This window comes from Dioscorea cayenensis, chromosome 19 (genome assembly GCF_009730915.1).
Source record: "Dioscorea cayenensis subsp. rotundata cultivar TDr96_F1 chromosome 19, TDr96_F1_v2_PseudoChromosome.rev07_lg8_w22 25.fasta, whole genome shotgun sequence".
NCBI lineage: Eukaryota > Viridiplantae > Streptophyta > Magnoliopsida > Dioscoreales > Dioscoreaceae > Dioscorea > Dioscorea cayenensis.
In genome coordinates, this window is record NC_052489.1 from 27250915 (window position 1) to 27318803 (window position 67889).

At 36.5% G+C, this 67889-nt stretch overlaps 13 protein-coding genes across 19 annotated transcripts in view; 11 read left to right on the forward strand and 2 right to left on the reverse strand.

Annotated features, from left to right (window-relative positions):
* LOC120249305 (probable alpha-glucosidase Os06g0675700) overlaps positions 1 to 4292 on the forward strand; it is a 6682-nt gene extending 2390 nt beyond the window's left edge. The window contains 4 exon segments of the mRNA XM_039257807.1: positions 1 to 149; positions 1394 to 1751; positions 1753 to 2928; positions 3292 to 4292. The exon segment at positions 1 to 149 is cut by the window's left edge and continues 76 nt beyond it. Coding sequence (XP_039113741.1) covers positions 1 to 149; positions 1394 to 1751; positions 1753 to 2928; positions 3292 to 4161 — 2553 coding nt within the window. The 3' untranslated portion in view covers positions 4162 to 4292.
* Positions 4293 to 6604: 2312 nt separating this feature from the next.
* On the forward strand, positions 6605 to 10305 carry LOC120249740 (probable alpha-glucosidase Os06g0675700). The gene is made up of 3 exons (XM_039258363.1): positions 6605 to 6841; positions 7456 to 8992; positions 9302 to 10305. Exons 1-3 carry the CDS (start codon positions 6630 to 6632, stop codon positions 10169 to 10171), a joined length of 2619 nt encoding a protein of 872 aa, XP_039114297.1. The 5' UTR covers positions 6605 to 6629; the 3' UTR covers positions 10172 to 10305.
* Positions 10306 to 13773: 3468 nt separating this feature from the next.
* LOC120250486 (probable alpha-glucosidase Os06g0675700) lies at positions 13774 to 17599 on the forward strand. The gene is given in 4 exon segments (XM_039259308.1): positions 13774 to 13789; positions 13922 to 14063; positions 14532 to 16065; positions 16401 to 17599. Coding segments are annotated over 3 exon segments (2520 nt in total). The 5' UTR covers positions 13774 to 13789; positions 13922 to 13947; the 3' UTR covers positions 17271 to 17599.
* A 1213-nt stretch (positions 17600 to 18812) lies between these two features.
* On the forward strand, positions 18813 to 23099 carry LOC120249765 (vacuolar protein sorting-associated protein 2 homolog 2-like). Its single transcript, XM_039258399.1, has 11 exons — positions 18813 to 19004; positions 19247 to 19291; positions 19501 to 19535; positions 19619 to 19669; positions 19889 to 19993; positions 20086 to 20157; positions 20271 to 20342; positions 21927 to 22007; positions 22142 to 22177; positions 22286 to 22344; positions 22770 to 23099. Exons 1-11 carry the CDS (start codon positions 18956 to 18958, stop codon positions 22837 to 22839), a joined length of 675 nt encoding a protein of 224 aa, XP_039114333.1. The 5' UTR covers positions 18813 to 18955; the 3' UTR covers positions 22840 to 23099.
* A 2066-nt stretch (positions 23100 to 25165) lies between these two features.
* On the forward strand, positions 25166 to 29629 carry LOC120249766 (protein LSD1). Of its 3 annotated transcripts, none has more exons than XM_039258402.1 (7): positions 25166 to 25482; positions 26646 to 26759; positions 27479 to 27595; positions 28573 to 28685; positions 28781 to 28855; positions 28954 to 29025; positions 29132 to 29629. In XM_039258402.1, the coding sequence occupies exons 2-7, from the start codon at positions 26648 to 26650 to the stop codon at positions 29171 to 29173; spliced, it is 531 nt and encodes a 176-aa protein (XP_039114336.1). In that variant the 5' UTR covers positions 25166 to 25482; positions 26646 to 26647; the 3' UTR covers positions 29174 to 29629. The 3 variants fall into 3 exon arrangements, with proteins under 3 accessions (XP_039114336.1, XP_039114335.1, XP_039114334.1); XM_039258401.1 differs by having other exon boundaries at positions 25166 to 25427; XM_039258400.1 differs by having other exon boundaries at positions 25167 to 25413.
* Positions 29630 to 31076: 1447 nt separating this feature from the next.
* Positions 31077 to 38688, forward strand: LOC120249491 (lysine-specific demethylase JMJ18-like). Its single transcript, XM_039258019.1, is given in 13 exon segments — positions 31077 to 31293; positions 32699 to 32979; positions 33136 to 33204; positions 33284 to 33361; positions 33495 to 34025; positions 34111 to 34332; positions 34745 to 34906; positions 35195 to 35563; positions 35876 to 36061; positions 36063 to 37107; positions 37224 to 37327; positions 37734 to 37919; positions 38037 to 38688. Coding segments are annotated over 12 exon segments (3627 nt in total). The 5' UTR covers positions 31077 to 31293; positions 32699 to 32703; the 3' UTR covers positions 38436 to 38688.
* A 3598-nt stretch (positions 38689 to 42286) lies between these two features.
* Positions 42287 to 43855, forward strand: LOC120250396. Its single transcript, XM_039259212.1, has one exon. The coding sequence runs from the start codon at positions 42524 to 42526 to the stop codon at positions 43670 to 43672; it is 1149 nt and encodes a 382-aa protein (XP_039115146.1). The 5' UTR covers positions 42287 to 42523; the 3' UTR covers positions 43673 to 43855.
* Positions 43856 to 49030: 5175 nt separating this feature from the next.
* On the forward strand, positions 49031 to 52832 carry LOC120250537 (LRR receptor-like serine/threonine-protein kinase FLS2). Its single transcript, XM_039259363.1, has 2 exons — positions 49031 to 52219; positions 52308 to 52832. Exons 1-2 carry the CDS (start codon positions 49126 to 49128, stop codon positions 52640 to 52642), a joined length of 3429 nt encoding a protein of 1142 aa, XP_039115297.1. The 5' UTR covers positions 49031 to 49125; the 3' UTR covers positions 52643 to 52832.
* A 1963-nt stretch (positions 52833 to 54795) lies between these two features.
* On the forward strand, positions 54796 to 59316 carry LOC120250284 (gamma-soluble NSF attachment protein). Of its 2 annotated transcripts, none has more exons than XM_039259081.1 (9): positions 54796 to 54927; positions 55654 to 55721; positions 55819 to 55903; positions 56019 to 56177; positions 56256 to 56393; positions 56743 to 56821; positions 57116 to 57195; positions 57379 to 57508; positions 58913 to 59316. In XM_039259081.1, the coding sequence occupies exons 1-9, from the start codon at positions 54881 to 54883 to the stop codon at positions 59012 to 59014; spliced, it is 888 nt and encodes a 295-aa protein (XP_039115015.1). In that variant the 5' UTR covers positions 54796 to 54880; the 3' UTR covers positions 59015 to 59316. The 2 variants fall into 2 exon arrangements, with proteins under 2 accessions (XP_039115015.1, XP_039115016.1); XM_039259082.1 differs by having other exon boundaries at positions 57379 to 57469.
* Positions 59317 to 59569: 253 nt separating this feature from the next.
* On the forward strand, positions 59570 to 60634 carry LOC120249306 (PE-PGRS family protein PE_PGRS16-like). The gene is made up of 4 exons (XM_039257808.1): positions 59570 to 59600; positions 59690 to 59782; positions 59855 to 60133; positions 60237 to 60634. Exons 1-4 carry the CDS (start codon positions 59570 to 59572, stop codon positions 60632 to 60634), a joined length of 801 nt encoding a protein of 266 aa, XP_039113742.1.
* Positions 60635 to 62643: 2009 nt separating this feature from the next.
* Positions 62644 to 63234, reverse strand: LOC120249307 (vegetative cell wall protein gp1-like). The gene has a single exon (XM_039257809.1). The coding sequence runs from the start codon at positions 63232 to 63234 to the stop codon at positions 62644 to 62646; it is 591 nt and encodes a 196-aa protein (XP_039113743.1).
* Positions 63235 to 64132: 898 nt separating this feature from the next.
* Positions 64133 to 67045, forward strand: LOC120249865. 4 transcript variants are annotated; one of them, XR_005532896.1, is made up of 5 exons: positions 64134 to 64405; positions 64504 to 64668; positions 65053 to 65110; positions 66136 to 66214; positions 66370 to 67045. XR_005532896.1 is itself a non-coding variant. In XM_039258552.1 (4 exons), exons 1-3 carry the CDS (start codon positions 64171 to 64173, stop codon positions 65103 to 65105), a joined length of 447 nt encoding a protein of 148 aa, XP_039114486.1. In that variant the 5' UTR covers positions 64133 to 64170; the 3' UTR covers positions 65106 to 65110; positions 66370 to 67045. The 4 variants fall into 4 exon arrangements, 3 of the variants coding, with proteins under 3 accessions (XP_039114486.1, XP_039114484.1, XP_039114485.1); XM_039258552.1 differs by lacking the exon at positions 66136 to 66214 and having other exon boundaries at positions 64133 to 64405; positions 64510 to 64668; XM_039258550.1 differs by lacking the exon at positions 66136 to 66214.
* LOC120249864 (oxygen-evolving enhancer protein 2, chloroplastic-like) overlaps positions 66923 to 67889 on the reverse strand; it is a 1384-nt gene continuing 417 nt past the window's right edge. Inside the window, exons 2-4 of the mRNA XM_039258549.1 lie at positions 67623 to 67855; positions 67460 to 67510; positions 66923 to 67356 (exon numbers count right to left, since the gene is read on the reverse strand). Of these exons, the coding sequence (XP_039114483.1) occupies positions 67096 to 67356; positions 67460 to 67510; positions 67623 to 67855 (545 nt within the window). The 3' untranslated portion in view covers positions 66923 to 67095. The remainder of the gene's footprint in view (positions 67357 to 67459; positions 67511 to 67622; positions 67856 to 67889) is intronic.

The window sequence follows — 67889 nt, forward strand, 5'->3', positions numbered from 1 at the left end:
TTCACGGATAGTTCACATGTTGGCTACGGTTACAGACTCCAATCAGTGGTACATGATTCTGCCAGTAAATCTTTGATTGCTAAACTTCAACTTATTCGTCCTTCGCCGATCTATGGTCCTGATGTGAAGAATCTCCATTTTTTTGCAAGGTAAATTGATTTATTTAGTATTATTTGGATTTTTTTTTTCTTAAATATATTTGTTTTACAAAATAAATTATTTTATTTTATTTTTATAATAAATTTTAATGTGTTTAGATTTGTAGTATGGACGTGATTGAAATGCGTACCACTCTACTAAAGGGTTGTGATCATTTACTCAATTATATCTCTCTTTTCGGTTTTAATGGATAAACAATTTTTTTATTTTAAAAAATAAAAATAAACTATTTAAATTTAATTAAAAGATTCTTTTCAATAAAAAGTAGTTTATTCACATTTATACAAAATATAACAAATAAACATGAAATCATGATGTCAAATATAAGAAATTGATGACTTGATGGTAGACTGGAATAGGGGTGGACATGGTAAGGGACGCCATGAAATTTGCTGAACCCAAATTTCAAAAAATCTGAGCACTGGGTTTTAGAAAGTTGGCTAAAAGCGGGTTGAGCTCAAATATTTTTACTGATTGAATTTTTGAAATGGGTTTGGGTTAGATGAATTTTGACCCGACCCCGACCCACTTAGACTCGAATAAATAAATAATATATATATATATATATAATAGTAATATGCTTGAAAAAGAGTAAACATTTATAATACTTATGTAGTATTTTTTTTAAAATGTTTGAAAAAAATTTTTAGGGAGTTGTAGTAGTAGTTTTATTTAGTTATTTCGATTATTTCATAAAAAAATTATTTATTTTTTAGGGTCGGGTTAAATTTGGGCACAGGCTAATGATAATCAAATGGGTCGGGGTTTGGATCAAAACACTTTGAGTCGACATCTGCCGACCAAAATTGAATATATTGGTTGTATATTTGAGTCTAGCCCAGCCCAAACCCGACCCAGCCCGGCCCATGTCCACCCTTAGACTGGAACAATGGTTCTAAATTTGTTTTAATTAAAATTCAAGTAAAAATGAGAAAATTAATGTCAAATAAAATAAATAAGTAAATGCAGAAAAAAAATTTAAGAAGAACATAAATCAATCATCAATTATAAATAATATTGTGTAAATTTATTCACTCCTATAATTAAAAATTATAATAATAAAATAATAACAAATATAAATATATTTGAAAAAAATCCTAAAATTTTTTTTTAAAAAAATAGATAAACCACGTTCATTAGAACAAAAATCCTAAAATTGTTATATCAAACAAATAAATTAAATAAATAAATTTTGAGGGGAAAAACTCATGAAGCTCTTGCACTGTGAGTGAAGCTTCGAAACGAATGATCGCCTGCGAGTTCGCATCACCGACTCCGATCGCCGGCGATGGGAGATCCCGCCGGAGATCATCCGCCGCAAAGCGCCCAATGTTGTCCTTCGATCACCAACAGAGACCCTACTCCTCTCCTCCGGCGACTCCGATCTCATTCTCACCCTTCGCCGCAGCTCCCCCTTCACCTTCTTCATCTCCCGCCGATCCAGCGGCGATGTACTCTTCGACACTGCCGTCCCCTCCATCACCCCCGGCATCGTCTTCAAGGACCAGTACCTGGAGCTCTCCTCCTCCCTTCCCGGCGACCGCTCCTCCATCTACGGCCTCGGGGAGCACACTAAAGAGACCTTCCAGCTAATCCCACAATGATACCTTCACGTTGTGGAACGCCGACATCGGATCGGCAAACCTCAATCTCAATCTCTACGGCAGCCATCCCTTCTACATGGATCTCAGATCCTCGCCGCCGGGAACCACCCATGGCGTCCTTCTCCTCAACAGCAACGGCATGGACATCAACTATGCCGGATCTTACATCACGTACAAGGTCATCGGTGGAGTTCTCGACTTCTACTTCTTCGCCGGCCCAACGCCATTATCGGTGATCGAGCAGTACACTGATCTCATCGGCCGGCCAGCGCCGATGCCATACTGGTCATTTGGCTTTCACCAATGCCGATGGGGATACAAGAACGTCAGTGATCTTGAATCCGTTGTTGCCGGGTACGCCAAAGCTGGGATCCCTCTGGAGGTCATGTGGACGGACATTGACTATATGGATGCATCCAAAGACTTCACTCTCGATCCAGTGAACTTCCCGCTGGAGAAGATGATCAAATTTGTGAATCAACTGCATGAAAATGGGCAAAGGTATGTAGCAATCATTGATCCAGGTATCAGCACCAACAAAAGCTATCCAACCTTCCTGAGAGGATTGAAAGCTGATGTTTTTTTGAAAAGAAATGGAGTGAATTATCTTGGAAGTGTTTGGCCTGGTGATGTTTATTTCCCTGACTTTTGGAATCCAAAAGCTGCAACTTTTTGGTCTAAAGAGATTGAAATTTTCAGGAAGATGATTCCTATTGATGGATTATGGATTGATATGAATGAAATTTCTAATTTCATTGATCCTTTGCCGGAGAATGAATTGGATGATCCTCCTTATAAGATTAACAACTCAGGAGTTCAGAGACCATTGAGTAATAAAACTGTGCCAGCTTCTTCTATTCACTATGGGAATTTGACAGAGTATGATGTGCATAATCTTTATGGATTCTTGGAGTCGAAGACGACGCATGATGCATTGGTGAAGGATACTGGCAAGAGAGCGTTTGTGTTGAGTAGGTCTACTTTTGTTGGGTCAGGGAAGTATACCGCGCATTGGACCGGAGACAATGCAGCTACTTGGAATGATCTTGCTTATTCAATTCCAACCATGCTTAGCTTTGGCTTGTTCGGGATTCCTATGGTTGGAGCTGATATTTGTGGCTTTAGCGGAAGTACCAGTGAAGAGCTTTGCAGGCGTTGGATTCAGGTACTGATGCTTTTATATATCAATATTTGTTTATTTTCAAGGTAAACTAATTTTTATGAGTAGTTGTTGGTTTTAAAATTTTGTTTATTTTGATCAATTCAACCTTGTGCTAGTGCTTCCATGTTCATAGCAATGCTGAGCATTACCACAAATATGGAAGAGCTTGATTGAGTCGTGAAAATTGAAAATTTGACAACTTGGTGCATACTGTTATTTAATCCTAGTTCTACAAAGCGCAAAAGAGAAAAATTTCCACCTCTGCTCACAAATCACAATGATTTAATTTTAAAGATAAGTCAAATAGAAAACAAATGCATAAAGCGACATCTTGATATATAACTGACCAATTTGATGACATTGTAGCTGGGAGCATTCTATCCTTTTGCGAGGAATCATTACGATATGAACTCAGCCAGGCAAGAGCTCTATCTGTGGGACTCTGTCTCCCTGTCGGCGCGGAAGGCGCTCGGGCTCCGGTACCGCTTGCTTCCCTACTTTTACACTCTAATGCACGAAGCACATTCAAAGGGGAGCCCCATAGCAAGGCCTCTCTTCTTCTCATTCCCAGAGGACAAAGAGACTTATGGGATTAATGCTCAGTTTCTTATTGGAGAAGGAGTCATGGTATCGCCGGTGATGGCACCGGGGGAGGTGTCCGTGAATGCTTACTTCCCCAAAGGAAAATGGTTCAATCTATTTAACTATTCTCACGTTGTGGTGGCCAGTTCCGGGAGGTATGTAACTCTTGATGCTCCAGAGGACACTATCAACGTACATGTCAAGGGAGGGCACATACTTGTGATGCAAGAAGCAGGGATGTTGACAAAGGCTGGATCACATAATAGGTTCCAGCTTCTAGTGGTTCTTGATGATAATGGAAAGGCGGAAGGCAAAGTTTTTGTGGATGATGGAGAGGTGGTGGAGATGGGAGGGGAGGATCTGAGCCAATGGAGTTTAGTGAGGTTCAGTGCTGGTCTTGAAGGTGGTGAACTGAAGCTCAAGTCAGAGGTGATTAATGGGACATATGCATCAGATAAGAAGATTAGGGTGAAGAATGTGGTTGTGCTTGGGTTGAAACATGAGGGTGCTGTTAATGGAGTCTTGAAGAGGAATATTGGTGGAGTTAATATTATTGATAAAGATGTAGTGTTTGGAGTTGCAGAGATTGATGGCTTGTCATTGATGCTTGGAGAGCCTTTTGAATTGAAGGTCACAATTGCAGCTTTAATTTGAATGTCTGAGGACTATATTAAGTCATGAAATCTCTCCAGCTTGCTGCAATTCTATTTCACATCATGAATAATGTTTGGTGATTACTGTTCTCTAAATTATATGACTTTAATATATTGAGAATACATTGGTTATAGGCTTGCAGAATACTGTCACATTTTCTCATGTTAACCAAACATGATCAATGAGTTAGTCTATGAGGCATGTGGGATGCAAGGTGCTGAGTTCTAATGCAAACATTGTTTAATGTTAAATCTGGTTTTTATTATTATATATATAAAACAAAAAACAAAATGCACATTTCTTCATTCCCTCTGCACATCCTATTGTGATCACCCATTATATAAAAATAAGTTTCTTGACGTACGGAGCGGTGAAAATTCATGCAATAAATAAAGTCAGACAATTATCAAAAAAATTTTTAAAAAATAATATTAATAAAATAAATGTGTTTCTATTGTCTTGAGTGAGGGTGAGAGATGAACACTTTATTATTTTATATATTTTTTATGTTGTGCACCCTTTGTTTTGCACAAGTATGAGACAAATATTAGATCAAAAATTGTGATATTTTTTTTTTCCTATCCTATCCTTGTTTTACAATAAAGAAATTCTAAAAACAATGTTTTATGAAATTTTCTTTTGATTCCTATGCTCACCACATAATTTTTTTATAATTAATAAAAATTATTAATTTATAATTACATTCTTTGAATTTATAAAATATATTAAGTAATAATTGATTACTAGAAATATTTAAGGTAAAAATTTATATTTTTATAAATATTTCATCAAAATTATTTATTCGTAATTATATATATGTACATTTATTGAGATATATGTTTAGAGTAATTTGAGCATTTTTTATAAATTTCTCTTTTGGTTATAGCTTGATCTAGTAAAGTTTTTGTGCTCTTATTTTTAAGTACAAAAAATTTATGAAGTTATATTATACCTAATTACTTTTTCATTGTTATACTTCAAATTTTCTCATATAAAACTAAATTTTAGAGTTTGATCTGTTTTTTAATGTGTTTTGACACATTTGTTGAGTTATGAGACCGCATTAGCTCACCACCACCAGGAAGATCTTCTAGGCGAAATCGTAAAATTTGTCTTAATATTTTTTTATTTATTTTACAAGATAAATGAATGGAAGAGTATATAAACATGTTTTTTAGTATATATATTTTTTAAATTTAACTTTGATAGTAAGATATATTTGCAAATAAAAATAATTTAGGAAGTATATGAGTAATTACACATTTTTATAGAGGCTCTAAAAAAAAAATCTTTCTAATATAATGATATTTAAAAAAACATTTTATAACAATAAATTGGAGATTGATGAAAATATGTAGAACTTATTTGTGATTCATCTCACAATGAAATTTAAGTTGTGATATAAATGTTATTACATATAAGTAGCATAAGCACCATACTTACATGTCTACATCTTTTATTCTATGTGAATTGAAGTTTGAACATACCTCCTTATTAGAGATATGAACATTTTATATTGGGAATTTTGGTGCCAGTAAACCAAAAAACTTGATCTCTCTCGTTATATAAATGCTCAATTTATTCTTATATTTGTTGTTTCTTATAATAGAGAAATAATTTCAAAAAAATATATAAATAAATAAATACGGAAAAAACAAATCCAATGAAAGTTATGTTAATCATCAATCTAATATAAAATTGCGTAACCTTATCCACTCTTATAATTAAAATGCAATAAAACAACAATGCCTACAAAAATAAATCCTGATATTTGATTTTATTTATTATTATATATTCTAAAAAAGAAAACCAACTATTAGGTTAAAATTAAAAAATACAAATAATTATAGTTCTTTTTTTCAATTTTTAATAAACAAATGTTTAGCCAATTCTATTCAGAGCTCTCGTTGTTTGCAAACCTCCTTTCAATATTTGGTTATTTAAAAGCAAACTTCATTTAGGCTAATTATTTAGTACAAAACCAAACAAATCAAATAATAACAATGCACACTTAAATGCAATACTTACATTAATTAGTAGTTGTCACTGCTTTGCTGGAAAGTTGATAATTAAATGCATGATAATGCTTGCTTAAGTTTTTTATATTCTGCTTAAAAAATCAACTACATAGAAAAGACCAAAACTGATTCCATACGCATTGTACTAACTGTAAATATATTAATCACCCATATCCTTTTATTTATTAATTTAGTTATTTATTTAATACTCTAACAAGGCTCCACCAAGTGAAGTTGAACCAAATAGCATGAGCTTGAATATAGAAAAGCTCAAACCAGTCAACATGGTGGTTGTTGAGATGGTGATTAAGCATTATAATTAAGAAATGGACCATCATATCCATGACTGAATGAGTGGCATGGAAACAAAATGCAACTCAAGTCTTCATCCATTTCCTTATAAATTGCTGGCCATTCATTTCATTAGAGCCACACTTTAGAAGTTGCAACATGAAATATCTATATCTTCTCTTCTTTTTCTTTTTCTGTTATTTTTTGTTCTCTTATGCATTGGCAGATGATTCATATATTGGCTATGGCTATGAGCTCCGGTCAATTGCCAGTGATCTTTCCCACAAGTCCTTGATCGCCAAACTACAACTTATTCGTTGTTCATCGGAGATTTATGGTTTTGATGTAAAGAATCTTGATTTTTTTGCAAGGTAAATTATATTATCTAGTGTTATTTAAATTGATTTTTTTAGATATATTTATTATAAAAAAATAAATAATTTTTAGGTTGAATCTAAATGTGCTTAAATTAGTGCATAGTATTTTATTTTCTGAGTAGATTGATTTAAGAGAAGGAGAAGATGTGATGATGATGAATATTGGGTTGTTTTCTAAGCTTGCATTGGATTTGTTTGTTAATATTAGTTGATCACTTAATCCATCATGTCTTTCTTTAAATGTGTAGATAAATATATTTAATTTAAAAATGCTAATTTTGTCCTTATATTTGTCCTTTCTTATGATTAAAAATTCAATACAAATTTGAAAAAATAATTATTTCAAATAAATAAATAAATAAGTAAATGCAGGAAAAAAAAAAAAATCTCAACATGATCATCAATCAATCAGCAACTTTTTTTTAAAAAAAGAATTCAGTAACCTCATCGTGTCTTATCATAAAAAAAAATGTAATTAAAAAAATAATTTATAAATATAAATATATATTTGGTAGACAATCGTAATCTTTTTTTTTTATTTCAAATAAATAAATTTTGAGAAAATTAAAAAAAAAAAATCTCATGAAGCTCTCGCATTGTGACTGAAGCTTTGAAACAAATGATCGACTGCGAGTTCGCATCACCGACTCCGATCGCCGGCGATGGGAGATCCCGCCGGAGATTATCCCCCGCGAAGCACCAAATCTTCTCCTCCGATCACCAACAGAGACCTTAATACTCTCCTCCGGCGACTCCGATCTCATTCTCACCCTCCGCCGCAGCTCCCCCTTCACCTTCTTCATCTCCCGCCGATCCACCGGCGATGTACTCTTCGACACTGCCGTCCCCTCCTCCATCACCCCCGGCATCGTCTTCAAGGACCAGTACCTGGAGCTCTCCTCCTCCCTTCCTGGCGACCGCTCCTCCATCTACGGCCTCGGCGAGCACACTAAAAGGACCTTCCGGTTAATCCCCAATGATACCTTCACGTTGTGGAACGCCGACATCGGATCGGCAAACCTAGATCTCAATCTCTATGGCAGCCATCCCTTCTACATGGATCTCAGATCCTCGCCTCCGGGAACCGCCCATGGCGTCCTTCTCCTCAATAGCAACGGCATGGACATCAACTACGCGGGATCTCACATCACGTACAAGGCCATCGGCGGAGTTCTCGACTTCTACTTCTTCGCCGGCCCATCGCCCTTATCGGTGATCGAGCAGTACACCGATCTCATTGGCCGGCCAGCACCGATGCCGTACTGGTCCTTTGGCTTTCACCAATGCCGATACGGGTACAAGAACGTCAGCGATCTTGAATCCGTCGTCGCCGGCTATGCCAAAGCTGGGATCCCTCTGGAGGTCATGTGGACAGACATTGACTACATGGATGGATACAAAGACTTCACTCTGGATCCAGTGAACTTTCCGCTGGAGAAGATGACCAAATTCGTGAATCAACTGCATGAAAATGGGCAAAGGTATGTGATGATCATTGATCCAGGTATCAGTACCAACAAGAGCTATCCAACTTTCTTGCGAGGAATGAAAGCTGGTATTTTCCTGAAAAGGAATGGAGTGAATTATCTCGGAAGTGTTTGGCCTGGTGATGTTTATTTCCCTGACTTTTGGAATCCAAAAGCTGCAACTTTTTGGTCTAAAGAGATTGAGATTTTCAGGAAGAAGATTCCTGTCGATGGATTATGGATTGATATGAATGAGATTTCTAATTTCATTGATCCTTCGTCAGAGAATAAATTGGATGATCCTCCTTATAAGACTAACAACTCAGGAGTTGGGAGGCCATTGAATAATAAAACTGTGCCTGCTTCTTCTATTCACTATGGGAATTTGACAGAGTATGATGTCCATAATCTTTATGGGTTCTTGGAGTCGAAGGCGACGCATGATGCATTGGTGAAGGATACCGGGAAGAGAGCGTTTGTGTTGAGTAGGTCTACTTTTGTTGGGTCGGGGAAGTATACCGCGCATTGGACGGGAGACAATGCAGCTACTTGGAATGATCTTGCTTATTCAATTCCGACCATGCTTAGCTTTGGTTTGTTCGGGATTCCCATGGTTGGAGCTGATATTTGTGGTTTTGCTAGAGATACTAATGAAGAGCTTTGCAGACGTTGGATTCAGGTACTCCTACTTTTATATGTCAATATTTGTTTATTTTCAAGGTACACTAATTTTTTTAATTAGTCATTGGTGTTAAAATGTTTTGAATTGGTCAATTCAACCTTGTGCTTGCGCTTGTGCTTCCATGTTCATAGCAATGCTGAACAACACTACAAATATGGAAGTGCTTGATTGAATTGTGAAAATTTAAAATTCAACAACTTGCAGCAGATTGTAATTTACTCCTAGTTCTACAGAGATCATTAGAAAAATGTTCACTTCTCCTCTTTATGCATCTTGATATAACTGATCAATTTGATGGCATTGTAGCTAGGAGCATTCTATCCTTTTGCGAGGGATCATTCCGACAAGTACTCAGCCCGGCAAGAGCTCTATCTGTGGGACTCTGTAGCGCGATCGGCAAGGAAGGCGCTTGGGCTCCGGTACCGCTTGCTTCCCTACTTTTACACTCTAATGTATGAAGCGCATTCAAAGGGGAGACCTATAGCGAGGCCTCTCTTCTTCTCATTCCCAGAGGACAAGGAGACTTACAGTATTAGTACTCAGTTTCTCATTGGGGAAGGAGTGATGGTATCACCGGTGTTGTCACCAGGCAAAGTGTCCGTGAATGCTTACTTCCCCAAAGGAAATTGGTTCAATCTATTCAACTATTCTCAGGTGGTGGTGGCCAGTTCAGGGAGGTATGTGACTCTTGATGCTCCGGAGGACACGATCAATGTACATGTCAAGGGAGGGCATGTAGTTGTGATGCAAGAAGCAGGGATGTCAACAATGGCTGGATCACAGAGTGGGTTCCATCTTCTAGTGGTTCTTGATGACAATGGAAAGGCAGAAGGCAAAGTTTTTGTGGATGATGGAGAGGTGGTGGAGATGGGTGGAGAGGATCTGAGCCAATGGAGTTTAGTGAGGTTCAGTGCTGGTGTTGAAGGTGGTGAACTGAAGCTCAAGTCAGAAGTGATTAATGGGACATATGCTTTGGATAAGAAGATTAGTGTGAAGAATGTGGTTTTGCTTGGGTTGAAACATGAGGGTGCTGTTAATGGAGGATTAAAAAGAATTGGTGGAGTTAATGTTATTGATAATGGTATAGGGTTTGGAGTTGCAGAGATTGATGGCTTGTCATTGATGCTTGGTGAGCCCTTTGAGTTGAAGGTTACAATGGCAGCTTTGAATGTCTGAGTACTGGTTTTTAAGTCTTTAATTTTCTCCAGCTTTTCTTCTATTTAAGAACCTTCACATTGATGGTATGCTCTAAATTAGACAACTTTGCCACATTGGGATTGTATTAGCAAATGGAACTACTACATTATTTATGGTTAAGCTTGCAGAATATTGCCCATCTGTTTTCATGTTAACCAAACATGATCAATGAGCTTGTGAGCCTTTTGGTTGCTGCAATCTATTATTATTTATTAGGACATGAAACAGCTGGTTAAGCAAGAGACTGAATGACAAGAGCAGCACAAGAAGCTGCAAGAATAATCAAGAAATGCTAGCAAGAAGTACAAAACTAATCACTATGTATTTTATTTCTGCATAATAATCCATCCACAAAATTCACAAACATGAATACAAAAAGGAACATTTTTTCAATCTTCAGAACTATGAATTGGAAGATCACCAGAAAAACAAAGACTGCAAATAAATTTTATTTTATTTTATTTTTTAAAAAAACATTGTTTTCTCATTTATACTTATTTGTAGATTTCTCAGTCTTCAGAGGTGCAATAACTGAAACAACCAAAAGGAAAATCAAGCCAAAGAGTATTTAGTAATCAATACCATTCTGAGATCAGAGAAGGAAGGGTGTTTTATAATATTAAGTATACCATGAAAGGATAAAGGTTGTTGATGGCTAATGAGGAAGCGCTGTAGGTCCGTTTGATTCTCAGAACACTAGGGGTGAGCAAAACCGGGTACCCGACCTGGTTTTTAAAACCGGATCGGGTACCCGGTTTTTCAGATCGGCAAAAGCTTGACCCGTATCCGACCCGGTTTAAACCGGATACTAAAAATCGGGTACCCGGTTTAAACCGATCGAATATCGGATATCCGGATCCAAATTAAGTTTCATCTACTCCATGGATTTTTTTTTTTATATATAACAACATCAACATTCATTAAAAAAAACAAATATGAGAAACTTGTAACTTATAAAGAGGATTAAAACCTTACATTATTCTCCCCAGAAAAAAATTCAAAAAAATAATAAAGAGTTTCACCGATCTTAGACATAAAGATTTGAAATTTTTTTCTTTTTACTTTTAACCCTATAAGAGGTTAAATTTATTAATATATATATATATATATATATATATATATATATATATATATATATATATATAGTAATGTAACTATATAAGTAACTCTTTAAGTATTTAAACAAGGGATTTTTAATTTTTTTCTACTTACGTCCTTGTAAAATTTTTAAATTTATTAATATATATATATATATATAAATTTAAATTTCATATGGTCTAAAAAGTAAAAAAGAAAAAAAAATATCTTAGAGGGTTTAAATGAGGGATTTGGAAAAATTTAAACTAAAAGGGTTTAAATGAGGGATTTGGATTTTTCTTTTTTTACTTTTTTTAAAACCATATAAAAATTTAAATTTATTATATCTAATTATATATCTATATCTAATTATATATATATATATATGAATATATTAAAAAACTGATCGATATGGATACGTTTTTATATATATATAAATCCCGACCCGATCCGATATTTTGAAAAACCTGGGACCGGATCTCGACCCTCTTTTTTTCGGATCAGTACCCAAAAAAATTCGAGTAAAAAAACCGGATATCGGATCGGATCATCGGATCCGGATTTTTTTGCTCACCCCTACAGAACACTACGTGACAAAACCTTTTTTTAACAATAAATTTGAGAAAGATGACTATATATGGACCCAATTTGCTATAATTCAATTCACTGTTATATTTGCCTCTCTTGTAATTAAAATTTAATTAAAAATGAGAAAAATTCATTAAAATAAATAAATGCAAGGACAAAAAAAAATCTGATGTAGATCATACTTTTTTAAGTAATTCAAAATATTATTAATAAAGGTTTTGTGATAATAAAAACTGTGGCAAAAAAAGTAAATGAAATATTTACGAGATCATTATAATTCAACATGTGCTCATGGTCTCCACAAAACTAAAAAAAAACTATTTTCTTCTGCTAAAACAACAAGATGACTATTGGAAAACAACGAACAAAAGTTTTACGGGTGATTCAAATATAAAATATTTCCATGTTATGGCTTCCGCCGGAAGAAAAAAGAACAAAACCAATTATTAAATTAAAAAAATGCAAATAAAATCAGTTCTTTATCAATTTTTTAACAAACAATGAAAGTTTAGCTGATTCTTGATTTTCCAAACCTCATTTCAATATGTGGTCATTTAAAGCCAAACTTCATTTAGTTTAATTATTTAGTAATTCAATTATAACCAAGTTAATCAAATAAATAATACGCACTTAAATGCAATACTTAAATTAGTAGGTGGCCCTCCTTTACTAGAAATAAAATAAATGATAATCAAATAAATGTTAAAGCTTACTCAACCTTTTTTCTTTTTTTTTTTTGAAAAAATGGATAAACCACATTCATTAAAATAAAAAGGAACCAGTATAAAAGGGAGCAAAGATGGAGCCGAGGCTCTACAAAAGAACCACAAGGAGTGGTGAACAGGGACTAAAACAACAGAGAACAACAAGGAAGAAAGACACGAGAACAACCCCTACAGGAAAAGGATCCCAGAGGGGTATAACATCCGGAAGACTAGATCTCGCCTGAACTGGGGGGGCGCTCCAAAGGTGCCTCCTGCTCCACATTACTAGCAGATAGAAACTCAAGGCTACGCTTGACCTTTGCTAGTGATTCCTCAATCTTTACCTTTTTAGTTTCTGGAGCTGCAGAAAACCACAAAAGAACCATACACTCAATTTTAAGAATCAGAGTAACAGTCGAAAGACAATTAGCAATAAAAATGCGTGCATTTCTTTCTAGCCAAATGTTCTAATTGATAGCCCTCACAAGCAAATCCCAGAAAGGGAGCAAGGATTTAGGAAAGGAGCGTCGCCAATCACCCCATAAATCAAAAAGAGACCTAGGAGTGTGGCGGGCACCTAATAAATGAGCGAAGAAGGTCCAAATATGAGTAGCCAAAGGGCAGTGGAGTAAGAGGTGCTCAGCAGTCTCAACATCCGCATGGCACATAACACAAGTAGTCGTAGGCAAAACATTGCAACCACGCAAGGCAAGGTTGTCCAGAGTCAGGATTTTATTGTCCAACGCAAGCCAGTTGAAGAGATTAACTTTTTTGGGGCAATCTCCTTTAAGGATGACTTTGGTCTTATCGCAACGGAGACCTCCATCGTTCAAGAAGTTATAAAAAGTTTTGACTGAGAACTTTCCATTTGAAGATAGTTTCTAGCGCCTTTCATCAATCCCAGAAGAGGGTTGAGAATGGAGAGTGTTGAGAACGGTACTCACTTTTTTACATCCTTCTTAAAAATCAACTACAAAGAAAAAACCAAAACTAAGCCCATACATATTGTACTCATCATTGTTCATAGATTAATCATGCATCTCCCTTTTTTTAATTAATTAATTAAATTAACTCAAATGGCATGACCCTGAAAAAAAGGCACAAACACAAATGGCATGAGCCCGAATAAAAGCACAAAGTAATCAACGTGTTGGTCGTTAAGTAAGTTGTGAAAAGTTAAACAGTACATATATGAGAGTCTATAAGTGAAACAGTGGAGAAAATGCACGTAAGTCTTCATCCATTTTCTTATAAATTGTTACACATCATTTCATTAGATCCATACTTTGCAACATGAAGTATCTTAATCTTCTTTTCTTGTTTGTTTTCTTTTGCATTTTGTTGTCTTACTCATTTGCAGATGATTCACATATTGGTTATGGTTACATGCTTCAGTCAGTGATCGGTGATAGTTCTAACAAGTTTTTGATTGCCAAGCTTCAACTTATTAATTCCACGCCCATCTATGGTCCTGACATCAACAATCTTGAATTTTTTGCATGGTAAATTGCATTATTTGATGTTGTTTAAATTAATTTTTTAAAATAATAATTTAATTTGTAAATTAGTGCTATTTATGTTTTCTCACTAGATTGATTTAAGAGAAAAAGTTGATGAAACAAAACAATGATGAACAACATTGGGTTATAAATTCATTAAACAAGCATTTAACGTGAACATTTGTTTGTTAAGATTAGTTGTAGTTAGTTAAATCTCTATTTAAATGCTCACCTTTGTCCTTATATTTGCCCTTTTTTATTCAATTAAAAATGAGAATAATTGATTTCATATAAATAAACTCCCATAATTTAAAATGTAAATAAAATAATAATCATAAGTATAAATATATTTGTTAAAAAAAAAAAGGAAAATATTTTTTAATTTCAACTAAATAAATAAATAAGTTTTGAAAATAATAATTTTTTTTAAAAAAAATCTCACTAAACTGTCACCCTATGCTGTGAGTGAAGCTTCGAAACGAAAGATCGCCTGCGAGTTCGCATCACCGACTCCGATCACCGGCGATGGGAGATCCCGCCGGAGATCATCCCACGCGAAGCCCCCAATGTTGTCCTTCGATCACCAAAAGAAACCCTACTTCTCTCCTCCGGCGACTCCGATCTCATTCTCACCCTTCGCCGCAGCTCCCCCTTCACCTTCTTCATCTCCCGCCGATCCACCGGCGATGTACTCTTCGACACTGCCGTCCCCTCCATCACCTCCGGCATCGTCTTCAAGGACCAGTACCTGGAGCTCTCCTCCTCCCTTCCCGGCGACCGCTCCTCCATCTACGGCCTCGGCGAGCACACGAAAGAGACCTTCCGGCTAATTCACAATGATACCTTCACGTTGTGGAACGCCGACATCGGATCGGCAAACCTCGATCTCAATCTCTACGGCAGCCATCCCTTCTACATGGATCTCAGATCCTCGCCGCCGGGAACCACCCATGGCGTCCTTCTCCTCAACAGCAACGGCATGGACATCAACTACGCCGGATCTCACATCACGTACAAGGTCATTGGCGGAGTTCTCGACTTCTACTTCTTCGCCGGCCCATCGCCATTATTGGTGATGGAGCAGTACACTGATCTCATTGGCCGGCCAGCTCCGATGCCGTACTGGTCGTTTGGCTTTCACCAATGCCACTTTGGGTACAAGAACGTCAGCGATCTTGAATCCGTCGTCGCCGGCTACGCCAAAGCTGGGATCCCTCTGGAGGTCATGTGGACGGACAGTGACTATATGGACGCATCCAAAGACTTCACTCTCGATCCAGTGAACTTCCCGCAGGAGAATATGACCAAATTCGTGAATCAACTGCATGAAAACAGGCAAAGGTATGTGATGATCATTGATCCAGGCATCAACATCAACAAGAACTATTCAACCTTCTTGCGAGGATTGAAAGCTGATATTTTTTTGAAAAGAAATGAAGTGAATTACCGTGGTAGTGTTTAGCCTGGTGATGTTTATTTCCCCGACTTTTGGAATCCAAAAGCTTCAACTTTTTGGTCGGAAGAGATTGAGATTTTTAGGAAGACGATTCCTGTTGATGGATTATGGATTGATATGAATGAGATTTCTAATTTCATTGATCCTTTGCCGCAGAATCAATTGGATGATCCTCCTTATAAGATCAACAATGCAGGAGTTCAGAGGCCATTGAGTAATAAAACTGTGCCTGCTTCTTCTATTCACTATGGGAATTTCACGGAGTATGATGTGCATAATCTGTATGGGTTCTTGGAGTCAAAGGCAACGCATGATGCATTGGTGAAGGATACCGGGAAGAGAGCGTTTGTGTTAAGTAGGTCTACTTTTGTTGGGTCGGGGAAGTATGCCGCGCATTGGACGGGAGACAATGCAGCTACTTGGAATGATCTTGCTTATTCAATTCCGACCATGCTTAGCTTTGGCTTGTTTGGGATTCCCATGGTTGGAGCTGATATTTGTGGCTTCAGCCGAGGCACTAATGAAGAGCTTTGCAGACGTTGGATTCAGGTACTCATACTTTTATATATCAATACTTGCTTATTTTCATGGTAAACTATTTTTAATTGTTTGTCATTGGTTTGAAAATTTTTGATATTGTCAATTCATCCTTGTGCTTGTGCTTCTATGTTCATATCAATCCTGAGCAATACCACAAATTTCAAAGGTGCTTGACTGAATTGTGAAAATTAAAAATTCAACAACAATTGTGGAGACTGTAATCATTAGAAAAATGTTCACTTCTGGTCACAAATCACAATGATATAATATAAAGATCAACCAAATCGAAAACAAATGAATAAAGCGACATCTTGATGTAACTGACAAATTTGATGGCGTTGTAGCTAGGAGCATTCTATCCTTTTGCGAGGGATCATTCCGACAAGTACTCAACCCGGCAAGAGCTCTATCTGTGGGACTCTGTAGCGCGATCGGCAAGGAAGGCGCTTGGGCTCCGATACCGTTTGCTTCCCTACTTTTACACTCTAATGTATGAAGCTCATTCACAGGGGAGCCCTATAGCAAGGCCTCTCTTCTTCTCCTTCCCAGATGACACTGATACTTATGGGATTAGTACTCAGTTTCTCATCGGGGAAGGAGTGATGGTATCGCCGGTGTTGTCACCAGGGGCCGTATCTGTGAATGCTTACTTCCCCAAAGGCAAATGGTTCAATCTATTCAACTATTCTCTGGTGGTGAATGCCAGTTTTGGGAGGTATGTGCCTCTTGATGCTCCGGAGGACACTATCAATGTACATGTGAAGGGAGGGCATGTACTTGTGATGCAAGAAGCAGGAATGTCTACAATGGCTGGATCACAGAGTGGGTTCCAGCTTCTAGTGGCTCTTGATGACAATGGAAAGGCAGAAGGCAAAGTTTTTGTGGATGACGGAGAGGTGGTGGAGATGGGAGGAGAGGATCTGAGCCAATGGAGTTTAGTGAGGTTCAGTGCTGGTGTTGAAGGTGGTGATCTGAAGCTCAAGTCAAAGGTGATTAATGGGATATATGCATCAGATAAGAAGATTAGTGTGAAAAATGTGGTTGTGCTTGGGTTGAAAAATGAGAGTGCTGTTAATGGAGGTTTGAATAGCATCAGTGGGGTTAATGTTACTGATAATTGTGTAGGCTTTGGAGTTGCAGAAATTGATGGCTTGTCATTGATGCTTGGAGAGCCTTTTGAGTTGAAGGTTACAATGGCAGCTTTGAATGTCTGACTGAGGACGGTATAAGTCATAAAATTTCTCCAGCTTGCTTCTTCTATTTGACATTATGTACAACCTTCATATGCTCTAAATTAGACTGCTTTGCATATTGAGAATATATTAGTAAATGGAAGCACTACATTAGTAGAATACTGGCCACAATTATTCATGTTAACCAAACATGATCAACGGTACTTTCCAATCATAAGAACTAAGAAATGGCGGGACGTTCCACCAGAAAAACAAAGACTGCAAATTAAAAATAAAAAACAAAGGTTTGTTTTCTCACATCATACTTGATTGTAGGTTTGAGAGGAGCAATAACTTAAAAAAAGCGCATTATTGGCAATAATTTTAAAAATAATTTATAATAATTAGATACATGTCAATAGTCTATTAGCATTAAAATTTTTGAATAAAATATTTATTTTAGAAAAGATCTAAGATTGAATCTCAAAATTCACATAATGTGCTATGTTATGTGAATCGGTGGAATCGGTGGATCATCTCTTTCTGCAGTGTCGTTTCTCCCTTGAGGTGTGGGCACAGATTTGTAGGGTGTTACAGTTGCCGTCGCTTCCGAGTTTGATGTCGCTTATGTGGGGGGTCTGGAGGAATGCCTTGCGGGCTGGTTCCCGCGTGGTTGGGGACGGGGCGATTAAAGCTTTCGTGTGGGCGATTTGGCTTACAAGAAATGATGTTATCTTTTCTGATAAATGTGTGTGTCCGCATGATGTTGTAGTTAAAACTGATCATTTCATTTTATCATGGTTCTCTGCAGCTTCTGAGGGATTGAGATCGACGCTTGAGGATTCCATTTCCTCTATTCGGCGTAGTTTAGAGTTCACGGGACCTCAGTCTGAGGGGCCAAGGGCGGCTCATACGACTGAGGAGGCTATGGATATGTCTGTGGGGTAGTTCGTTGGTTTGTTTTGTGGGTCAGGAGGAGACCCGTTGTTCCTCTTTTTTGTTGTTTTCTTGGATTCCACAGCTAATAAACTACTGTTGTATTTTGTTCGTTGGGTTTTTGAATGAATGAATGTGGTTTATCCACTTTTTCAAAAAAAGAAAGATTGAATCTCAAAATTCACATAATGTGATCACTCATATTTGTTGAGATTGCTCTACATATGTATATGTCCCTAATTTCTCTTAAATGAAGTATTTGTTATTTATTTGCACATAAAAAAAAAGAGACAATTATATGTATATTGAAGTCATAATATAAAATTTTAAAATTATTTGTTAGAAAAATAATAATAACTGTCACTTATTAATCTCTTCTGTTGATTAAAAGTAAAAAATTTGAATTTCTCACCATTTATAAGTTAGAGATTTGTTGTTTATTTATATTTATAAAAAAAAATAAATAATGATGATAGTTTGCCCACTCAAATTAAAAGTGGATAATTTATGATTTATTAGTAATTATTAAAAATTATTATCACAATTAAAAACCTCAAGCGAGTGACAGGACAAAAACAAAACACACAATGATGGGGGACCTTTTTATAAAGTTTGAAAAATAAAGAAAGAAAAAAAAAATGTCACAACGGCTATTTTCCCGTTGCGCTGGCTAAGCTTTCCATATTGGGAGTTCCATCGCTTGAAACCCTAGTGAAATCCTTAGATCTGAGAGACTTCTGGACTTTGATTTGATTTCATTTCCAGTTGATCTCCATTTCCCTGAGATCTAGATGGGTTTTTTCAAAGACTTGATTCTTAGGAAGAAGACCTCAGCCAAAGGTGAGGCCTTTTATTGCAGATTTCTAGGGTTTTTGTCACTCGCATTCCACTTGTTTTGCGTTGATTCCTGATGTTATGTTTTTTTTCATGTGAAAATTCTTTGATTTATTGAAAGGTTTTGAAAAGATCGCATTTTTACTGCCGATATTCGTTGATTTTCACTAGGATTTTGGCATTTCTTGCGTCATTCTTCTGGTCTGATAGTTTGGTGATTGTGAACCTCATCCGAGGGAACATTGCAGATGCCCTCAGGGAAAGCAAGAGAGAGATGTCAATCGCTACACGAGGTGAAAAGTCTGGTCTTTGATGCCAACCTGAGTTTTTCTTTCAGAGATTCAGCTGGACTGGAACTACCTTTTTTGAATTTGATTTGATTTATTGTTCTTTGCCTTTCTACGCACATTGTACCTCAAAACCTTATCAATTAAAGAGATTAACTCTTGTATGCTAATGAATAATGGAGCCGTTTTCATTCTACTGTTTTGCTTGTTTTTAGGGGTGGAGAGGGAGATTGCAGCTCTTCAACTAGAGGTTTGTGACCTGATAGGTTTAATTGGAATGAGATATTTTGCATCTCTTGTTTCATGTTCTTATTTGATAATGTATGGTGGCAGGAGAAGAAGTTGGTGGCAGAGATAAAGCAGACAGCAAAAACAGGAAATGAGGCAAGTTTACTGGGATTTTGTATATTATCTTTCAACTGTCATTTGATTCAATTATGCAGATGGTTTCTTTTTTAACCATCAGATATCAATTCTGTTCATGTTAGAGAACAACCTTATATGTTATTCTACTACTGGGTTGCAATCTTTGAAGTTTCATCATAAAATAGTTCTCATTGTTATTTTGCATCAATTATGCATTCTACTTGGCTTTTCTTCCAGGCCGCAACACGGATCTTGGCTCGTCAGCTTGTTCGACTTAGGCAGCAAATCACTAATCTTCAAGGAACTCGTGCGCAAATACGAGGAGTGGCAACTCATACACAGGTCAAGAGTACTAAAGATTCTGCTCTTGATTGGAATTCCTAATTTTTTTTTTTTCCTGAAAGATGCATTGTTTTTGTTCTTTGTTTTCTCAGGCAATGTATGCTAGTACCTCCATTTCTACTGGGATGAAAGGTGCAAGTAAAGCAATGAAAGCCATGAATAAGGTAATTAATGAACTGTTTTTGAGAAGTCAAAAACTGGATATTCAGTTCTCTCAGCCACTTGATATTTTGAAAAAGACTTGGTTCAGTTATTCATGGAAATTTACATGTTTCAGCAAATGGAGCCAGCAAAGCAGGCTAAAGTCATTAGAGAATTTCAAAAGCAATCATCACAGATGGACATGACTGTAAGTATTTCTTTTGGATTTTTATATGATCTCATCTTCTATAATTGAACTTCTAGCACTCCCAATCTATGATCAGCTTGGCATTTCACATAAAATTGCTCGAAATCTATCCACTTAAGAAGTATTTGTCCATATGCGGCTGGAGTTACTAAGAATGTAATTTTACCTGAACCATCATCATTCGGTCATCATTTTACATCTGTGCATAACACCAACTTTAGAGAATTGAGAGATGTGCCATATCTCCGTATCATAAGCATACAAGACCTCTATGTGCTTTTCATATCATCTGACCTTGCATTTTTGGTGAAATTATTATTAGATCTCTCAAAAACCAGTAATGATGCAATACCAAACTTAAGAGAACATTTAGGTTAGATGACCAGGACACCTAATGCTGTAGAAGAGAACTGAGAAGTTAAAAATATATATACACATGTGCGTGCTCACGCGCACACAGACACACACTTACAATCATTAAAACAAATTTGATCAACCAACCCTTTCATAGGGTATGGCATAAAGCAAGGGAAAGCGTAAACCTCCTCTGGAGGAAACTCTCCATTGCCGAATCTACTGAACCCCTGCGGGGCAATCAGATTTGCTCCAACCCCTTCTGCTCAACGGTGAGAAGGAAGTTGACTTGACCCTTCTACCTTTCAAGTCTCTTAACATGTATGGTCCAAGAACCATAAATAATGAATAAATTTAAATGATTAAAATGAAAGAAGATGACAGGATGAGAGAGCATTTTATGCCATATAATAGTTTTTTAAACAACATGCATGAGTAGGGTTGCAATCGAGCAAAGCTGAGCCAAGCTGTAAAGTGTTCCAGCAAAGCTAGGCAGAATTGGCTACAAGCTTGAGCTCGATTTGAGCTTTAACTTCTGAGCTTGAGCTTGGCTTGAGTTGGTAAAACTATGTGAATCGAGCTCAGCTTGAAAAATATTTGTTTATAGTGAAAATTAAGCCGAGCTCGAGCTTGGCTCATTAAGATGTTAAGCTTGAGCATGCTAAGCATGTTAAGCTTGTTTATAATGAATTGAATATAGACTAATACATCAAATCTTAATAGTTTCATTACATGATTATTACAACAACTCTCAAAAATGCCTGTTTGCCAGCGGGCTCACACAAGCTCTCTTATTGAGCAAGTTCATGAGTCTAAATGACCCAAATAGTATGAGGCTCAAGCAAACAGGCTCACAAGCCTCTTATTGAGCAAGCTCATGGGTCTTAATGAGCAAAATAGTATGAGGCTTGAGCTTGGCTTAATTAACTATTTGAGGTTGAAAATCAGGCTTGAGCTCGCCTCATTTGTTTGATGAATGAGCCTTTTTTTTTTAACTGAGCTCTAAGTAGCTTACGAATGGCTTGGTTCGTTCGCAGCCTTATGCACAAGTTGTAATGTTAGAACCGATATTGTTCGTTCGTCTGATCTTCATCTTCTAAAGCTGATACATATTTGAGATTGTGCTTTTCATCTTCTATGCGCAAGTTGGGATGTTAGAACTGATATTTTTCATTTGTCCAATTTTCATCTTCTAAAGTTGATATATATTTGCTATTGTGCTCTCCATAGATTGAGATGATGTCAGAGTCTATTGATGAAACTTTGGACAAAGATGAAGCAGAGGAGGAGACAGAAGAGCTGACCAACCAGGTAAGCTGAAGAATTAGATTATGGATAAGCATAGAACTGGTTCTTTACGGTTTTTGAAAGGATGTGGAGGGCTTATTACCATCCATGGCAGTACAATGTTATTTTACTCAATCCTTAACATGATTATCTTTTAGGTACTTGACGAAATTGGAGTCGGTGTTGCCTCCCAGGTAAGCTTTCTTGCTTTCATGAAGAGAGTTTTTTATTGATCCTCACCCATTTAATTTTCATGATTCCTTATGGTTATCTTCTTCTCTTTTTTATCCAACTCCTCACAGTTATCTTCAGCTCCTAAAGGTCGTATTGCAACAACAAGGAAAGTTGAAAGTGTCTCAAGGTATCAACTCTTTTCCTTATATCTTCAATAGAGGTAGTTGGATGCCCCAGGATTAAATTTAAGCAGTGGAGATATTGAACAATGAGGAATAATTTTCCTAGGATATTATTATCTAATCATCTCACTTTAAGAGATTGTAAGTATATCACCTTGGAATTGCTGTTCATACTCACCATTCTTTAAATAATATATGGATGGTTGTAGAAAGTTTCAAGGAATAATTCTAAAAACATGGTTAGTGGGAAGCATCTCTTTAGGTGTTATACAATAAACGGCGAGAAATCTCATTCATACTTGAAAGAATCTGATTTTCCATTTGCTCATGCTTTTTTAAACATCCTACTGAATGAGATATTTTTGATACTATAAGATGCTCTTTGCCATTGGTGGACACTTGTTACTGTCTTCAAACTGTATATTTGCAGGAACACAGCTCCTGAGACTCCCGGTGTTGATGATCTAGAGAAAAGGTTTGCATCCCTTCGGCGCAATTGATCATCCCTATGATAGAGATCGAAATATACATGATATGTATAGTTTCCATAATATTACTATTAAAATTTTTCTTCTGTTGTTGAATGCTGGTAAAACCTTTCACTGTTATCCTGTTATTGGTTTTTCCAACTCTGGTTTCTGCAGTCAGTGTTTACTGTTGCCATAAAATTGGAAGAAGGTATGATTGTATCTCTATTTTCTTCCTATAAATAGAATCTCACTTGTGTTAAATGATATGGTAGGTTTGTGATTCCAACTTATCTTTGGGGAATATATGTTGAATTAATTTATCATTTCATTGAAAAAGATGCAAGAATATATGAATTATTCCAATTATCTGAAGGGGAATACAAGCCAATTATTCTTTTCTTCTTATTGAGCAAATGTTTTGAATGTCAGCAAGTCACAAGCTCTGCAGTCTATTTAAATTTGACTTCTACAGGAGTATATATGCCATTATCCTTTTGCAATTTTTTTTAATGAATTTAATGAGGTGAAAAGAATTATTCCATTTATCTAAATAGAATAATACTATGTGGGCCAAAAACCACTAGGTCTATTGGCAGTTGGCACCTAGTTTTTTATGTAAAGTATTTGTGTCATTACTGAAGAGGTGAGTTTAAACCTCTATTTAAAGAGAATGAGGACATAGAAGTCGTTGAGATATTAATTTTATGTTCGTATAGGTCCCGACAATGTTTGTTTGTTTTTTTAAAATAATTTTAAAAAAAATGAAAGAATAAAAGTGTATGAAAGGTGATGCAAGGTACTTCTTTATAGTTAAATTTTTAGATTGGGAAATAAAACCCTTTAAATTTTTTTATGTATTTGTCGGCATACTAATGAGAAAGGTTGTTGATCTATTGGCCCACCGACTTTGATATTAATTAGCTCTTAAGCTTTTTTATTTTTATTTCTTTATAGACAACCCTGTGATATTTTTAAGAGCGAAGACCTGGTCTACATCATGCGTTGCTTTGACCAAAGAATTTAATGATATTTAGGAGTGATAATATCATTTTATCAATAATCATATAAAGTCTTACAAAAGAATTTGAATTGGCAATCATCTTTTGAAAATTAGAGACATCATACGTTCAATTCTTTTCTTTAAAGCATCAGTTTATAAATTCTAGAAGGGATATTTTTGATAAATTTATTTTTGTAATCTTGAAATTATACAAATACCGTTTTAATTTTTTTTCTTTCATATATATAATAAATACTTTGAAAACTTAAAATTTTACATGCCTTTATTTTTTTATTTATTTTTACAAAAGCACAAACGTACAAAAAAATTACACAAATTATAATAACTTAATAATTCATAGAGATTTATCATGTAAACGCAGTAAGATATGGATTCATATCTTCGTATCAAATACTATAACTCTATAATAATAATTTTTTTATCATTTAAAAAATACGAATCCTCCCCCATAAATCTCTCTCCCTCTCTCTCTCTCTCTCTCTCTCTCCTTTTTACTTTTCTCTCTTTCTCTAGGTTTTTATTTTTTTTAAAAAATCACTCTCTTTCTCTTTGTGGTTTTTTATTTTTATTTAAAAAAATTATTTTTTTTATAAATTAATATTAATAATCTAAAACATAATAAATTTTTTAAAAATATTTATAAGATTTATTATTTGATATATTGATATTTTATGAATTATTTTATGTAGTATGTATATTATTCAAAAAATCTATGTTTTAGTTTTTAGTTTTTTATAAATTAGCTTATATAATATATAAAATTATATTTTTAACATAATTTTTATAAAAAATTATTGTTTGACTTTTATTTTTATAAACTTAACTTTAAATTAACATAAATATAAATTTTAAAAAAAATTATAAAAATTTTATTAATTATTATTTTATTTTTTTACATTTCGCCCCCTACCTATAATTTCTGGCTCCATTTTTGGGACTTAGTATACATACTACATTGAATCAACAGTAATAGTATTCTATAAAACTAGGTCTACTGAGACCACCTTGCACACTTTGTGGTGACTTACCATTATAGTATCATTTACCTAAACACTTCTAAACAGTATAAAAGTATATTTATATTTTATAAAAAAATAATCATTATATTTGTCCCATAAATAACCGGCATAAAAGATGATTAAATTATTCAATAAAACTATAGAGGGATATTTGAGTAATATACTATTTATATATATATATATATACTTGAAAAATAAAAAAATTAATTTATTCGAAAATATCCATAATAAAGCCAGAAGGATCTTTGGATAAAAGGTGAAATGTTTAGGGTCTTATTTGCAAAAAAACAATTCCATAATATTAATCAATTTTCCAAACAAAGACGCTGTTGGATTTGAGGATTAGACAACCGAGAAACAGATCCTTCGTGTCCTCATCCTCCGAACGAAATCCAGTTTCCACGCTCCCTCTTCTCCTCGCCCCTTCTCCTTCTCCTCTTCGAATCGAGGAAAGCGCTGTAAATCTCTGAAATCTTGACGCCAATACCATAGATTTGTGATCATCAACGCGGAATAGCTGTTCTTCGCCATTGGTTTTGGTCTCCCGATCCGTCTGAGTTCCGGGTAGGGCACCGAGGGTTCGTTTCCGGCTTGCTCTCAGATTCTTGGTTTCTTTTTGATTTGTTCTTGAAGGTGCTTTGTTTTTTGTGATATTTTTTTGTTTTTTTGTTTGATTAATTGGAGGAAAAGATAATGTTTTTGTTTGTTTGTTTGTTTGTTTTAAGACGGGGCGTAATGGGTTTTGATTTAGAGATTTGTGTGGGGAGGCAATGGCGGTTGATATGCTGGAAAGATTTAAACTTTTTCTTGATGATTTCATATGGTGTTGCTGAGATTTAATGAACTTTTGTGATTTTCACGAGCATATGTTGTTAGTTAGGGTATGAAAGGATTGAAGTTCGAATTTTCAGAACAATGGTGGAGTGATGAGTGCTTGAATCTTTTGAGATGTATGGTAGGACTTTGATTGAGTTTTATCCCTTGTTATAAGGATCAGAGAATTTTTAATTAGCGGAGAGGTTTCATAGTTTTGATTATTCAAGGTATGTTTACTAGAATTTTTGGTGAAGGGTTCTCTGATTTTGGTGCTGAATTTTTCCTGATTAAAGAAGGTTAGGTGATGGCCTTCTTATAGTTAATTTGTAAGATTAAGCATTTCCTTTTTATTTGATTTGCTTCTACTTGCATAATGTTATGCTTGAATAACTATTATGTTAGGTGATGGTAAAGACTCTAGCTTGATGAGACCAGATGTTCTAACACAGTAACACTTTTTAATTGTCATAGGCACCATTTATTGAGGTTTTTGTGTAATTCTTTTGATGGTAAGTTATCAATCCTATCATTAGAGTGAATAATGCATAACTTATAATTGACCATGAGAAAGTTGTTCTTCTTGTGGATAATTTTGATTGTGTATTTGTCCTGCTGCAACAAACAATTTGCGATATGCTTTCTGCTTGCAGAAACGAGACTGATGGCATATAGAAAAATTATCTTATTTCAGCTTTTATTAGAAGAAACAAGTGTGATAAACATTTAGAGAAATGATTGCTGTCAATAGATCTATTGAATTTGTATTTTGATGCATTAATGCCTGATATGTGCTGGTGGCGGAGGATAATTTTCTTATATGCTTTCTTCTGAATTACGGGCTCTTTTTTTTTATGACTCTATTATGATAGTTATAATCTGATTAGTGATCATTTGTTTTGTTGGGTTTTGTACTTTAAAGGACTTCCTGAATTGGTCATAGCATTTTATCAGTGGGTGTTGACTTGGTGAATTTTGTATAGGTATGCAGAGTCAACTTGTGTGCAACGGCTGTAGGAGTGTTCTTCTTTATCCGAGGGGAGCTACGAATGTCTGTTGTGCAATATGCAATACCATAACACATGTGCCTCCACCAGGTCCTTTTCGATCTGTTCTTTTCGTAAATGTTGATTATTTGGCATGTTTCGTGTTGCATGATTTATTCTCTAGAGACTAGAGATGCTTGTTTCTTGGCAATGACCATGATAATATTCCTTGTCTAGTATTTTATGCCATCATATGAAATTGTCTTCTGTTTTACCTGTTCTGGCCAACTTATTAATTTTTTTTTTCTAAACTTGTTTCAGCTATACTTATTGAAGTTTTCTAATCGCTAATAATTATGGGCACGCATGCTCATGAGTTAGGGCCATGGTTATGTGGCAAGCGTTAACATGAGACAATACGTGTGTCATTTTAGTAGCTAAATGGTATGATACAAGACATTACTCAAGAATTATGACCGTAATGCCACTTCTCTTATAATCTACCAACTAATAATATGAAACCATGCATGGCGGCACATGTAATTCCCATTTATAAATGGAAAACATTGAACCCATCAACAGACTTTGGAGGTAAATACACTGTCAGTTCTTGTTTGGCAGCCCCCCTCCTTTCCTTTCCCTTCCCTTGTTCAGTATTATTTAAGACACATTCTTTTTGTACAGTATGGCGAATGTCTTTTGTGTTTAATTCTCATCACCAATTTTTGTTGGTAAAATTAAAATTTTTATCCATGTCTTAATAAAAGAATTGTTTCCTCCACTGGGTGAGATCCTTTTCTTCATCAGAGGCTGAATTACAACTTTTGCAGCAACGGAGATGTCCCAGCTATATTGCGGAGGCTGCCGAACACTGTTGATGTACGCTCGTGGTGCTACCAGCGTTAGATGTTCTTGCTGTAATACCATAAATGTTGCAAGATCATCAGGTATTCTTATTCATGAGACTCTACCTTAATTCTGAAATTTGTTGTTACTGTACAGGATTTTCATTGTTTTCCCGTGGTTAGTGTCCTAGAATGAAAACAATTTTTCCTTAATTTTTGGCATAGCATCTCTACATCTCAATTTTATGATAATAGTTCCATTTAGACAGCTCCAACCAGGCTATGAATCTCACAAAAGTATCCTGACTATGAAGCACGGACACTCCGGGGAGTGTCTGGTGTACCCGTGTCGGACACATGGATACACCGTGGACACCGCCAGACACTCATGTGCTTTGTGAATGATTTTTCTAAATTACTCATGTATATTTCCTAATTACTTCCCAATACACAAGATCACCCAATTAATCTATAAGTAATATATGATATATATTACATGAAAAATATTTAGATTTATATTTATAATAAAATTTTTATATAAATATATAATAAATTTTTATAGCCATGTCCTGCCGTACCCGTGTCTTTAACTTTCAGAAATTACCATGTCGTTGTGTCCATATTGTGTCACTGTATCCGTGTCCATGCTACTATCCTCTACTGTGTGTGTGTTTTTTTTTTCTTTTTTCTGGTTTGGGAACTAATTAGTTTACCTGTAATGCTTCAATTGATTAATGCATTCAACATTCTATGATGGCTTAGTTTTTGTCTTATGTTTTAGCTTTTTTTTGTGTGATAATTCTCGTTCGTCTCACTTTTCTGTTCCTTCAAAGTCTCCCATTGTTTGCAATTTCTTCTGAACATTCTCTGTAGAAGTCATCATTTATTGAAGAAGACACTTCAAGTCAAATTTCTTTCTACTGAAATGACATTTCACATTCCACACAAGCTTAGACTAAGTGGTTGAGTTTTTTTCCTTCCATCTCAAAACATAATGGAGTACCTCCTCTGCTATTATTTAGTTTGTTAAATCTATTATTATTGGGCCTAGTTGTCTGATGCATGCAACATTTGTGAAGGAGGAAGTCCGGTTGCTCACGTGAACTGTGGACAGTGTCGCACAACTTTGATGTATCCTTCTGGCGCACCTTCTGTCAAGTGTGCAGTATGCCACTATGTTACAAATGTTGGGGTATGCTCAATGCATGGCTCTTTGTTATTTTATTGCATTTGACTGAAATGTTTTAAGTTAACTTTCCGGATATTTTCTTTCCTCCTGGATTGCAGATGAATACCGCGAGGGTACCAATCCCTGTAAACAGGCCTAATGGATTGACAACTATGCCACCATCAACTTCAGCTGTATGATACATTACTCTAATCTGGCTAATTTAGTTGACAATAACCATATGGAAATATTTGTACTCATATATATATATATATATATTTGTTGTTTTTAGCCGCCAACACACAGCCAAAGCCAGACAGTAGTTGTTGAGAATCCAATGTCAGTGGATGAAAAGGGGAAACTGGTAATTCTTGCCTGTTTTGTTAGCATATATCAGTTTCTGCTAGAATTTTTTTTTAATGTACCGTTTAGAATTCTAAAAAGTATCGGATTAATACTTTCTGGTGCAGGTGACCAATGTGGTTGTCGGAGTCACCACGGAGAAAAAATGACATCAGGCTTACCCAAATGCCCCCTCAAGGAAATTACTGTAAATGTGGATTTGGTGATTACTAGTTTTATTATTTCATTTTATGAAACTTGTCTACATGCTAGAACAATTGAGCACATACACATTAAAAACAAAAACGATGAGTGTCTTTTAATTGGATGCGGAATTCGACAACGGGTTTTTCCCTTGTCAAATACCTGCAGTATCAGAAGAAGTTTGTGGATTACCATAAAATGTGTGCTCCATCAAAGCGAAAAAAGGTTCATCCACAACATGACTTTTTTGGTGAAATCTTGTCACCTTTGTGTTTGGTATGCTTGTAATTTGTTATCGATTTATCAAAGACAAATGAATATTGGTCTGTTAAAAGTACAACATGTTTTTGTTGTAAGTTTGGAATGAACTTACCTGGCAATGCATTGTTGTATGATAAGCTAAAGGACATGAGTTCTTTTCATATTATGTGTTTGGAATGAGTTTACATGCCAAGACATGCAACTTTTGGATGGATTGGTTGACTCTGGGATTTGGAATTCATGCAACTTGGATTTTTAAGTTGATTCCTCTGTTTTATTTTAAAGATGTGACTAGAATGATACATATATATGTGTATATATATATATATATATATATAAAATCTTTTAGTACAGGATTTTGAGTACCATAGCTTTCATGCGTTGGTTTTATTTTATTTATTTATTTATTTTTGTGATTCTATCAGTTATCGGTTTTTATCTTTTATTAAAAGTCTACTAATTTGTCGCATTCATGAGTATTTAAAGCCATGATTTTGCATATATCCAATTCATTAATAAGTTTAAGTTGACTAGGTCATGACTCACCACTTAAATTATTTCCATATTAATCGGATGCATTTGTTAAGTTGGTTATAATTAACTTATTTGATAATATGTTTGGTTTAAATTGAAATATGAAAAGAATTGGTTGTCATATATGTTAATATATGGACTTAAATAGATGCATAAACTAAATACTAAACTAATAATTTATTTTTATTTTATGGGATACACCCCTGTGATTTATGTTAAAAACCATTCAATTTTTCTCTCTCAAAAATCAAAAATCAAAAATCAAAAGAATTTTTTCCTTTACTAATAAAGTATTACGGCCCCTCAAGTTATAACGGTGAGTTAACAAACGCCTTTAACAATTTTGAGGTTTTTTTGTGTGGGGAAATTGAAATTTGAGTCTTTATTTTTTAAGAAATTAAAGTACAATGAAAGGTCTACCCAAAAAAGAAAAAAAAAAAAATTACCAGTAAAAGTTTGAATGTAGTTTTATATCAAAAAATTAAAATATTTGACTTGTTATTATTTTGACTTAAAAAAAAAAGAGAATGAAAATATGCATGTGTTAATTACAGTACTTAATTGGTATTACCAAGCATTTAATAAAAAAAAAATCCTAATCAAACATTAAAATCTCATGTTCCCCTCTCTACATCACTTTCTTATCTTATCCCTTTATTTTATATATATTATTATATATATAAATAGATAAATCTTTTGATACACCCATCACCCATGCAAGGGTCATTAACTCCTTTTAAGTTTTACTTAACGAACCCAAATCATAGGGTTCAAAATGTAATTTTACAAAGAAAAAAAAACATGATTTCATAGTTCTCAAGGGGGTAATATGTAAAAACCCGGGAAAAGAAACGGGAGTAAAGCAAACCATAGGCAACCCCCAAAGCTTTCTTATTGGAGATTCGGGGTTTCAGTTAGGACTTAGCTTGTGGGTCGGTTGACTCCCTCCCGGTTTCTAACTTATTTATTTATTTATTTATTTATAATTATATATTTACACTTTTCTATTAATGAAAATTCAAATAAATAATATATATATATATATATATATATTTCTCCAATAAATTTTAGACAAATAGAATTTGTTTCCTAATAAAACTAAGATCAATAGCAGTTTTCCCTCAATTCGATATAAAATGACCTAATTTTCTTTGTTTGTTTGTTATTTTTCTTTTATTTTGGTGCTTTTAAGATATCTTTTTCTCTCTCGTTGTTTTATTTCTCTCTAGGGGCTGAGAGGGTTGTGGTCTTGGTGGAGAACCATTCAGGAGCTGTGAATTCTATCAGAAGGGTAACCTTTTTTCCCTAAATTTGATGTTTTTAGATCTGTGGATTTGTCAAAATTTGATCTTTTGTTGTGGTTTTATTTGTTCTTCTTGCTCCTGCTGTGTTGTTGGCATTAGTGTTTGATTTTTGTTATTGTGGTTTGAGATTTCTGTTCCAATGTCTTTATGGTCGTGTAATTTGTGAAAGGTATGGCTGGTTTTGTTCCTTTTCTTTTTTGTTTCATAGATTACAATGATCAAATGTTGGATTAGGTTTTTATTGTTTGTTCTTTGCTTTTCTTTTCTTATGTGGATAATGTTTTGATGAAAAGTTATTTTAATTCTTGTTTTGGTGTTTTGCTTTCTATATGTCCTTGGATTGTTAGGGATTGATTTGGTTATTGGGTATGGATATGGAAGGTGGTTGAATTTATCTCAATCGAGTATCTATTATGTATGAATTTGTATGTTTTCTGAATGTTAGTATATTGATTATCGATCACATCACTAATCAATAACCCTATGATAGATCTATTATTGAGTCATGAGATTTGGGGAGTAAGTCTTTATTTGTTGATGAATTTGGTTGGGTTGCCCTGATTGTATCATCATGCTATTGCTCTGATTCTAGTTGATCAGTTTGAGGAACTTCGTTATCTAGAATTGATCTATTCTCCTAAGAAGAGAGGGGATTTTATTTTTCTTTCTATGTCGGTTGTTGGTTATAGAACATATTAATTGAAATTAGTTTTTTTTCTCTCATGTACTTTCTTTTCTGCTCTTCTCTTATCATTGTGGCTATTCATATCTGCTTTTGCTCCTATCTTCCATATTTATCAGCATCTATTGTTGATTCATTTATGAATATGGAGTTTTGCCTTCAAACCTGGAAAGTGAAATACATTGTGTGGATGAAACCAATGGGAGCATCACAAGCAAAATAACTTAAGTGGGAACATAGATGCAGTACTTCATAAATGATGGCTTTTGTTGCATGAAGGATGAGATTTCCAAATGTTGGTTGTTTAAAATAGTTTTGTCGTGCTTTACTTAGTTATTGTTTTTGTTTGAAGTAAAGAAGCTCAAGATATTATATGACAATCAGATCTCTAGATAATATGAGCTCTTTCTCTTTGCATGCTGATTTTTGCAAATAAATTTGATAAAGGGCTCTGTTAATTAATGAAAGCACTTGAACATGGCTGCCTTTTAGGGAGTGTCTGAACTATTTATTAGAATCACAACCTTGATGATGTGGTCTGGTTAGTTTATGTTGCTTTTTCTTGGTCAAGTTTTTCTATGGTGAAAAAATTGTTCTTTGTCTGATATCTATCACAATAGAGAAACATGAAGCCTCTAAAATTTGCTATGTATCTAGGAAATGATATCAATGTCAGCTAACGTCCTTATTTTTTCAACATTATTTGGCAGATAAAATGGAAAAGGAACATGTGCTAAATCATTTGGAACATCCAAGTGAAGAAACCACAACCTCACAAATGCCCCTTGACTTCCGGAAGGACCCAGAGACTACTACAAATTCTGGTCATTCCATAGAGGCCACGCCAACACCGCCGATACAAATGAATGATGATTCTGCTGATTGTGAAGAAGTCAAAATCAAGCGTTCACGCAAGCGAAGAAATGGGATACATTATGGTGTACTTGATTTGAGCTCTGATGAGGAATTGGATTGTGAGAAGCCTGTCAAGGTTGATATTGTTATCCAATGAGCCTTTATCTAATACTCTTTTCAGGATTAGATATCGACCCAGCTTTAAAGACCAAAATAATGCACACTTCCATTCATATTTGCTATTGATTACAGTTCTTGTAATTGTAGTTCATTAAGCTTTGAATTTTTACAGGAGCGCTCACCAAAACATGGCAAACGTAATGGTGGAAGTTCTAAATGTTCTGGATCTAAATTTGAAAAGGTATGTACTTAATGAAAATTTAAAATTTAGATTATAGCTTCTCTGTCATTGACTCATCATTGTGACCTTCAAAAAACAGATTTCTGCTAGATGGTGTTTGGAAGAAGGATGTAGACCTGACATTGATGAAGCACCTGCTTTCTATCCTACTGAAGAGGTATTTCTCAAATTTTATGGTGGAATAGGTCTAATATCCCAAGTTGTTTCTACTACTTCCATATTTGCCTTTTCTTTTGGCATCAATCTTGTTTCATCTGCCCTTTTGTTAGCAAAGGTTTTATTCTTTTCAGGAGTTCAAGGATACTCTAGGTTACATTGCTAGTATACGTCAGAAAGCAGAAAAATATGGTATATGTCGGATCATCCCACCATCATCATGGAAACCACCTTGCCCTTTAAGAGTGAAGAGCACATGGGAGCATGCTAAGTTTACCACTCGAGTTCAACAAGTTGACAAGCTTCAAAACAGAGAACCAATGAGAAAAAGATCTAGGAACCGCTGTCAAAGGAAAAAGAAAAGAAGAAAAAGGTTAAGGTTTGGAATGACCCGGAGACGTAATATCTCTACCTCTTCCGAAAACAATGACTGCGCTGCCTCTGACACAGATGAAAAGTTTGGTTTTCAATCCGGTTCAGACTTTACGCTGAAGACCTTTCAAGAGTATGCAGATGACTTCAAAGAGCAGTATTTTGGAATGAAAGATATCTGCGAAAATTTTGTTGATAGTGAAAAGGATTCAATGAAGGGGTGGCGACCTTCAGTGGAAGAAATTGAAGGTGAATATTGGCGGATGGTTGAGAAAGCAACTGATGAAGTTGAGGTATGAACTTTTCTTGATTTATTTTTGAACCATGAAATTTACCTTTGCTCATCCTTGATATATATTAAAAATTCTTTACATGCAGGTTCATTATGGTGCTGACTTGGAAACTGGAGTTTTTGGTAGTGGGTTTCCTAAAGCATCTTCCTCAACTGATCAGAACTCAGATCCTTACCTGCTGTCAGGTTGGAACTTGAATAATTTCCCTCGACTTCCTGGATCAGTTCTTGCATTTGAAAGAGGGGATATCTCTGGGGTGTTAGTGCCTTGGCTATATATTGGGATGTGTTTTTCATCATTCTGTTGGGTAAGTCTTGCAATGCTTATGTTTTCTCCTCTTTGCTATTCACTATGTGAACATCATTGTGCACACATCTTTGGAAAATTTTAATCATATCCCATGCTATTCAAAATGTTATGTTGGTCACTGTGTCGTGGATATTGTTCTTGACAGAAATTAAAACAAAAAATAACTGGGAAAAAAAGTGAAAAAGTTGAGAGCTGCATCATGATACTTTACATATGATTTATTTAGGAGGCACTAATTTATTTTTCATCTGAAGAAACTTAGTATGACTAGATTGATTGATGCTGTTTTTTCTACTGATCTAACCATATGGCAGATTAAGTTCAATATTCTATTATCCATTCTCTAGCTTGTTATTTTGTTTGTTTTCCTGATTGACATGTTACCATCCTTGCTTTTTGTATGACAACAGCACGTGGAAGATCATCACCTCTATTCTTTGAATTACATGCATTTTGGTGAACCGAAAGTTTGGTATGGGGTTCCTGGAAGTGATGCACTGAAACTGGAGGATGCCATGAGGAGAAATTTACCAGAACTGTTTGAGGAACAACCAGACCTGCTGCATGAATTGGCAAGTCCTAAACTACTCAATGCTGTATATATATATTAATTAACTCTAGATGGTAAAAATGAACAATTAACACTATCTTTTATTTTTTGTGTTTAAGCAAATTCTGTCTATTACTGTCCACCTCTTATGAACTATAACACCAATTTATTCTATCTTCTCAATCAGGATGTGCTCCCTGACCTACAACTGATTTATTTTGCATCAGTTTACCATCTTGTTCTTTAATATGTTATTGAACTAAGTTTATTATTTGATTGTCTCATGAACTTGTTTCACTAATTTGAGCAGGTGACGCAGTTGTCCCCTTCAGTTCTTAAATCTGAAGGTGTGCCTGTTTATCGAGTCATTCAGAAATCTGGAGAGTTTGTTCTCACTTTTCCAAGAGCTTATCATTCCGGCTTTAACTGTGGATTCAACTGTGCCGAGGCTGTGAATGTTGCTCCAATGGACTGGTTGCCCCATGGGCAGTGTGCTGTTGAACTTTACAGTGAACAAGCACGTAAAACGTCCCTGTCACATGACAAATTGCTACTTGGTGCAGCACGAGAAGCAATCAAGGCCCTCTGGGATGTTTTAGTGCTAGGGAAGCAGGACTCTGAGAAATTCAGATGGGAAAGTGTTTGCCAGCAGGATGGAGTACTTACTAAGGCCATTAAGGTAATTCACCCTCTTTTTTTTTTTGTGTGTCTTCCTTTTGGGTAAGAACATGCTTGGACAAAGTAGAGAAGTAAAATTGAAATGTGTTAGGATTTACGTTCTCACTATATAGAATCCTTCTTCTTTGACAAAATGATATAATTTCTTTCGAGAAACTTGAAACCTGCAGCATCTCTTATTTAGCAATTTTAGAACACTTCAAAGTACACTTCCTAAGGCCTGTACTACAGGCATGGGGCACAGTCCCGCCTCTTGTCACAACATTTTGAATCCCATTGCTTTATTGTTGCTGATAATTATTGTCATTCATAGGCAAGAGTGCAGATGGAGAATAAAAGAAGAGAGTCTATCGGTAGTCAACCACAAGTGAGAAGAATGGACAAGGATTTTGATTTGTCAAATGAGAGAGAATGTTTTTCATGCTTCTATGACCTGCACCTTTCTGCTGTTTGTTGTGAATGTTCTCCAAACCATTTTGCCTGCTTATCCCATGCAAATTTTCCTCTGCTCCTGCGAACCCGCCAGAAGATTTTTCCTTTTTCGCTATCACATTGATGAACTGAATGTCCTTGTGGAAGCTCTTGAAGGTAATTTGAGTGCAGTAAAACAATGGGCTGAAGGGGATCTTGGGTTGGCTTTACCCTCTGGTTCATCACTACGAGAGATATCTGAAAATGCAAAACCAGAATATGCATCTGGCCCAACAGATTCCTTAGAAAAAACCATTTCTAAATTGCCAAAACCAATCATTGATCTTAACAGGCCTGATATGGATGATGACAGTCAGGCACGTAAAGTTGATCATCATGAGAAAAGAAAGAGTCACAGAGTACAGAGCCCAGCTACTTTGATGGAGACAATGATAAATGATGGTAATGAACCATCTGAAGTTGATTACGTCAAAACATCAGAGGATGTTAAAGCAAAACGGCCTTTAAAAGATGAGATTGAGTTTCTGGACTTGGAAAGATCACCAGTGGCTTCAACCAGTGCTTCGTCAAAGAAAGGCCAATACAATAACTTTTCTAATCTATACACAGACAAAATACCAACTGGAAACAGAGATAGATGGCTTGCGAGCAGTGGAAATGCTGTACTTATGGCACCTGATGTTAAAGAAGAGCCAGGTTGTTCATCGCAATCTGCTGTTTTGGGTTCTAATGGAGTTGGAATAGATAAACTCAATTTAGAAAATGAGCCCCTAATGCCCACAGGCCGTCCATGGAGATCAAATCCAGAGAATCGATTTTCTGTTCCCCTGAATTGTTCCAAAGAGTGGTCTCCTGCTTTTCTTACTTCATCATGTTCTTCAGGCACCAAATATCCTAAAAGGTCCGGCGCAAAACTTTTTGGTCAGGACCTTCACCATCTGCCACACTTACCAAAAGCTTTGGGCAGCCACCACAATCAATCCAGTTCAGATGCTGGTAATGGTGTTCCCATAGAGGTCTCTGGGACATCACATTGCCTTGTTGAACTGATTAACTTTGGAACAATAATACCAGGAAGGAAGTGGTGCAGTAAGCAAGCCATCTTCCCAAAAGGTACATTCTCATTTTATCAAGTATAGAATTTTTTTAGCCCAAATATAATATTTTATTTTCAGAAACAAGAAGCACGACCTGATTTTTGTGTAACCACCATGTAATTGGTTTTTCAGGATTTGTTAGTCGTGTCAGGTTCTTCAATGTGCTTGATCCAACTAAAACATGCTATTACATTTCTGAAGTAGTGGATTCCGGAATCTTGGGTCCTCTTTTCAAGGTGGGACTTGTTTACATCTGCAATTCATATGGTATCTATACAGTCATTGCATCATCTGTTTCTTAAATCTTATTGCTTTGCATTATATACCTATTTGGTATTTAGATAAGTATCTGCATCATAATTTACTGTAAAATGTCAAAGAGAGTGACATGGTGTATACCAGCAACAAAGGTTACCTATGTCTGCGTATGATCATCATTATATTTACTTTTTTATGTGTTTATAGACATTTCTAATGACATGAAAATACATTTGTGATAATCTGTCATGTCCACAATGATTGTTAAGCAGCGTTACATGTGCTTAATTAGACCTTAAATCTGCTAAGAATAACGCATGTTCCAAATTCTCGTCACTTTTTTTTTATCTAATTGATCTTCCTTCGTGATCCTATTAATTGCAGGTGACAATGGAGGAGGAACCATCAGTTAGCTTCATGCACACTTGTCCAACACAGTGTTGGAAACTGGTGTGTGAAAAACTAAACAAAAAGATCAGTCAAGAGCCTGGCATGGTTCCTCCGGTCAAGTTTCCCGACAGCATAGATGGGTTTGAAATGTTTGGTTTTTTTACTCCATCTATAGTAAAGGTATTTCCGACACCATGGATTATATAACTTGTATATAATTCTTTCATTTTATTTTTGAGTTACCGATGATTTTTATTACATTGATTCACATCATATAGATATTTTGTTTGCAAACAGGTTATCGAGAGTTTCGATCCACTTCACATGTGCTCAGAATACTGGGCAGCCAAGTCATGCTCACAGTTGGAACTAGAAAAAACTCCGGAGGCTGGTGTAATTTTGTGTGTGGGAATGGAGGCAAAAGAGCAACATTCATGTATGAGTTCCAGCCCGGCAAACAAGAAAATGTTATTCGGCGTCAATTTGGCCAGTCAGGAGAACAATAAGCCAAAAATAAACAACAAGTCATCGGCAGAAGAAGTCCAAACAGTGCTCGGACGATTATTCAAGAAGGCAAACCATGAAGAACTGAAAATGATGCATCAAATACTCAACAGTGGATCAGGAAGCGATGCTTGGAATGCAGCATTGTATGCGTTGACGCACGAAATCCAGAAGAATGTACATACACAATAAGATCAAGCAAGCAAGCAAGAAACCGAAATAATTCGATTCTTCGGAGGACGAGCTTCTGTCAAGAAGTAAAGCGTGAAGCCGCCATTTTTTTTTTCTATAGATATTAGCACTGAATTCTTATTTTTCGGTTCTTTTCATCCATTGTTTCCCTCACAGTTACCATTGTCTTCATTCTTTGTTAGTCCCATAAAATGAACATGGTGGATTCAAGCTACATTTTCAATTCAGCATGTTCTTTACTTAATTTAGGTTACACATATTGTTTATTCAGGAGATCTGACCATTATGGTCTTTGTTTTGTAAAGAACAGCTAATCCTCTTGGTTTTTTTTTAATTATAGTTGAAATTAGTTCTTGAATTTCTGGTATTTAAATTATTTCTGTTGGGTCAGGGATGGTAGTAATTTGTTTTTTGTTTTTTGTTTTTTATTTTTGCCTTGAATTTTGTTTTAATTTCTCCTTTTGAATGATGCTTAATAAAGTAAGGGAAGGATACTAAACTTTAAATAAGGTATCTTTTATATATCTATATGAGGAATGGAGAGAAATGCATTGTATCTGTTTCAAAAATATACATTAATTCAAATCAGAGTGAATCAAACCCACTTGATAAACAAGTAAAATTCAACTAAAACATAATAACCCCCCATCTGACCTTAACCAGCTTTGCAGAAAAATAACAATAAAAAAATATATAAAACTATATTTTATTTATTCATTCATTTAAAAAAAGAAAGTTGAGGATGCTGGTCATCTCCAAGGACCCAGAAAAAGCTTAAATAAAATAAAAAAAAATAAGAAAGAAAGCATTGAGAGAAGTTGTTCTTTTTGGGAATGAAACCCAAGCTAACAGTTAAAAGTTAAAACACAAAAGACCCCACACACTCCAAGAGCACTTAATATATGAAGCTTATCCACATGGATATTGCTAAATAGAAAGTATAGGGCCTCAGATGAGGATTCTCTCTCATGCATGCATGGGCCCATGCAATGCTCATCATGCCCCATAAAAAGCTCTTCCTTTGCTTCCTTGGATTGCCTCTCCCTATGAAATAAAAAAGAATATATATATATATATATAAAAAAAGCAGGTCACTTTCAAAAAGCTCTTCCCTTTTACCACAAGACCACATGGACTTGCTCAGATGTCCCAATTAGTGCAAACTAGTCTGTCCACCAAGGCATCCATATATATGTATAATAAATACTCTGTGTGTCTCTTCTTAAACTATATTCCATCAATTGCCAATTGTTCTTCTAAATCAACATCAATCTTCTGTTCATTTTTTTTTATCTTTTGAAAAGAAAGATCATGCATGACAATTCATGCAAGTAGTAGGCATCTCATCTATGAAAAAGAGGGATCTGTTTCATAATTTCCTTTCCTTTTAAGGAAAAAAAGTAACAGGGTGGTTACTATACAAGTTGGCCATTCATTGCACGTAATATTAGATAAATATATTAAGTTAAATGCAATGCTTAAACTAATAATCACACACCCCGTGAATTATAATCATAGTCAAAGACGAGATATAACCCTTGCCAGCTACTACATTGGATCGGGGTCGTTGATTAATTAACATTCTTAGTTGACTTAATTAGGAATTAATTAAGATTGGGTTAGGTTGGACCAATATGATAAGAATGGTGGTCCATTCTATGAAGAAGAATTAGTGGGCTTTTAGGTGGGCCTCTGAAAAGCTTCAATCTCTTCGACCACAAACTTTGATCCAACCATGGGCCCACTAAACCTCGTGAGTTATATAACTAACTCCATTCTAACTTAAATGAAATGACTAATTTGCCCTCATCAGTGGGACGAGCTCAGCACGTGCCTTCTTCTTTCTTGGTCTGATGCTCCGCATGATTAAAGCGGTTTCGGCCCACGTGACCACCGCGCTCCCCCAGTTGTTTTTAAATTGTTTATTCCTCATTTACGATAATGCCCTCGTGAACTTTTTTATAATGGTCGGTGGTATTCCTGTAATTATGAGGCAGGTTAAGGGTAAAATATAAGACACAACAGGACAGAGCTCAGAACAGTGGCAACAAACAACGTGGCGCAGTCAGTTTGCAAGCGTGGACCAATAAAATTGTGCCACGTGTTGAGAATAAGATGACGAACACCGTTTCTTGCTCTCCGGTCAAAATTTCTGGGTCTTTGAAAAATGGATCTCACGATGACCATCAAGTTCTGAGGTCCAATTCCGTGGTCAATACTTTGGGTGAGCTTTAACACACCACCCAGTCTCGTCCCGACATGACTCCGGTCTCCATCTCCATCGTGCGGCTGGGAGCTACCGAACACCGAAATTACGGATCAAGTCAAGAGCCGATGGTATCTTTATGTTTATCCAATGAGGGCATAGTTGTCATTTTGGCAAGGCGGGGTGGCAATGATATGGAGACCCAACAAGCTGACCCGAGAACGGGACCCACAAATAACTGCTGGAGATTATCGCGTCGGCAGTGGAAGGATGAAATTACAAGGGTGACCTCCAGTATGGACAAGCAAAACAACACGATCTTTTCGCAGGGACTCAAATGATTGATCCTTTGTCTGTAGCTACAGGAGTCTATGGCCGTCCGATCGTCTTTTTAAGTAGGCCCCACTTTCAATACAAAGAAACGAGTGAACGACGGCGGGGGATTCGCCGAGTGTTCATCTTTCTCCCCCTTATTTTATTTTCTTTATTTTTAAAAATTTAAAAGGGCGGTAACATGTTTTTTATTTATTTTTATTATGTTATGTTTATATTATATAATAAATTAATAATAGTAACAATAGTAATAATAATAATAATAATAATCAGAGATGCAGAGGGTACGCTTGTACTTCCGTTGTTACCACCGGTGGGACAGCAAGGCTCATTTATGGCCGTACGTGTGGTGACCGGCGATAGCCCAGCCTCGAGGTTAGTACGGGCGGTGTCCAACCGCGGTTGGAGTGGCTAGGGACACCGCCACGTCTCTCGTAAGGAAAGGCCGGACAAGCCGGGATGGACAGCTGGCGGTCATGTGGCGAGGATAAGGTTGGGCCAGAAGGAGGCATCGGTCATTTAAAACTTTAATAGAGAATCAGCCGTTGGATTGAGTCATGTGTGGAATGGACGATGGAGATCGAACGATGTGTGGCGTGAGTTTCAAGGAGTGGTCAACGTGATGGTCTCCGCGCGGGGGCGCGGAGGAAACCGACGAGATGGACCGAATTTTTAAGCACTCGTGGATTGAAGCGACGCGGGAAAAGTACCGTTGAGATGAGACGGAGTTTGTTTCACCTTTTAATTCTTAAATAAATATTAAATAAGCATCCAATTACCATAACACCCTTTTCACTCAGAGTTTAAAATTTAAATTTAAAAAATAAAGGATGAGTTATTTTGTCATCTCTAATGCTTTTGTGGGGACATCTTTTGTCCATGTCGCTCATTCTATTTGAAGTATTGATTCCATAACATGTGTTTGTTTTTTTTTTTTTTTAATCTAGTACAAGCAGGTCAGCAGCCTTTTGTGCCAAAAATCACAACAGAGTTTGTGTTGTAATAGAGAGACAAATGAATTGATTTTTTTAATTTAAAAATTTTTAAGATGTGTTGATTGAAATGTTGGATATTGGGTTTTGAGGTTGCCCATAAAATTTCAAACCATTTAGAGTCCCAATGTAATTCTGCCAGTGTCTCTAGTGCCAGTCTTATTTATTTTCTTTCATTGTTGTCTTTTGTGTTACAAGCTCATTGTCCTAAATATTCACATCTCATGGAGTATATTTTAAGCACTCTCTATGTTTGTAGAGATATATTAATTAATAGTATTAAGTTTAACAACGGTTACATAAGTTAAAGGGCATTTCAGTCATTGAATAGCAAACATCGAAACCCGTAATTAACTCCAACTCCCAGGCAGAAACTAAAACAGAAAACGACAAACGAAAAGATGGTACGATCACCCGCCTATATATATATATATATTGTGTGTGCGGCCCCCCGCCGATCACCCTCTCCGCGCTCCGTGTTCGAACCCTAGCCCTTGCCTTCGCCGCCGCTCACTCTACAGCTCGACTGCTCCTGCGTTCGACCTCATTGATGATTGATGATGGCTTCCGCCCTTGTTAACAACGTCGGGATCTCGCCGGAGGGGTTCCTCGACTGTCCCCCGGCGTACGGATGGCTTAGCCCACGGATCTCCTTCAGCCGTGACCTCCCTGACGATCCCAAGCCCTCTTCGAAGCAGGAGAAACCTGATCCTGAAGACCCCGTGAAGGATCTCGTCGACTTTGAGTTCCGGCTTCATGATCCTGTTGCCATGCTCCCCGCCGACGAGCTCTTCTCCGATGGGAAGCTCGTCCCCCTCCAGCTACGGCCCTCTGCGGCGGACTTGTCAACGGCTGAGAACCGTTCACTGGAGGAGATCAAGCCTCGGCGAAGGGTGGAGATCGCCGTCTCTGAGGTCTATGCGCTGTCGCCGAAGGCACCGAGATGTTCCAGCCGGTGGAGAGAGCTGCTTGGGCTGAAGAAGCTTCAAAGCCCCAAATCGGAGCCGCAGAAGCAGTCCTCAGCGCCGGGTAAGATCTCTAACGCCAGATCCTTGAAGCATTTGCTGCATAAGAACCCTAGATCGTCAGCGCTAGACTCGTCCTTGAATCTGCCGCTTCTCCGGGACTCGGATTCGGAGTCAGTGTCCATCTCTTCATGCCGGCTCTCACTTTCGTCTTCCTCCTCCTCGGGACCAGATCACGAGGATCTCCCACGTCTCTCCCTCGACTCCGAGAAGCCTTGCCATGCCCCCGTCTCACTGGGCCGGAACCCTCCGAGAGTGAGGGTTTCCCGGCCAAGGGCGGAGATCAATCCATCGGTTTCTAGGATGGGAAGGAGCCCGATCCGGCGAGGGGAAGCGGTGACGCCGCGGGGCGCTTCAGTGGACAGCCCACGGATGAACGCATCCGGGCGAGTAGTGTTCCAGGGTCTCGAGCGTAGCTCGAGCAGCCCGGGGAGCTTCAATGGCGGTCCAAGAGCGAAGCATCGTGGTGTGGAGCGTTCGTACTCGGCCAACGTGGTGCGTGTCTCCCCAGTCCTCAACGTCCCCGTCTGCTCTCTTCGCGGATCCTCAAAATCCGTTTCCGTTTTCGGATTCGGGCAGCTCTTCTCCCCCCAAAAGAAGGATCGCGATGGATCCGCAACCCGAAACACCACCGCCGCCGCTGCCGGCGTCACCACTAAAACCAAGACCGAGAGGGCTTGATATCGGAGATCTCTCGGTAAACTAAGAAAAAACTGAGATATTTCGGAAATTTTCTAATAAAAAAAACCCATTAACTTGTTTTTTTAGTTAGTTTCATGTATTGTTTTTTTTTTTTTGTTAGAGAGAAAAATGTTTTCTTGCTGTAAATAATGCTCTAATTTCCAGAATTTTCCTTGTTTTTCACGCTGGATCTTCATTTCTTCAAATGAAGATCCTTTTCTTTTTTTGAAAAATTCAAAAATAAAAAAAGAAAAAAAGAAATAAATAAATTATTTGAGAACAAATCTCTTAGGACTAATGTGCGCCGCGAAGCATAAGGGGGTTCTCGTGAGATCCATGTGCACGTTATTCTTGTTGTCCTTCGGCTGTTTGGTTAATGTCACAGTGTGGTACAGTGTACTTACATACAAAAAGGATCGGACCCGAACCCATTTGCGGGTTTGGTCGGTGCGCTCGCACTTGGTTCGGTCCAATCAAATAAGGATAACGAAAAGACGCTGTTGGTGCTGTGATTGTGATCTGATGGTTTGGATTTGGGGGCGAGGGTATTTGCAGGTCATAGTACTGTAGCTAGATTCCTGCCCTCTATTATAACTGTGATGTCTTGTCAATATGACAATGTTACAGTATTACATCTTCTTTATTTTATTAATGCCCCCATTTCTTACTTGGCTTCTTGTGCTAGCTGGTTTGGGCTATTCACTTCGCTGGCTCTTGTTTCCACACTGGGCGGGCTTGGGGCTGGTACTGGGCTAGCTTTTTAGTACTTAAGACAGAGCGAGTGATATTGCTTTCTCAGGTTGTGTGACTCTGTGTGTGTGTGTGCATTTGAGCAACCAAGGTCAAGAAAAAAAGCTTTGAGTTGTGTGGATTTCTAGCTCAACATAAGCGTATGTTGCTTTAATTTGTCACCAAAGCACAAAGCTTTGTTTGTCTTGTTGTACATACAAGTTGTGGCTGTAATAAATTAATAATAGCGGAAGTAGTAGTAGTAGTTTTTTTAATTTACTATTTTGTTTGCAAGTGTTTTGGGAAAGTGGCCTAATGAATGGGATCACTGTTCAGGGCCTGGGCTCCAGAATAGTGAGTGGTCTCAGGTCTGTGTGCTGTGCCTCTGCAGTCTGTGATAGTCAGATGGCTTTTTAAGTTGGTTTACAGAGTGTATTTGTAATTGTGAGTGTGTGTCTGTAAGAGAGAGAGAGAGAGAGAGGCCTGAGCTTGTCTTGTACCAATGAATGCAATGTTGACTCCTCTCTGATTCATCTGACCCTTCTCTTCTCCCTTTCCCTGAATTTTAGCCCCTGCTTGTGTTCTTTTGCAGGTTAGATCTGCAAGCCTTTATTTGGATTGTCATTCATATAATAACAGAATACAACTGATTTTTTTTTATTATTAATTTTTCTTTTCTTTTCATTTTTTGAATGGTGATCGACATTGCTGTTCATTCACTTCTTTTTAAGATCTACACCATTTAAATCTTGTGGAGATTGTTAGTATACAATAGAATTAGAAGAGATTGAAGACCAATGACATATTTTAGGTTGCTTAAAACCTTGTAGTGGGCCAAAAGTAGCAGTCTTGAAGGTTTGTTTGTCAAAGTTGGGTTTTCCTATTCATTGATAAAATGGCTTGTATACTATGTCATTCTTAATATGCTTATGTATGACTTATATTTAATTATTATATATATTTGACAAATTCTGGTATAGCATAATGGTAAATCATAAAAGTTTTTTGTGGTGGGAGATAAGGAGGTTAAATTCCTCCTCAGAATGATGAATAATGTGAATAAATCCACTAATTTTCTCTTTCTTCTTCCCTTATGTGAAAAAGAAAAAGGTAGGGATATTTTATAATCTTTATTTAAATATGTATGTGTTTTACATGGGTGTAAAAATAATAATTTAGTTTTGTAGAGGTATTCCTAATTGAATATGAATAAAGATCAAAGATGGTTTGCTTCTATGTTAACTTAGGATAGCAATAATTTATATGCGAGTAGTAACACTGCGCATGTGCTTTGCATGTGGGTTGGTTAAGCATGAGTTATTAACGGGTACAAGGAAAAGTATTTTTAAAAGTTATTTAATAAAATACTAATTTTCAATCTTAATTTCGTCACTAAAATATTATTTTCAAAACTACAAGTGATGCCAACGACCTTCGGGTTTATTGGTACACGGGTCGCCGATAGAGCTCTCATCGAGTGGTGAGAGTTTGATTCTCACTGAGAGTACATTTCGAGAGTTGTGAATAGTGGTTGTGTCAGACGGGTGGTTCCAGCTCCCACGTGAGGCGGCCCCTGTCCCCCACTTGTTCCACCGAGACTTGCAGCCCTCCCCTGGCTTCTCAGTGGGTTCGCCCCACTCCTCTTTCCCAAAAACTACAAGTGATATTTAAAACTTAGCATGGAGCTACCATGATATGACTGCTCATAGGTTGTTTGTTTGTTTTTGGGTGTTTTTGAGCTTTGTCTTATTTGTTGGTTTTTCTCAAGGTTGTCAAACCCGGACCGGCCCGACCGGTTCAACCGAAAAAACCGGGAACCGGCCATGCGGCCGCCCCTTTGAACCAGCTGTAAAGAGACCCGGTGTTAAATCGATAATCCGGCCGGTTCAACCGTGACCCCACCGGTTTACCCGGAAAACCATTGACCCGGCGGTGACAAAAAAAGCCCGGCTGTGGCTGTGAGTGTGTGTGTGTGTGTGTGAGAGAGAGAGAGAACCACGGCGGCCAGAAGAATCAGCCCGGCGGCAGAGAGAGAGAAGGATCCGGCGGCTGTGTATGTGAGAGAGAGAGAGGGAGAGAGAGACAGCGGCTGTGTGTGAGAGAGAGAGACAGCGGCTGTGTGTGTGTGTGAGAGAGAGAAGGATCCGGCGCTGTGTGTGTGAGAAAAAGAGAGGGAGAGAGAGACAGCGGCTGTGTGAGAGAGAGAGAGAGAGAATTTTCTTGTTTTGTTTTTTAATTTTTGTGAGTACCCATAATTTTTGTTTTTAATTCTTTTTAAGGGTTGGGAACTTCTGATCTTGGGACTTGATGAGAGATTATAAGATTATTAGGTTTTTTTAAATATTTATATTTTTAAAAAATCAATATATATATATATATATATATATATAAGACTTAAATTTTAAATATTAAATTTAATCAAATTTGAGATGTTTTAAAAATAAAACAAAGATATAAAATTAAAATTTTAAATATTATATTTAACTAATTCTTTTTAATTATTAAAACATAGGTTATATTATTTTTTTATTATTATTAATTATTATAATATATTTTTTTAATATTTTATTATTGACTCTGGGCTCAACCCTCGGTTGAACCCATCGACCTGAGCCTTGGGCTGCGGGTCAATGCCCTGGGACCGGGATCCCGATAACCTTGGTTTTTCTCATGATTATATTGTAAACATTGATTTTTTTGGTGTTGTAGTTTTTTTCTCTATTATTGTTTTTAAGTCTTCATATCTAATAGATTATTTGTATAGCTTTTTTTTTCTATTGTTTTATCTTCTGTTTTTTCTCTGGATGAATATAGTTTATTTATTATTATTATTATTTAAAAAACTATTGTTATTAGGTAGTCCAATTGATTCAAGAGTCTATAGATATTGAGAAAATTCTATTTGTTTGTGTAGGATTTTTATATATATATATATATATAAACCGAATAGTATGACTATAGATATTATGCCTATATCACTGTAGACACTCAAAAAATTATATGTAACAGTTTCAAATATTAAATCAAAGTGTCAACACGAGAAGAGAGTTGAAAACTTTTAAAAGGTTTTTAAATAACAAGAAAAGATAAATAAAAAAAAAATCCATAGGAATAGTTGTAATTATTGTTATACTTATTATTTTAATCAATTCAACAGCGCAATTGTTTATTGTTATCGTTCCTATAGATTTCTCTAGTCTATTGTGCTCTTTTTGCTTTATATTGCTTTTTTTAATTATTATTATTATTATTATTATTTTTTTGATAAAAATGACAAGCGTCGTCCCACAATGAGATATCAAGGGTCCGATAAGTATGAAGGTGCATCAGTTACGAGTGGTTTAATGACCCCCTAGAGATTTATTAATTCGGCCAGATGTTATATAAGACAATTAGATTTTTACCATGTGCACGACCAGAAAATATTTCAGGAACCAAACCAAGTTAATAAATCCCCCTGCCTTGCAACCCTGGAGAGGAGGGAAACGACATCCTCCCACAGAGGACCCATGAACAGTGCCGCTATAGTATTTTATACAATATTTTCAATTTATGTACAGTACTGTAACAGTACTACCGACTCAGGGATTCGACCCTGTTATAGTACTGTGCACATACTGTAAATATTGTGTAAGTACTGTAACTATACTGTTTATTCACTATTTATGAGTCCTCTATGGAAGAATGTCACTTTTCTCCCCTCCATGGTTATATTGTTTGTAATAGTCTTCTTTTTCGGTTTTCCAAAAGTTGCATCGTTTAGAGTCAAAAGATTTTTTTCTTAAAGATGTATTCCAATATATTACTAATATAATAATATAATTGAAATTGGCTTAATGGAATGTACTAGAATGGGTAGTACATACACTATATATAAATATTATAGTAGTTTTGTTGATTAACTATTCACAAGTCCTCTCCTGGGAAGATGTTATTCTACTCTCCTCAAAAGTTGCATAATAAAAAATTTATTAACTCAGTTTAATTTCTTAAATATATTATTTCATGTAACATTTGACCGAGTTAAAAAAATTTTAAAAGTCGTTAAGTCATTGTAAGTGGTGCATCACTGTATTTATTTATCCCGTCACACTTTTTATTAAACAGTATTTATCATCTTTGTCAAAATAAAATCACACGCATAGCTAGTTTTGGCCCTGTCCATTTCTACGAAGCAGTCCGATTGAATGAACATGAGGATGAGGAATGATAACTTGCACACAAATGTCAAACATAACGCCAATTCCCAATTGTCAAGAAAAGACATTACTTGGACTTTTTAATACACCCACATCCCCCCTTCATCTCTTCTCATCTTTCAAGCAAAGCTCCCACTTTTTTTCCTCACAAAGCCACTTGTTTTCTTCTTCCCACTAGTTTCCACTACAAGACACTCTCCCCCAACCTTCTTTCAATCCTAATATTTTCCTTTGCATTTCCCCATCATCCTACTGTCAATTCATGTTCACAGTGGAAAGTGGAAACTGGAAACTCAAATTTCATAATCATTGTACCACTATAATTTAATATTTAATCAGCATTTCCTCACCAATGTCGGCATTTAAAATGAACCAAACTCAATGTGTGAAGCCATTACAAGTGGCTAAGAAAGCATCTTCTGCTTTGGCTATGACCTCAGTCAACCTTCTTTTATTCTTATTATTAAGTTTCCATGCAATGCATTGAGCAGCTATAGCTAGCTAGCAAGCCTTTAGTTTTGGTCAATGGCTCATTACCAGAGCATCACCACCTTCCTCTCTTTGCTCCTTCTCTTCTTCATCCCATTATTGCACTGCAATGCTTCCATGCAAACTATCCAAAATGAAGCCTTGATTGCTTTCAAATCTTCCATCACTGATGACCCACTTGGTGCACTGCTTGACTGGAAAAACACTGCTCACCATTGCAACTGGTCTGGAGTTTCTTGTGATCCATCAACAAACGCAATCATCTCCATTACTCTCATTGAAACCCAACTCACAGGCTCACTCTCTCCATTCCTTGCTAACATCTCCACTCTCCAAGACCTGGAATTGTCTGTCAATGGCTTCTCTGGTTCAATCCCTTCAGAAATAGGCAACTTGAAGAACCTCCAATTCCTTGACTTGAGCACAAACTTGTTCAATGGAAGCATCCCAGAAACCATCTGCAACTGCTCTTCATTGTCTATTCTTGCGCTGGACACCAACAACTTCACTGGTTCCGTTCCTCCATGCTTTGGGACAGAGCTTCTCAATCTCCAGGTACTGCAAGCTTACTCTAATGCTTTGGTTGGCCACCTTCCTGCTTCTCTTGGTAATCTCATAGCTCTGAGAATTCTGGATCTCAGCAACAACATGTTATCAGGTCCTTTGCCTTCTCATATGGCCAACCTTTCCAGCTTATCCATTCTCCAACTCCATATAAACCAGTTGTCTGGTAACCTCCCTCCAGACCTTGGCAAGTGCACCAATCTAACTCTGCTGAACTTGTATACCAATGGATTCACTGGCTCCATTCCTCCTCAGTTAGGCCAACTAGAAAATCTCCAAGTCTTGAGATTGCATGACAATGAATTATCATCTTCAATCCCTGCTTCTTTATCAGGTTGCAAGTCTTTGCTTTCTCTTGGTCTTTCTATAAACCAGTTGACTGGTGTGATACCACCTGAGCTTGGTTCACTGAGTTCACTGAAATATCTTGGTCTTCATGTGAATAGATTAGTGGGACACATACCTTCATCTTTGATGAACTTGTCCAGCTTAACATACTTGGCTTTAAGCATTAACTTACTCTCTGGAACCATTCCTTCCAACTTGGGATCTCTTGGTAATTTGGTGGTCTTGAACCTCCAAAACAATTCTCTTCATGGTCCCATTCCCCCAAGCATCATCAACTGCACACATCTCCAGAATGTCAGTTTAGCTTTCAATAAATTTACTGGTTCTCTTCCTTCTGGTCTTGGCAAGTTGAAGAACCTCACATTCTTTGGAATTGGTTCCAGTGAACTATCTGGTCCCATTCCTGAAGATATCTTCAATTGCAGCAAGCTCTTTCTTATTGATCTGTCATTCAATAACCTCACTGGACCTCTGAGCCCAAGAGTTAGCAAGTTAACAGGTTTACAAACTTTACTCCTGCGTTCGAACTCCTTGTCGGGAGGAATTCCACCGGAGATTGGTAATCTTAGCTCATTGCTTGTGTTAAGCCTTGGCGGGAATCGGTTTTCCGGCAATATACCTCCAGAGATATCAAAGTTATCTTCTTTGCAAGGACTTGCATTGGATGACAATTCTTTAGAAGGTGCGATACCAGATCATGTTTTCCAACTGAAGCAACTAGTTCGTCTGCAGATGCAAGGGAATCAATTTTTCGGTCCTGTTTCCGAATCAATATCTAATCTTCAATCTCTTGCTTACTTGGATCTACATGGAAACATGCTCAATGGTTCAATTCCAATATCCATGAAGAACCTGAGACAATTGCTGCTCTTGGACCTCTCTTACAATAACTTCACTGGTCCTATTCCTGGAAGTGTTTTAGAGAACATGGAGTCCATGCAGTTATATCTCAATCTGTCAAACAATTTGTTTGATGGTTCCATACCAGTTCAGATTGGAGGATTGCAAATGATTCAAGCCATTGACATCTCGCACAACAATTTATCCGGTAGTGTTCCTGCTTCAATTCAAGGCTGCAGGAATTTATACTCACTGGATTTGTCTGGAAACAAGCTCTCAGGTCCATTGCCTTCCAAAGTTTTCTCTCAGTTAGATTTGCTTACAAGTCTGAAACTCTCAGACAATGAATTGGATGGAGAACTTCCATCCAGTTTTGCAGAAATGAAGCACATTGTTTCAATTGATGTTTCGAATAATCACTTCAGTGGAAGGATCCCTGAAAACTTGGGTAATCTTTCGAGCTTGCGGCAACTCAATCTCTCATTCAATCAGTTTGAAGGTCCCGTGCCGGAGACTGGTGTGTTCAGGAGCCTCAACCTGTCTAATTTGGAAGGCAATGCAGCACTCTGTGGATCCAAATTCTTCTCTCCTTGTGACAAAGAACAACAAAAACAACGGTTTTCCAGAAAAGCACTGGTAATTGTCATAGTTCTTGTATCTGCTGCTTTTCTGTTGGTGATCGTATTCATCGTTCTCTTCACCTATCGACGGAGTTCTGGAAAGCGAAAGGCGGCAAGTTCTAGACATTCAAATGCCGAGCCTTCCATTGTGCCGGCATTGAAAAGATTCACTAAAAAAGAGTTAGAAATAGCAACTGATTTCTTCAGTGAAAACAATGTGATTGGTCACAGCAATTGGAGCACTGTCTACAAAGGCAAACTCGAAGGTGATCATGATCTCGATCATTTTATAGCCGTAAAAAAGCTGAATTTAGAGCAATTCCCAAGTGTTTCCGACAAATTGTTCATCACTGAGCTGAGAATTCTGAGCCAATTGAAGCACAAGAACTTAGTCAAAGTCTTAGGCTATGCTTGCGAAACTGGAAAGCTGAAAGCCTTAGCTCTTCCCTTAATGGAAAATGGCAACCTGGAGAACATAATTCACAACAATGAGCACCGGTCGAGATTTACGACGATATACGAAAGGCTGAAAGTTCTCATCTCTGTTGCTCATGGCCTGGTTTACTTGCATTCAGGCTATGATTTCCCCATTGTTCATTGTGATCTCAAGCCATCAAACATCCTACTTGATAAAGACTTTGAAGCTCATGTCAGTGACTTTGGCACTGCCAGAATTCTTGGTCTGCATTTGCTTGATGGCAACAGCAAATCCACAACAACAACAACATTTCAAGGCACAATTGGATACATGGCACCAGGTAAGATTCATAAAAATCAGAACTAATATAGTTAGCAAAACCTTTAGACTGTTTTCTTATTTTAAGGAGTTTATTTTTGTTGTTGTAGAGTTTGCTTATATGATGAGGCCGACGACGAAGATAGATGTTTTTAGTTTTGGAATTGTAGTGATGGAGTTCATGACTAAGCGGAGACCTACAGCAGGGAATGAAGACAATGGAGAGGAGTTGGCATTACAAGATTATGTTGGTAATGCAGTTGGTGGAGGTGTTCAGAGTGTTGTTTCAATGGTGGATTCTGACATGAATCTTGCAACTGAAATTGAAGTGGAGAAGGTTGTTGGTGTGTTGGAGCTAGCTTTGTCTTGTGTCCGGCCGGGCACCGGTGACCGGCCAGACATGAATGAGGTGTTGTCCTCTTTGTTGAAGCTAAACAAAGACTAGGGAATTTTTCAGGCTAGGTGTTTGGTTCACCGTATTTGGTTTTCTGAATTTGCCAGGCAAAATTATGCATGTATTTAGAGCTGTACTTCAGTGTGACAATGTAGACTCTGAAATCTGGAAATTTTGATTTAAACTCTCCACCAAATCTACATAGAAATTATTGTAATAAAAATTTTCAAATTCATGCAGGTCAAAGTACATCTTATTCTAAATCTAATACCATGGATTATGAAATCCGTAATGGCAAAATTTTCAAAAATAATATGATTTGTCAACCGCTTTTTAGTTTATTGATATTGAGTGTCTTGCATAGAGTGTTTGTTTTGGAGAAAACCTGAAATCAAACTCTAAAATCAAACTCTACAAGATAAATGCAAATGTGCTTATTGAATTTGCTCCACGTCATTAAACGTTCATGACTTTTCTTAAATGAAAAGTATATAATACGCTCAAATATTATGTATCAAATTGGTGAAGATAAAAACACTTATAAACAATCATGGTCGGTGGCTCAATGGTCGGGGCCCTATGTTTATGCGGCATGATGCTTTTATTATTAACCAGAATCATTTTGGCACTCTCAGGGCCTCAACTTCTTTGTTTGGTGAGCTCCCGTTTTCAGGATTCTCTGAGATGGTACCTTTTCGGGAACGTCTTGCTTCTTATGGGGGGATTATGAGCGACAGGAAATGGTGGACTCTCACGGCCAATGGGTCTTTTTTGGTTAAGTCATTTTATAGCTTTATTAATGACGGGAGCACACATTGTCCGATCTCTAGATGCTTCTGGCGCAGAAATTGCCCGCAGAAGATTAACCTCTTCAACTGGCTGGTCTGGAAGAACAAAATTCTCTCTCGAAAATTTGGAGAAGCGTAGATGCAACAAGCTTCCTACGGCAACTTGTGTGATGTGTCATGAAGGGGTCGAGTTTGTGGATCACCTTTTTCTTCACCGTTCTTTTGCTAAACATGTCTGGGAGGACTTTGTGAGATTGTTCCATTTAGCTGAACCCTTCCCCCCAATCCGTGAGTCAAATTTGGGGTAGTTAGAGATTTCTTCTCCTGTCGGCATTTAGGGGGATGGGAGAATGGATTGTCAAAGCTCTTGTCTGTAATATATGGCTTGTTAGAAATGATATAATCTTCGATGCTACTGTTTTGTGCTTGTTTGTGCTATTATCCTGAAATGTGATCATATGATCCTATTTTGGTTTACAGAGAGAATTTACAAGACTCCATCAATACCATCAAATGCAGTCTAGAATTCCTGGGCCAGCGTTCAGAGGCGTTTAATGGTGAGAGGCGAGTGACCAGATCGCAGGCTAGCTAGTATGTCTTTGTACCACATCTAGTGGACTTTTCACTGTTATTCTTATGCTTTTTCCCATTGTGGATCTCAATAATAAATCTTATGAGGGCTAAACTCTTCAGCTGCAAATAATTAAAAAAAACATTGAGAGGTGGGGAGGGGGGAAATTTTAAATTTTTAAATATAATTATATACATATTATTTACAAAATTTTTATTTTTTTTTAAAGGGGAAGTCAAGGCCACCAAAAGTCTACTATGATCCGTCCTTGTTTACTTGTTTACGAAGGAAAATTAACTTTTAGGGACCGTTTGGTTTACGGTAATGTAGAAAGATTACCACGTGTTACGTGATAATATGAAAATATTACCACATTTGGCATTGTACCGGTAGTAATGTGGATGGTAATATCACATTACCAACTTATAAATATTACCAAAAAAGTGGTAATCCTATTACCACCAAATTTGATGTCTATCTTGGATTACCATGATAACCATGATAAAATATAATTTTTTATATTTTAACAAATTGATTACCATGATAACCAAACACAGAACTATTCTCGGTAATAAAAGTTCCAACCAAGTTATATTAAATTACCGCAATATTCTCAACCATATAACATTCCCACTCATATTATCATGACAATCTCGTTACGTGATAATATGCCATTACCACAAACCAAACGCCCCTTAAGATATTAGATAATGAATTAATCCTCACTGTTGGGTTTTAATTATTATCCTTCATTTTTAACGGCACAGCAAGGATTATTATTATTATTATTATTATTATTATTATTAGTAGTAGTAGTAGTTATTGGATTATTAAATTAAAGAGTATGCTTAAAATTGAAGCTTATTATATATAATCGACGAGATAGAGGTGAGAAGAGCCAAGGGCGAAGCAGAGCAAAGGCAAGAAACTATGGCGAATTCCGACCCCGATAAACTCATCTCCAAAGCCGATAAATTGTAAGTAATTTTTTTCTCTTGATTTATTTTTCAATTCTAGATTTAGATGTTACTTTCTTGATTCAATTTGGATTTCGGAGGTCGATCAAACCCATAAATCCCATGGGAGGAATGCCGATTGGTTGATGTTAGATTGTGGATCCTTGATGCCTGGGATTTTATAATTTTGGTGAAAAGATGGGTTTTTTAATTACATCGTTCATTGATTGGAAAGTTGTGCTTTTATTTTATTTTATAAATCGGTACATCTTGGTGGATCTTCATTAGGTTTTGATTTCTCTCTATTGTGGTTAATCCCACTACAAGAATCCCAAAAGATTGAGTTTTGTAAATTATAATTTGCATGTGATTTTGTGCTATTTATTTGATCAGTCGCCGCTCAGTTAGATTTGTTCAAAATCAAGAACAGTTAAGAATTTATTGTCAATTGTTTTACTCTAGGGTGTGGTCAGGTGTGCTTGTTGTTTTGCTGCAATGTAAAGCATGGTAATTTCTGTTATTGCTCTATTACTTTTTGTATGACATCCTGCTTAACAATGTTAGATTGATTGGGAATTTTATTTTTAATCAGGTTTTGATTTCTATTTTTGTAGTTAATTCCGCCACAGTAGATGGTAATTTGTGTGGAATTTAGTTATATTTATTTCATCAGTCACTACTCAGTAGGATAAATATGCCCAAAACCAGTATCAGTGTTCTTAGCAACTAACTCCGATTTTGCATCAGAACAAAACTCAGTTTTACCAGATGGAGTGCTGACTGGAAGTCTGCTACTGTTCTGTATGAACAAGCAGGTCTGTTTCTTCATATATCTTTTATTTCCATATATATCGCTTTGTGGTGCTGCTTTTGTCAATTATTTTTTTATTTTTTTTTGTGTTTGTGTTAAAGCTATTGCTTATCGGCTGAAAAAAGACTATGAGAAAGCAAAAGAGGCATTTGAGAAGGCTTCAAAAGGACAGGAAATGATTTCATCGTATCCTGTTCTCATTTAATTTATGACTTAAGGCGCCATTTTAATTCTATGATTTTTTTTTTAATTTAATTTTATTTTACAAAGTTGGTATTTGTTTCCTTGACAAGTTTGATATACCTTGGGATGCTGCCAAACATATGGAGTCTGCTGGTGCCCTCGCAAAGGAAATTGGCCACTGGAATGAAGTTATTGACCTTTATAGGAAAGCGTCTGAATTGTATATTGAATGTGGAAGATCACAACCTGCTTCAGATGCTCTTGCAAAGGGTGCTTGGTATGTGAAATAATTCCAGGGAGCCCTACTATTGAACTCCTTCCTAGATGTGTTGCACTTAAATCTTCTTGAATTCAGCGCTTTAGAAGATGTGGCTCCTGATGATGCGGTTAAGTTATACAATGATGCTTGTGAGATTCTTGAAGAGGATGGAAAGGAACAAATGACTTTTGATTTGTATCGTGCTGCGGCGGCGATCTATGTCAAACTTGAGAAGTAAGAATGAAGTTTAACTTTCAAATAGTGGTTTTATTGAAGTCAAAGCATATATACAAACAATCTGGTAAATGTAATAAAAAAATCTTTACTGTAAAAAGATCCCTGCATAATTCTCAAGTTATAGTTGTTTTTACTCTATAATAAGCAGTTATTGCTTTGGAACAGAGTCACATTCTGAGAAGTGGAGTTTAATGGAATTTAGGCAGTTATAATACTTTATGCATTATCTGTATAAACCTCATTGGACTATCCTACAAGTTGCTGTTTCTGTTTGCCATTCATTGGTTATGTGAACATGTTGATATTCTTATAGTACATTGAACTCAACTTTATTTCATTCTTGTAGGTACACAGATGCTGCATCTGTTCTGTTAAGATTGGCCCTAGCTGCTAATAAATGCAATGCTGTTCACAGTCAATGCAAGGTGTTCTTGCACTACTTTTGTTCTTTTTTTTTGGGGTGTTATCTAGAACTGCTGTATTTTTCAAAATGGAAGAATGTTTAAGTTTTGTGTTCAGAGTTCTCCTTTAGACACAAACATGATAAAATATTATTCATCTGCTTGTGTGGTGCTCTGTAGATTATATTCCTCATTTACCCTTTGAGTTTTGTTTGGATACTTCTTCTGTGAATAATGAGTAATTCTTCCCATTCTGCCTGTTAAAGTTTACATTTTTAAGTCTATATGATTATGACTATGTTGTTCTTATGTGTGCAGGCTTATCTCAGTGCTGTGATAGTTTATCTTTTTGCAAATGATTTCCAGCAAGCTTCAAAGTGTTACAATGATTGTTCTCAGTAAGTAATATTTCCACATATTGTATACATTTGTCTTGAGCTATTCCTGTGGGTGTACCCTGTTTTTAATCATATAAGAATGTAAAAGACAATTCTTTAATGGTTCTGCTTCTAAACTCAAGTCTTTTCTTTTTAAGTGAGGCGAAATTAAGTAATGAACTAAAATATTTCTTTATCTTTCAGAATTGAAACATTCCTTAATAGTGATCAAAGTAGATGTGCTACAAAACTGCTTTCCGCATATGAGGATGGGGACGCTGAAGAAATCAAACGGGTTGGCCAATCCAGCACTATTTCTAATCTTGATCATGTGGTAAAAGTTTAAATTAACTTTCTATTGGATACCTGAGTTTATGTTTCATAATTTAAAAACTTAGATGGATCAGCTTTCATTTTTACCATGAACAGAGTATGTCTGATGATGTCAAGATATAGTTATGAGTTGTCAGAACAAGTAATAGATCTTATGTTAAAACTGGCAGGAAGTAACTAACAGTCCTCTGATAATTCTGCCTCATGACTTTCCTGGACTGCATCCCAGCATCTTCTTATATCTTCTTATGCTGCTACTGGGACCTATGCCATGTTCAAGTCACAATGTTACATCCTGAACATGAAAGACAAATTGTTTTGATAGGCAAAATTTCTATATTTACTATGATTTTGTTAAGAAAGGATTAAAAAATAACTGTTCACCATATCATTTTGTTCCCTTCTTACAGTGAACAATTGAATCAACTTTGTTATTCCTGCAGCACATTCTCAATTTGTTTCCAACTCCAAAATAATAAAGAATTTAGAGTTTAGTGGTTGTGCTTATTCTAAGTTTTAGATATTGGAATTGTGAACCACTGAATCTAATAACCATCCTCATGAAACAACCCCTGCCTTCACAAAATTCAGGCCCTGAGGTGACATTCTTCTTCATTGCTTTTTGAGGCATGTTCCTCTTCAAGTCTGTCTTTGCATACATGCACTAGGACTTATGTTGGTTTGTCAGCTATTTGGTTCTCATGTTTTTTCTCCCCCTCTTTACCAGGGATTTGATGTCATCTAACTCTGACCGCTGAATCAAAGTAATCTTTAATTAAATTTGAGTTTATATCTCTTCTTTTATTCATTCTTTTTTCCTTTCTGCTTTCGGCTAATAACAAAGTAGGTTGCTCCAATATATAAAATAGAAATTCCATGGCTTTTGCTATTATGACCTTCCCTGCCACAATCTTTTATTGCGTCCAGATATTTGACCTAATGATTAGTGTGAAGTATCAAGTGATAATTTTTGAAGTCCTGTTATATGGAGAATATCCCGGAGTTAAGTAGTTCTGTAGTTGTGAATGCTTTGGCTTCTGCATTATGATTGCTTTACAGGAGTCTTGAAGCTGAGGTTGAACTTGAGATAATTTTAGCTAGTCTTCCTTGAATTTCACTTGTGCAAGAATGATAGAGAGTATTAGAAAACTTCTCTGGTTGTAGTTTTAGTTTCCTTTGCAGATGTACCTTGATATGTGATAACTTATTTATGTTTTTAATACATGCTCAGGTAAATGATATATTCCATAGAACATGTTTCTTATGATATATGTCCGTGTAAACAGTATAATCTACAGAACCATGCTTCTTATATTTCATGCTGCACTTCAAACATATTATACTTGATTTTTTAAATCTGATTGATCATGATGTGTTCTTCATGGAACTCAATAAACCAATGCAGATAATTAGGCTTGCTAGGAAACTGCCAACAGGTGACTTGAAAGATATCAAAATAGAAAGCTCCAGGGAAGAAGAACCTTTGGATGAGAATGACCTCACCTAATTTATCTGATTTTTTTTTTATGGAAGACACTGCTATGGAAAATCACCACTTTCACAGTACAATATTCCTCATACAGTGATTATTGTTCTCAAGGCATGTTATTTGAGTTTTACTTGAAGAGTAGTAAAGGAATTCAGTATCTTTACATATCTGTAAGTCTACTCGTCTTAAGGCGTAGTTTCTTAAATGTTTCCTCGTGTTACAGAAGTGTTGACTTTTGTGTATATACATTATCACCATTGTTGTGTGAAACATTTATATTTTGTTAATGTTGAAGAATATTTGGTGGTGTTTTTAAACTAGTAACCTATGTTGTAAAGATGTGTTCATTGTAAGTAAAGATGTGTTCTCTGTTTTCCAAATGAATTAGACTGTCTTCTTTTAGTTCAGGGCTTGGAGGTTATTGTTCTTTGTCCTAATGAATAAAAGAGTAAATTGTTTTTTCTTCAATAATGTGTGTTTAATAAGGATGTTAACAAGATAACAGACATATGAAGACTGAAACTATTGCAAATCTTCTTTGTTTTATTTCAATCAACATTCAAGCAAATGACAATGGAACTGAAATACAATGGCATGTTTAACTGTAATTGCACCCAGAACAAATTAAAAACATTATATAGGTCTATGCTTGATTAAGAACATTAACTGAAATTCATGGGCTAAGCTTTGAAGGTGGTGGTTTGATGAGGGGGAAGTTTGGAGGGGAAGGTGTTTTTGGGATGATGGGCATGGCAGACAAGGGTGGCAAAGCAAACTTGGGCTCTGGTAGTGTAGGTTGTGGGTGAGTCAGCCAAGGAAAAGTTGGTTCTGTTGGCATTGGTGGAATTGTGGGATAAGGAAAAAATGGTGTAATTGGTTCCTTCCATGGTGGGAGTCTAGGGAGAGTTGGCATATGTGGCATTGGTGGTAAAGCAGGTTTTGAAAAAATTGGTGTAACTGGTTCCTTCCATGGTGGTAGCTTAGGGAGAGATGGCATATGTGGCATTGGTGGCATTGTAGGCTTAGGAAAAATTGGTGCACCTGGTTCCTTCCACGGTGGGAGTTCAGGAAAAGCTGGCATTTGTGGCATTGGTGGTAATGTAGGTTTAGGAAAAGTTGGTTCTATGGGCATTGGTGGTAGTACGGGTTTAGGGAAAAGATGGCATTGTTGGGTATTTTGGCAGGATCGGTTTAGGGAAATTTGGCATGTTAGGCATTGGTGGGAATATTGTTGGGTAAGGAAAAGTTGATTCTACTGTCATTGGTGGAATTGAAGTTGAAGGCTTTAAATGTGCTGGCATAGCCTTAGGTGGCAGTTCAGACTTTGGAAAACCAGGCATGGTTGGGATCATTGGTAATGTGAGTTTAGGGAAAGATGGTGTAATTGGTTTCTTCTGTGGGATGTGTTTAGGAAAATTTGGTGTGTCTGGCATCGGCGGAAATGCGGGTTTAGGAAAAGTTGGTTCTGCTGTCATCGGTGGCATGACCATTGGTGGCAATTCAGGTTTTATAAAAATGGGCATGGCTGGCTGTGGTGGTAATGGAAACTTAGGTTTAGGAAGAGTCGGAACAATTTGTTTTGGTGGTACCGTAGGTTCTAGATGTGTTGGCGCACCAGGCATCGAAGGCTTAGGATGAGGTTGCATCACTGGCTGAGGAAGACTAGGAATATTTGATTTTGGGGGCAGTATAGGTTTAGGATGAGTTGGAGCGTTAAACATTGGTGGTAATGTGGGCTTTGGAAGAGCAGGTGCAGTTGGGTGAGGCAACTTTGGCATGCCTGGTGATATTGGTGGTAATGCTGCCTCTGGTTGAGTAGAAAGTGATGGTGGGAGTGCTGGTTCTGGAGAGGCCAAGAGATGGCGAGCATAGCATCCTGAGAAGAATACCACACTGAGCAGAAGAAACATAGAGAAAACGCTAGTGGTGAATGCCATGGTTGGCAAGATTAAAGTTGGAAATGTGTTGTTTGGGATGGTGAATTAAATGGTATGCTTATTTATAGCCACCTGGATGTGAAAAAAAATGGAGGCTTTATGGGTTGTTGAATGACTAACTGATAAATGACTGTGTGTTCTTTCTAATGGTGATGTTTCAAATGAAACTGAGATTTGGTCATGTGGGGAAAGTGTTAGGATGGTTGTTGTAAGTGTGTGTGTTATTAGTAGTTTACAATCTGGGCATAATGGGAGATCAAATGTCAAACATAAAGCTAAGCATGAGTTTATTGGAATATGACTATATGGGTGGGTTAGTGGTGTGTCAAAGAGCCTTTTTAGCAGTGTGACTTTGAAGACACATTAGACAAAGTCAAGTGGGTAAATAATGTGTCAAAAGAGCCTTTTTAGCAGTGAAACTTTGAAGACACCATTAGAAAAAAAAAACAATCTCAAAGCCTCAAAGTGGACAGACAGGGCCATCTGAGATTTCAAATCTGTTTTTTGGATTAAATCCATCTGAATTCACAGCACTTGCTCATTTGAAATTTGACGGATGACTTGGACTTTAGATTTCAATTCTCCTGAATTTTCTATCACCAATGGAATCCTGATGTGGAAATGGAGAACTAATAGTGCTGAGTCTGTATCTTTTGTTTTTGTAGCATTTTATGACGAACATTTTACGTCAAAATGATGTAAGTATTGTTTGTTATCTGCAGTTGAGTAATTTCCTAATTGTATGGAACCAGTAATCAGTTGTGTGTTCTGTATGAATGCAAAGGTTGTGTTTAAAGAGTTTTAAATTATAATTGCATTTTGTTTCTGTATTATCTATCAATGGCCAGAGAACCACTATAGTGATGACGAAAATCTTATGCTGAAGTGATGTATGCAAGCATTGTTTTTTTTTTTCTACAGTTAAATAATCTTTTCACTGTATGTAAAAAATAATTAGTTGTCTGTTGCATGTCAAGCTGAAAATTTATGTTTGAAGGATTTTGATAAACCTAATTGTTTGATTTCATGGTCAGTGGGAGCTATAATATTTAAATTGTCATCTTCATCAAGAAATTTGAATTAGCATATAAACTTAGAAATGATTATATCTTTAGAAAGAATGATACAGAGACAGAGGGCATGAGAAACAAATATGGATCAGTCTAGCTTCTTAGAAGTACCATTATGACTATATGAAAGAACAGTAAAGTTTGCAAATTATTCTTGGTAGTCATTCCCTGAACTCAATGGGCAATTGTTTTAATTGAAAATTATTTTCTTTTTACAATTACTTTATGCTGCTAATCTCTGTAATTTTTTTTAATTGGTAGCCTTTTCATATAATTTAGTTGAAGATATACTTGTCATATAATGGACAGTTGATCAAATTTCCTTGTCTGAATATTCATGGCAGATGCTCAAGTTCTAAACTTTATATACAGACACCATCAATTTCTATTGGAAAAGAAAGCAGGTAACACAGACAATTTATCTCAAACCTTATTCTCATATGACATTTTATTCAATCACCAGAGTGGAGTACATTTGAAGTATATAGGTACCAGAACCAGTACTCAAATTGCAACAACAACAATAACAGGAAACAAACTGTATCATCAGTAACTCAAAACTATAGCTATAAAACTCTTTATCTTTTAGAGTTAATTGCTTTAAGGGCTAGTGATTGGTGGAGAAGAGTAGAAGGGGAAGCTAGGGCATGTGGTAGTTGTAGTGGTTCTTTGGAAATGAATGATTAGCAGGAACAGAAGGCATAGGAGGCATTGTGAACTTTGGTATATCTCCAGGCTTGGTTGCAGGGAAAGGTGGCAATGCAAACTTTGGCATACCAGGCCATGTAGGCTCCCATTTTGGCAGCTTTTGTTTATCTGAAGGTTTGCGCGGGCAAGGTCGTCTCCCCATTGGCGGCGGGAATATCGGTTTATGATCGAAAGGTGGCGGCATTGGCAGCATTGGTGACCAGGGATGCCCAGGTTTAATTGGCTTGAATGGCTTGAATGGAATTCTGGGCAATGGTGGCCATTGATATTGATGATGTCCGGGCATTACTGGCTTAAATGGCTTAAAAGGACCGATGTTAACTGGAGGAGAGTTAGAAGGAGATGCGGCCGGAGATACCTCCAATGGCTTAAGAGGACCGATGTTAATTGGAGGAGAGTTGGAAGGAGATGCGGCCGGAGATATTATCTCCGGCTTGTTTGATAGATGCCGAGCTGCATAGTTGGTTGAGAATATGAAACTGAAGGTGAATAATACTGAGAACAATAAGGTGGTGGATGCCATGGTTACTACTCTGTGAATAAGAGGATTGATTTAATGGCTTGAGATGTGTTTGTTGATCATTAAGCATTGTGTTTATATAGAGTTTGCATGAAGGTGTGGTTGTTGTGTGGTTATTGATTTCTGGTTTGATAGCACTATTGCTAGTGATGTTTGTTTGTCTTAAAAATAGTCAAAAGGTGAAATGTAAAACTAGAGAATTGGATTTAGTGGGTTGGTGTTTAATCAGAGGACTTGAGATTGACTTTGGAGATGTCTTTTGGAGGATTCAACTCTAAAAGATAATGTTTTTTTAATTGGTGGATTCATTAGCTCCTATGGAACTTGAACCAATGTTTTATTTTTAACATTTTCAGTATTTCAATTAAGAAGTAGATAATGAGGTAATATTTCATCATAAATGATGTAATCAATACTCCTCTTGCTATTAATGTGAAGCCGAACATTTTCATTGTTAAATAGTAAATTTGCATAGTTTTATGATAAAAAAAATCTAACATTTTCATTGTTAAATAGTAAATTTGCATAGTTTTATGGTAAAAAAAATCATTAGATGATGATCTAACAGTTATCATCAAACATTTTTAGAGGACAACTCTAAAGATATGCACAGGTGCATTATTTAATGGTTATTATCAAACGTCTTTAGAGAACTGTTATTGTTTACCCTATACACACATATATATATATGAAAGGTCTACCGTTATTGTTTACCCTATACACACACATATATATATATATATATATGAAAGTTCACAGGGCATGGGCCGAAACAGCATGAAAACTATCAAATGGCCCAATGGGCCATCAACATATGTGTGTAGATATATATATATATTCCTCTAAACAGGAAATTAATAAAAACAAGTTGGTATATATATATTTTATGGGAACAGTTATTAATTAAAATCTCATTTCATTGAACCGGAGAAGGTCGATATGGACGATAGAAATCCCTCACCGTCTGGGACACTAGCTTGCGGCGGCACCGACGACGGCGATTCGACGGGGGCCGGTGCATCGCATTCCGGCCACCAACTCGATGGCTGCGAAGCCGTGGCAAAGGCGATCGAATCCACGCTGGGGGTGGTGATGAGGGAGTTCGATTCCCGATCTAAGAGCGCTGAACGCAGTCAGGATGAGCTGTCTCTCGCCATCGATCGTCTCACTGGAGGTGAATTCTCGTTTCAAAATTGAATCTTTTGCTTTGTTGCTCAGGATTAATCTGTTGTCAAGTTCCCTCCTTGATTAATAATATATATATATTGGCAGAATTAGATAAATTGTTAGAGGATGCACCTGTGCCATTGATAATGCGGCATGCTGCGAAGATCTCATCCATTCGCAAGAGAATTTCAGCTATGAATTTGTTGTTGAAGTCGATACAGAGGCGCATGGACCGCATCGATTTCATGTTGTCCAGTGGCTCATTGATGGGTATAATGCTAAATTAGATTAATTTTTGTAGTTTCAAGTAGATTGCGATATTTAAATCTTCATATTCTTAATCTGGAAATTCATGGTAAAATCTCTAAAACTCTAGTTGATGTTTGAGTGATTGAAAGATTTATTGTTACTTTAATGATTTTAAAACTCACTTTGGTTGGAGTTTTTTCCTCTTTGTTGAATACTATGTTTTGCTTCTCTATGATCTTATCACCTTGATATGACTTCATGAGAACTTTCTATTTTTGAGAAACTATTATCTATACGTTCTTTTGGCATAAAATGGTTAATATGCACTATTCAATTTTTATTACTTGCTTATTTTCGTTTTGCCTCACCTTGGTCTGATCAGATTTTTTTTTCCTAATGTTGCAGAGAAAGCTCCTGGAGGTGAAGATGTTGCTCCAATGTCATCATCAACTACGTAGTTCTGGTATTTATTGTTCGCTTCTTGTTATGAGGCCAACTGGTTTTTCGAACCATTTGGTTTGTTTTTAATAGAAAATTGTGTTCTAAACATGTGAGTTTCAGGAACCTGCATAGTAGTCTAGAACAGGTAAAACTATATATAGAATATATAAAGGTTCACTTTTTGAAAGAAAAAAAGAGTAGAAGATTGTCATTTTTCATGTTTTTTGGGCGACTAATGATACAAAGAATAAGTGGAAGAACCTATCTATCTGGCCAAAAATTTGTATGTTTTGATGCAAGTAATTTAATTTGCTAACCTCACTCACTATTTGGGATCTGAAGAGTAATATGTATGATTTGTGCCTTTCCAAATTTATTTTGAGTAATACATGGTTCATTTAAAATTTGAACTCTGACTATGTTGTTTTCATGCAAAATTGCCACTTGTGTTGGGATTCTTGTGTCCAATTTTCTGTTTTTCACGTCCCATTTGTTTTTGTTAACCATTCTTAATTTTAATCATTAACTGGCAACCAATACATTTATGTTAATGTTCTTGGTGTAGTAGTATACCCATGCCTTTTTTCTTTTGCATTGCCCCTTTAGTTTATTCCACAATATTACAAGCCTTTGAGTTTGTTGAAAAAAATAATAATTTCCATACTCTTGATTTTGTTTTGGAGCTTGTCTTCTCAATTCTTCCTATAAACTTCATATCTATTATTTGAGTACTTGTATAAAATATTGACTGGGCTAGCTTAAGGTGATCCAACTAAAACTTAGTGGGATCTAATATTTACATTAGCAGGAAGTTTATAAACATACATGTCTAGTTTTGATTCATATTCGATTTATTTATCCTGTCATCCGATTTGCTTTCACTTGTTTATCCTCTGATGCTAATGGATACCTTTGCCCAGCTTGAACATTGTGTAATATGAACTGAATTAAAAACCGAGTATAAAATCAAATTCACATATCTGTTTATTACGCATGGGATTTGCACACACACGTTTTTTTAGTTTAGCAACATTATCTTTATTTTAGGTGTCTAGGTGGACTCCACATTTTTAACCCGAAAGAAGAGTAACTCATGCTGAGGATAGACGAATTTTCTCAAGATGAGGTGGGAAGTCTGCTTATTTAGAAATGGTCTGAGATCCTAACAAAGTTCCTGATATTCATGTCTCATATTGTTCCTCAATATTTGCTCATGCACCAACCATTAATTCTAGAAGTCATCTATATTTGCAGTTAAATTTTGGCCATTATCTTTTTCAGGAGGCTAGATGCTTTGATTTGGAGGTTCAAACATCAAATTGTTTTCCTGTTCATATCTAGAGAATTTTGTGTTGTCATTGCATAAGATTCTCATGTATTATGTATATATTTTCCATGATCACCTTTAATGGCCAATGTATTGAGTTCTTTGTTGTTACAATATAAGACAAAAATTTGCTGTCAAAATTCCATCTCTGCTATATCTGATTATGAATGATAGCACATGATTGTCATAATAAGTGGCCTAAGAAAAATTGAAGTAGAGGAAGCAAGGCCGAGTCAGGACAGCCAGGTTATATGGTGTTAAGAGTTTCTCGCAACTTCTGCGGCAATGTTTGCAATCTCTAACTGATGCTGAAGGCTATTCCAAGACATATCTGACAGATATTGAAGATCAATAAAGGATGACTTCTAAAATGTAGCATTGGATATTTCTTTAGGTAATACTTTTGACAGAAGGTAGCATTGGACCTTAGGAATGCATATGATTTTTCTTTTTGACAACTATACTAATATTATACCTGACACCACTTGCAAAAGAAGCATTTAGATATACAAAACAGAGATTTTCGGTCTATTAACATTCCTGAAATACCAAACTGCCATACTCTTACCAGTGACCGTCCCTCTTCCATGTTTACAATAGAAAGCAATTGCACTAATAGCATTCACATAGTTGACAACAATAGAGCGCACAGTGTTACACACACACACACACATTAATTCTTAGGCAACTTTGAAGGAGCTGGAAGAGCTCTCAACGAACTTCCTAGCTCCCTTGAACCATCTCTTGTCTCCAGCCTGTGCCTTGCAGATATAAAGCTTTCCATTTGATACAGTGGCTTTTATAAGCTGGTGCTTCCCGCCCTCATCTCCGTCAGCTGTCCTTGTCAATACTGAGACAAAGTAGTATTTCTTGCCGTCGATGTCTGCTGTTTCAGACTCCAATATGTTTGCGGTGGCAACAGCATCCTTGTCAAATCCACCCTGATAATAAAAAAGAACAAGTTATCAGTTGAGTCTCATTGTTTTGCACTTGCTCTAGAATTTTGTCCAAACAGAACATCTGATAAACCATATTTATTCTTACCTCAGCCTGTGTCTTGCCAGCAAAAATCTGCTTCCCTAGCAAATAATCAAACTGCATACCGATGAAATCAAACTCATGTTATATGAAGTCCTAAAACCGAAATTGATCATTATAATAAACACATAGATCTTGTGAGTATAGAACAGAGCCCTGTTGCAATTACCTGGGAGATGAATTCCTCAGGTGTGCCATAGTCAGTGATGGCCTTCTTGTCTGTGGGTTGTATTATTACTGAAAGATAGCTGAGTGCATCAGAATTATCCTCATATCGCATCACCTGGCCAGGGAACTCCACCTCTTTGCTCGGGTTCCATTTCGATGGTACCTGCACCTGGAATCCACTCCCAGTGTACGGCAAGAAATCGGTGTTTGTTTTTGGCTTGCCGAAGATATTAGCTGCATAAATTGTCAAGTTGTTGTATTCATAAAA

Coding starts and splice junctions, on each gene's coding strand:
- LOC120249765 (XM_039258399.1), top strand. CDS start 18,956: ATGGGTTTTTTCAAAGACTTGATTCTTAGGAAGAAGACCTCAGCCAAA. Junction 19,005..19,246: donor GAAGAAGACCTCAGCCAAAG/GTGAGGCCTTTT, acceptor GGAACATTGCAG/ATGCCCTCAGGGAAAGCAAG. Junction 19,292..19,500: donor GATGTCAATCGCTACACGAG/GTGAAAAGTCTG, acceptor GCTTGTTTTTAG/GGGTGGAGAGGGAGATTGCA.
- LOC120249740 (XM_039258363.1), top strand. CDS start 6,630: ATGAAATATCTATATCTTCTCTTCTTTTTCTTTTTCTGTTATTTTTTG. Junction 6,842..7,455: donor AATCTTGATTTTTTTGCAAG/GTAAATTATATT, acceptor TTGTGACTGAAG/CTTTGAAACAAATGATCGAC. Junction 8,993..9,301: donor TTTGCAGACGTTGGATTCAG/GTACTCCTACTT, acceptor ATGGCATTGTAG/CTAGGAGCATTCTATCCTTT.
- LOC120250537 (XM_039259363.1), top strand. CDS start 49,126: ATGGCTCATTACCAGAGCATCACCACCTTCCTCTCTTTGCTCCTTCTC. Junction 52,220..52,307: donor AATTGGATACATGGCACCAG/GTAAGATTCATA, acceptor TTGTTGTTGTAG/AGTTTGCTTATATGATGAGG.
- LOC120249865 (XM_039258550.1), top strand. CDS start 64,171: ATGGACGATAGAAATCCCTCACCGTCTGGGACACTAGCTTGCGGCGGC. Junction 64,406..64,503: donor CATCGATCGTCTCACTGGAG/GTGAATTCTCGT, acceptor ATATATTGGCAG/AATTAGATAAATTGTTAGAG. Junction 64,669..65,052: donor GTCCAGTGGCTCATTGATGG/GTATAATGCTAA, acceptor CTAATGTTGCAG/AGAAAGCTCCTGGAGGTGAA.
- LOC120250396 (XM_039259212.1), top strand. CDS start 42,524: ATGATGGCTTCCGCCCTTGTTAACAACGTCGGGATCTCGCCGGAGGGG.
- LOC120249766 (XM_039258402.1), top strand. CDS start 26,648: ATGCAGAGTCAACTTGTGTGCAACGGCTGTAGGAGTGTTCTTCTTTAT. Junction 26,760..27,478: donor AACACATGTGCCTCCACCAG/GTCCTTTTCGAT, acceptor CAACTTTTGCAG/CAACGGAGATGTCCCAGCTA. Junction 27,596..28,572: donor AAATGTTGCAAGATCATCAG/GTATTCTTATTC, acceptor ACATTTGTGAAG/GAGGAAGTCCGGTTGCTCAC.
- LOC120249306 (XM_039257808.1), top strand. CDS start 59,570: ATGGAACTGAAATACAATGGCATGTTTAACT. Junction 59,601..59,689: donor ATACAATGGCATGTTTAACT/GTAATTGCACCC, acceptor TAAGCTTTGAAG/GTGGTGGTTTGATGAGGGGG. Junction 60,134..60,236: donor TGGTTCTATGGGCATTGGTG/GTAGTACGGGTT, acceptor TTGTTGGGTAAG/GAAAAGTTGATTCTACTGTC.
- LOC120249307 (XM_039257809.1), bottom strand. CDS start 63,234: ATGGCATCCACCACCTTATTGTTCTCAGTATTATTCACCTTCAGTTTC.
- LOC120250284 (XM_039259081.1), top strand. CDS start 54,881: ATGGCGAATTCCGACCCCGATAAACTCATCTCCAAAGCCGATAAATT. Junction 56,394..56,742: donor ATCTATGTCAAACTTGAGAA/GTAAGAATGAAG, acceptor TCATTCTTGTAG/GTACACAGATGCTGCATCTG. Junction 57,509..58,912: donor TTTCTAATCTTGATCATGTG/GTAAAAGTTTAA, acceptor AAACCAATGCAG/ATAATTAGGCTTGCTAGGAA.